General features: G+C 45.1%; 1 protein-coding gene across 2 annotated transcripts; it reads right to left on the reverse strand.

The window, feature by feature from the left end:
• Window positions 1–1,455: 1,455 nt before the first annotated feature.
• On the reverse strand, window positions 1,456–49,388 carry TFAP4 (transcription factor AP-4). Of its 2 annotated transcripts, none has more exons than XM_069210462.1 (7): window positions 49,122–49,388; window positions 23,356–23,521; window positions 22,687–22,785; window positions 21,993–22,166; window positions 19,975–20,106; window positions 10,435–10,602; window positions 1,456–2,427 (listed from the first exon to the last, which is right to left on the reverse strand). In XM_069210462.1, exons 1-7 carry the CDS (start codon window positions 49,208–49,210, stop codon window positions 2,233–2,235), a joined length of 1,023 nt encoding a protein of 340 aa, XP_069066563.1. In that variant the 5' UTR covers window positions 49,211–49,388; the 3' UTR covers window positions 1,456–2,232. The 2 variants fall into 2 exon arrangements, with proteins under 2 accessions (XP_069066563.1, XP_069066564.1); XM_069210463.1 differs by lacking the exon at window positions 49,122–49,388 and adding an exon at window positions 48,519–48,660 and having other exon boundaries at window positions 2,092–2,427.
• Window positions 49,389–72,089: the final 22,701 nt, after the last annotated feature.

Genomic DNA, 72,089 nt, shown 5'->3' on the forward strand with positions numbered 1-72,089 from the left:
CAATTAATTTGTTTTTTTTGTTATTAACCTTCCATAAACCTTCTCTAGAGATTGCATTGTAATTGTATTAAATAGTTATGAAGCCATCCTGCCAGAACACAATCCCCACCCCGCATCACAGCACAATGCCTGCCTGCTGGCTACAATAGTTTTCTCAAAACGTGCTTTCTGCCTGTAATGCCTTACTGGCCACTCACACTTATAAACTTTAGAAATAAATTGTGAAATAGCCCAGAAATTACTACATTGAATCTTTTGAGGCCAGCACCACTCTGTAGCCACAGAGATGACAGCACTCACGACAGGCAACTTGAGCAAGCCTCTTCGAGTAAAATATCAAAAAGGGTTGAGGATGATAAATTAAGCTGGCCACTCAAAGTGCCCTAAGGGGGTGTTTTTTTTCTTTAAAAAAAAAAAGAAAAAAAAAGAAAGAAAAAAAAATCTTCAAACTCCGCACCAAAGGTGCATTAGGCCTCATTCACCTGATGCTCAGCAAGCAATATACCTACACTTAAACACTCTTTTCTCAGTGAGACATTGGTGTGTGGTTGAGGAACACCTGAAGAACACAAAAGAAAAAGGAGACAGTATACTAAAGAAGAAAGCAAAAACTAACACAAAGATGGCGACTACGCACAGGAACATCTGGGGGCACTGTCTAATGTCACACAAAGGAAGGGGGGCTACAAAATTCAAAAGTTAATTAACCTCTGTGCTAGGTCATCTACGGAGTTTCCTTCTACTTTACAGGAGGCCAATTAAGCAGATTCTGCAATGTCCCAACAATCACTATCTTAGCGCCTTAAAATAAGCACCCAAACAGAATATGCCTTTAGAGTACAATAAAACATTGACAACTTGTTTGTTGAAAATGTTGCTGTCTCCATGCACAATAAACAAGAATTACTGTTCTCCAAGGGACAGTGGTCCTTGATGGGACTTGGAGGCCAGTGTAGGTGTGAACACCAAGTGTTTACTGCAGCTACCATGATTGCTCCACGAGTTAAAGAGCTTCATGTTAGCTAAACAGGTGACTATAAGCCAACCATATGACTGATAATATTGCACACCTGCAGCAACAAATGAAATATAGGTATTCTTGAGAATATCAAGATGAGCCTTGAAACCCCGTTGCCAGCTGCTCTAACTTAACAGCAGATACGTTTCCCACTGAATGAGACCTTGGTCTTTTCATCAACAGCAGGTATCGCATTGACCATTGAACACACTAGGAATAACCTCTCCCAGTATACGAAGCACGCAAGCTTGGCAGGTACCTCGTATCACAGCAAGTTGGCAGTGGCTTTCACAGTGTGCTTTCATGTTTCTTTCGTCAAGATAAGAGCACTGCTCTGCTGGAAAACTACACAGCTTCCAATGGCTTTAAAATCTCTATGCTGGCGGGCACTCTAAAAAGGCAACTTGCACTAGATCAATTCATACCACACCAGGGAGTTCTAAAAAACAAAGTACAAACTTTATTTTGTTTCTTTACAAAGGCACCAAGGCCTCACTGGTATTTTTTTTTGTTTGTCACTTTCTTTACAAAATATAACAGCTCCTTAATACAGACCAGACTTTGAAAAATCGTAAAAAAACAGAAAATAAACAGAACAAGAGACAAATTGTGGATGTGAATGGGAGCTTGCCGAAGGCGGGCACTGCGCACACTTCAAACAAGGGACCGAACAGAGAGAGTGGGGTGACTGATAATTGGGCTTGGGCTATCGGGGGGGCACGGGGGTGGGCGCAGGTTGTTGACGGGAACGGATGGAGGTTAGGACCACAGGACACCAAACGCCATTTTCCAGACCTACATAATACCCCACAAAGAACGGCTTAAGTGCTTAAGAGGACAACATTGGGGTAAAGGTAGGGGTGAGGAAGGTGGATAACATGGGGGAATTTATAGTTCCTATTTCATTTGGAAATGCCACTTTCAGAGCTTTTCTTTTCTGCCACCGCACTAGTGTTAGCATCATGTAGGCTCGTCACCATCTGAAGTTCCAGCAAGTCCCTCTCCTTATTGTGCGTTTTCACACACTGCAGGCAACGCCGGTTGGTGCACTCTCCCTTGACTTACAGTATTGGTCAGGTCATAAAAGAGACCCAAAATCTTACAGATTTTGTTTTCAAATGTTCGGCATATTTGAGATGTGGGAGGGTGGAGAGCAGGAGAGTATCCACCCGTCCCTTGCTCCACGATCTCCCACGCAGTACATCATCCTGCTGTCAGGGGAGCTCACCATCCCCGAATGCATCATCCTTGCTATGTTCTGCATCGCTGTCATCACACTCCGTGTCGGAGGCAGTGTCGGTGTCGGCGACATTCTCTGAACACGGCCAGCTTGGGTTAACAATGACTGCCCGGCGCTGCTCCTCCTCCAGCTGCTGGCTCTCGTGTGTTCCTTCTATGTGCTGGATTGCCTAAGTAGAGAAAATGAGAACATGCTCACTTCCGCTGAACAAGATCTAAAATCTCTTACAAATCTTCACAATGGATTAAAAAAAAAAAGGCATCAGAATGCAAGAATTATTTTCCCATGAGATACATAGACGAACAGGTAGGTCTAGACTCTTCAAATGATGGTAGCATACCAACAAACTGCAAACAATCCTCACGCTTGTAATCTACAATATTGACTGTGCCAACAGCCTATACCTTGGCTCACCCGCATTCATCATATGCAACTTAACACTCATTCAGAATGCCGGTGCAAGGCTTATTCTCCTTCACCCAAGAGAATGCATGGCTCCAGTCCTGCATCGCTCCAAGGGCTACCTAAAGCTAGAAGTGCAATGTTCAAGACACTGCATTGTCCCAAGAGCATACAATTTAAATTCAAGCAATACAAAACAAAATAGAACACTATGTTCCAGGCCTGAATCACTTATTATACCACTTTACCATAAAAGAACCTATAGGAAGCACTGCTTTCTCAGTACAAGCCACCAAACTCTGGAAACTCAGTACTAGCCAGCATTAGAAGCAACCTGAGGATATACACTTCAGAAGACAGTAGAAAACTAAAATGGTTACTTACCAGTAGGAGATGTTTTTCAGCTTGAAGATTTTTCTGGGATCACATGCTGTGCACCATTCCGCCTTATAGTGGCTGGGTGTGGAATGGTCTTTCCTTTTTGTATTGGTTTTTATTTTTTGTGTTTTGCGCGACTTCAGAATGTTCCTGTGCACAGTCATCTTCTTCGGATACCTTTTTCTTTGGTATACATCCTTCGTGTTCCCACCTGATTGCATCATCTTCCATTTCCGGGGAGGTAAGAGGGTAGCATGTGAATCCAAAAAAAATGTTCAAGCTGCAAAACTACTTCTATTGGTAAGTAACTATTGCGGTTTGCAGCATAAATCCTTTCCTGGATTCACATGCTGTGCATTTGGTTATTTAGCAGTATCCCCCCCATGGGATGGCTGAGATGAAATGCGGAAGTGTCAGAAAACAGGTGAAGTACTCTGACCCCACCAGTGCTTCCTTGTTCATTTGGATATCCACTCAATAATGTTTAGTGAAAGTGTGTGGTGATGCCTGTGTTGCTGCTGTGCAAATTAGCTCCATTCGTACCTTTGCTATAAACATCAGTGTTTCGCCCTTTTTCAGTGTTGAGTGGGCTCTTGGGCATGTGAGCAGTGTAATCCTGCCCTAGAATACCAAGTCAGTACAGCTGCCACAATCCAGCTTTAAACTGTTCCCTTGGTTACTGGGGAACCCGTTTGCTTTGGCAAATTAGACAAACAGATTTCCTTTACAAAACATTTTGTTTTCTTGCAGATAATACATTAAAGTCCTCCTTACATCAAACATGTGTAAGGCTCTTTCTGTCTGTCTTCGGTTCTTTGAAGGAGGACGGTAGCTGAATTCTTTGGTTAACATGAATCTGGGTTATCACCTTTGGTATAAACTATGGGTTAGTTCCGAGTACCACTTTGTTCTTGTGTATTTGCAGGAATGGTTCCTGGATTGTTAATGCTTGCAATTCGCTCACTCTGCATAGCAATGTGATTGCAATTAGGAACACTGTGCTGAGCTTTAATAATTTTAAACTGGTCTTGTGCATAGGTTCGAAGGACTTGGTCATTAACGGCGTTAGCACAGTATTTAGGTTCCACAATGGTGCTGGAACGGATATTGTCAGAGCAATTTTTTTTGCTCCTTCTAAGAATCTCTCCTCCAGTGGGGATGTGAACAATATGTTACCTGAAGTGTCCCTGGTGTAGGCTACTACAGCTGTCAGTTGAGGTACATTAACACAGTTTCCGGTTTTATCCCGGTCTCCAAATATTTGTTGATCGAGCCCCAGTGAACGTATCTTCCCCATTTTGCTGTGTAGCATTTTTGTGTAGTAGCCCTTCTTGCTTCCTTAAGGATATCCAGTGTTCTAGGCAGCAGTTTGACATGTCCAAATTCTCAGTATTCAGGAGTCAGGTCGAACGTCTGAGTGTTGCTGGCTCTGTGTGGTACACTTTCCCCTCCTGTATTGTTAGCAGATCTGGTTCTGCTTTGATTGTCATCCTTTGTCCCCTGGACATTCTAAACGGTCAGAGACCAGGTTTGTCTGTCCCACTGTGGTGCAGTGAGGATGAGATGTGTCCCTGGTTGCCTGGTCTTTTCCAGCACCTTCAGTATCATGGGTATTGGAGGAAAGGCATAAGCAAATCTCCTTGACCACTTTGACAGGGCATTTCCTCTCTGATTGGAGGTATTGAAACCTGGAATCAAAGCATTGGCATTTTGCACTCTTTGCTGTTGCGAACAGGTCTATTTCTGTTTTTCCCCATGCCTTGAATAATTTCTCACGTGCCTGTTTTAGTTCCCATTCGTGGAAGCTGCTTTGTCTGATTAGTTTTTCCCGCCTCTGTTTTCTTTTCCTGGTAGGTGGACTGTTGGCAGTGTGTTCTTCTGTGGTGCTGCCCATGGCCATATCTCTTGGGCTACTTTGCTCAGGGTGAATGACTTCACTCTGCCCAGTTTGTTGAGGTAGAACATTGTTTTGTGTTCTCCGTTTGTATTAGTACAGTTTGACCTCTGATGAGTTTGGAATGCATTGAGAGCTAGGAAAACTGTTTTCATTTCCAGGTCGTTTTTATGTTTGTGTATCTGTCGTTTCATTGTCCCAGAACCTTCAGGTTGTCTGTGTGTGCTCCCCAACCCTTGTGGGCTGCATCAGTTGTGATGGTCACCATTGGAGTTGGTGTCTCGAATGGCCTCCCTACTTTCACACTTTGATTCCACCATTGCGTTTCCTTTTGTATCTCTACTGTGACAACCACTAGATCATCCCAACCTCCAGCGGTGTGCAACCATTTCTTGCAGATCCATTCCTGGAAAGGTTGCATGTGCAGTGTTGCATGTGTTATGAGCGGTATACATAACGCCATCATACCCATTAGTTTCATGACTGTCCTTACGGTCAGACTGCCCCTCCAGGTATAGGCAAATTTGGTCTCGGATAGCCTGTACCCTCTTCTGAACAGGACATGGTCATGCTGTCCTTACGTATAGGGTCGCTCCCAGAAACACCTTTTCCTTTTTTGTGGTGTATTGAGAAACCCGGACGTTGTAGCTTTATGATTACTGTTTAGATATCCTTGTAACATTTCCGTTTTGATAGTGTCTTTACTAGCCAATCGTCTAAGTATGAGTATACATGGATACCCAAGTCTTCTCGAGTGTGCTGCAACTGCGGTGAGGCACTTTTATGGATGTTTAACGCGCCACAGTTCTTATTCTGCCTCCCACTGGTGTTATGTGGGCGGCCGGTGTTGATGGGGGTGTCACTTGCTTGTTGATCCTCCTTTGACAGCTGGTCCTCTTCCCTTCCCATGTACACAAAAGGACTGTCAAGTAGCATGTTGCAACTGCTGATACTTGGTCTGCTGTGTGGCACGGTGAGAGCTTCCTTGCGGGTGCTGCTGTCCCAATGATAAAGGCGCTCTGCCCATGAGTCTTCGGGCAATGTATCCTCTGAATGCACCTCAGTATTGTACAGCCCCATTGCCTTAGCTGTTTCATTGTCCTTTTTAAGTTGTTGCAAGGACTCCTTGACTGCCTGGCCGAACAGGACATCTCTGGTGAAGGGTATATTGATGAGAGTTCTGAACCTCTGGTTTAAAGCCGGACACACAGAGCCAAGCATGGCACTTTAGTGTAGTGCCCTTGCACATGTGCCTGCTGGGAGTGTCTGCAGCAACTAATGCTGACTTCAACCAGGTGTTTGCAAAGTTTTTTCCTTCCTGCATCACAGCCTTGGCTATTTTCTTATATTCCTCTGCCAGTTGTTGCATGAAGGACTCCATCTCATCCCACTGCTGGCGTTCATATCTGTTCAGTAGGGTGTTGGAGTTCGCAGTCCGCCACTAGGTTGCAGTCTCTCTCTATTTTCCTGCCCACTAGGTCACGTCTTTTGCTCTCCTTTTTAGGCAGTGGGCCTGCAGATGTGTTATTTCTTTCCCTTGTGGTCATCACAATTGAGGTCACAAGGGCGTTTCCCTGGAATTACGTAGGGTCCCAAGTAGATGGCTTGTACTTTCTCTACTCTTGCTGATAGTTATGTAGTGGCTGGCTCCCTGAATGCCTCCTTACCTTGGTCAGGTATGCTTGGTAGCATGAGCAATACAAGTTCCTCTTGTTAGAGGGCATCAATGTTCTTTAGAAGGAAGCAAAAGTCATTTTTCCTCCTCTAACTGGACTCCATAGTATTTAGCAGCCCTCTTTATGAGATTGTTGTCAATCGCATAAAGGTCTAGATGATCTGTGGTTTAGTCTCAAAAGATAGTGATCTATTCCTTTTGGGGAGTCTGCGTTGAGGTCTTGTCACGACTCATAGAACCCCGTTGCCCCCCCCCCCCCCCTCGAGTTTGCAGAACTCTTCCTCATCCTCCTCCTCTTTGTGAGGTTCCCGTGTTGCTAGGGTCTCCAGAGCAGACTCTCAGTCCTCAGCCTTGGGACTACATCGAAGGCTTAGTAAGAATTCTAAACACCTTGAGGGATTTGTGAAACTCCTTCTTACATTGTTGGAGAGCAGCCATTTTGGCATCAAGCCTTATCTTTTTGTATTCGACCTCAAGCACTTTTTGTTTTGTGTTGAGAGTAGGCACTGGTCTGTTTGGACAACGATGGGTCTGTTGTGTCCGAAATGTTGGTGTTCTCTCAACCAGATGGTGTCAGGCCTCTGTCGATGATTCTTGAGGAGACAGAGATTGCAGACCTCATGGGAGTCTCTGGGCAAACTGTTGGGGCGGCTGGGGCAGAATTTAAAGCAGGTGTTCTCCATGACCCCTACCTGTCTTCATTCTCCAACCCCATGGGTGGTGGTGGTGGTGAAAGGGGGGGGGGGGGGGGGGGGGGGGGGGGGAAGAGAAAGAAAGAAAGGGCCCCCTTTTTCTCTTGTTTTTTGGTCATGGTCTTAGGCAAATTCTTCATTTTTCGAAAGAAATTTAACGTTTTCGAATAAATAGATGTGCCACTGGTCCTGATCTAACTGACAGGAAAGTGCTGGGGCTGGATTTAGCATTTACTACACATATAACCCTTAAGACCTTCTCCAAGATCAGCTAAAGTGGAGGTGGCTTCACCCTTCCCAAGATCATCTAACAGGAAGAGGATCTGCCAGCCCTCCCACATATAATCGGCTAAACTATAAACTGCGTCTCAGCATGTAAACTCAAGGCGAGCGGCACCCAATGTGAGGACACCCATGTCACTGCATGCTTTTGATATCCAACACTAAAGAGTTTGTACGGTCCAACTTGTGTGTGTCACACACTGCAATTAAGATGGCGAATCAGTTACAGACGCTCACATTTTGAAGACGATTCTGTGTACACAACCAGGAAACACGCAGAATACTCCATCTAAATTTCCTCTTAATCCACACTGCTACCAGTTACCATGCAGTGCTGGGTCAATGACCTGTTGGGGGGTGGGGTAAATGTTGACAAACCACAATGATGCGGCCATCCCAAATGCAACGTGTCACAGAGGGGAAACTAGCTTCAGGGCATTACCAACATGAATAGCCAATAAATTTGGAAAACTAACACCGAAGCAACCAAGGAGACAGATTTGTCATGCTGATCCCCCTACCACAGGAAACATCATGCAGAAAAACTGTGTCCACAAGATGGCTGAAAAGTTAACACTGGCAGCAGCAGACATCTGCTGTATTCTGCAGGTTAAAAGTCTGAATATTTAAAGAGCTTAGGAAAGGAAGTATCAGTAAGAACAAAAAAGAATAAAAGGTATTACTGTATTATTGTGCAGAAAAGTAAATTCTACAGGAGTCGCACTTCTGGCCTGAATGCCGAGGAGTGGATACCCTCAAACCAAAGGGGTCCACTTTTTATTGGATCAGTTTGCCCCATTAGGCTGTAACTGCCTAGGTTTGGAAGATCCCATTACTTAAGCAGTTCCCCATGGGTCATAGATAAAGCATGAACCTCCATCCAAGAAAACAGGACCACTACTTTATGGCTAGTGTGGGTAAAACGGGTGGTTCATGGCACCTACTTCTGTTCTCAAACAGTGCACTTTTTTTGGCTCATGTAACAGCAACGATGAAGATTTTTGGGGGGGGGGGGGGGGAGCTGTGTTTGCTGCCCAAGTAAAGTATTAAACCTAGATGTTTAATAGCAGTTTGTCAGTGATAACAGATAGCAGGCTCCTTGGGCAAACTACAACTGATTTTAATACTTTGTTTTTGTTTGCACTAATGTGGTCTTAATTGTTCTTAGTAGGGATGCCTATATTTTAGCTGTGGCTAGCTAGGCGTTCGACTCCCCGACCTTTGTTCACGGCACTGCTCTTTGGGAGGGAGTTACTATTCGTTTCACACCCAATCAGGTTTTATTCCTTCATGTTGCTCTCCAGTCCATCACAGACTGGCCGATTGTGCAGGAGGGAGAGGGAGAGAGAGGCAGAGGCAGAGAGAGAGAGAGAGAGAGAGAGAGGCAGAGAGAGAGAGAGAGACAGAGACAGAGACAGAGAGACTCCCATTTGCCTCTCTTCCTGATTTGCCGTGCAAACCTCATTTTTTAGAGGTTAGTGCTCCAGTTGTTATTCGTGCAGTGGGGAACGCCTATTTAGGCTGACACAGACGCATGCAGCAGGGCGCTACTGGCACAGCACAGACAAGCCCGTCTGCCCCAATCCTGTGCCAGGACCCCTACTTTTTTTCGAAAGTGAGGTGAGCCCTTCAGAGAGTGCACTATTCTGCTACAGCACTCCTCCACATTAAAAAGATAGTTCCCTTAGTTTTGTTATACAGGTAACTTGCTGTATCTTTTTCCATCCATCTGGTTTGGAAGGCTTAGTTTCCTGTGGGGCCTGCAGGTTTTCCTGCTTCGATACCCCTACTAGGCCTTGGGCCCTTGAAGAGGAAGGCTCTTACATGGTGGTCTATCCACCCCCTGCTGTGGATCCCTCGGTAGCCACTGGCGTGGCCCGGCATGTGTCTGCCAGCCAGTCCCAGAAGCGTAAAGCCCTTCTGCACAACATTAGGTCTATGCCCAAACATTCTACAGAAACTGGGGACCTTTTATCCTGCTTCTCTCCCAACCAATTTTTTTTTTCCCACTGAAACTTTACTGAATGTGACAGCTCGCCCTTATATTCCGTTAGCACTCCCATAAAATTACGAACTGGTCAGACTGGACAGAGAAACTTAATGACTGTGTGAACTGTGCATTTTTATATTGGAGCTCTCCATGGTCGACCACTGGAAGGGAACACTTAACTCAGTGCTTAATTTGTAAATAAAAAAAGGTGCCGGTGCCCAATGCCCGCCTCTTAAACACGCGGCTGCTGCAGTTAAATGTCCGAGCACAGATTACTGACGCGGTGTAATCCAGAAGCCATCTCAGGCCTCTCCAATCCATTTACAGCCACTACCTGCCCCTTGAGCTCACTCTTGCAGCTTTCTGCTTTCTTCCTTTGTGACGTTTTTTCGTTTTTCTCTTCCTCGGTCTTTTCCATATGTGTGTTTTGCTCGCAGCAAATGCTTGAGGCAGAAGACTAAGCACCGGCCCTCAAAAATAAGTGCTGTTGCTCAGCACCGGGAACAACAAGCACAAATTAAGCACTGGCTTAATTACTGCCCGCCCGGGTACAAGAAAGTATTCAGTCACTAGTTACCTAAATGTATTGCTCCTCATGTACTGGCGTAGAACATCCTTCTTTCCTTGAGAAATTTCCATGATTGACCAAGAAAATTATTAATTGCAAAGAGCTGTGTCAGGTGGAATTCAGGAAAAAAAAATATATATATATATTACACTTAAGTTGTGCTAAGATTAAGAAACCGCATCTTCTGCTGTTCGCTGGCAGACTAGATTTATTTGGATCAGACACTGCTAACCTATTTATGTTTTCAAACCAAAATGGCCTATGGCTCCTCCACCCCTGCATTTCTGGTGCTCACCTGCACAATGGTGTCCAGGTTGTGCCTGGACGTGGACACGGTGTTGATCACAGATGGAGGCCCCATGGTTACCACATTGACGTGATGCGAAGGTAGAGACAGAGCAGGGGCTGGAACAATCACCGTTGGGTGATGAGTGGGAGCAGGTGGAATGTTAACCGACAGAAGCTGCAAGACAAGAAAATGCTGTTAAAGATCATTTGATTTTTTTTCACATGCAAGCACTTGGTCAAACAACCAATATTAGTCCATCCACTAGCGCAGATAGATATGGTACATGAGGTGTTAAATGAAGTAAACTACAAGTTGCAGGAAAGAACCTAAACAATCAGACAGTGCCAAACCAGACTGGGTCCAAACTGACAAAGGGCTGTCCCATTCTCTAAATCCCATTCCACCAGTCACTAAAATTCTCCTTCCGCTTCGGAGCTTTTGAGACATCTTAATTTTTACATGCAACAGAGGAGCTTCACCACAGCATCGGGCCTGGCCTAACATGGGATGGGCAGTAATGCATATAGCAGGGAAACTTGCTGGGTGTCATTAGAAAGAACTAAGGGATATTTTTAAAAAACAATAAATAAAAAAAAACCTTCCCATTGTAGTCAACCCTCTGTGTTAATCCCGGCACCCCCAATATACCTCCGTAAAAACATTGGTTGTCCGGAGATTTTCATTTTTGATTTATGTTTTTGGATCATTAGAGAAGTAATTTAACTAAGGCAGACATAGCTGAGCAGGCCAAATTCTTCTGGGTGACATTTTTAAAAATGACAGATCTGTTGCACAAATTATGTAATATTTCAGGGACCAGGAGACCTATATACTTCATTTTGGTGTCAAATCATAGGTTTTTGTGTCAAGCAGTCTTAGAGACAGAAAATAACTCCTCAGAGCAACCCTTCTGCCATTTTCCAAAATGGCAGCTATAATAGAGGAAGAAGAGACATATATATAGAAATGAAACAAGTAATGGTTTTCAATCCTTTTATGTGTACACCAAACAATGCTTATGATCAGAATATGAAAACAAATGTTTATAACTCCTGTTTTAGACACATTTTAATAGTTCACTTTGTTCCGGCAATCGCATGTGGAACATTTACAGAATGTTGAACATTTGAGAAGAGTGGATCGACCGGGATATCTTTTTGTGGCACAGGTTGTGCAACTACATGTAAGATCTTGGGTAGAGGCTTTAGAAATGTTGTAGGTTTTAGCACCCCATCAATATCTTCCCAACCGCAATCACACGGATCTTGCTCTACATAATCATGATCCAAAATGTTTACACATCTTCTGATCAAGTAGAATGCTCTTTTAATGTGTCCACGGACAGATTATGAGGATAGTGGAAGGTCACATAGTGGGACTGATTGCTTGAACTCACTGTACTGAAGATCATCAAAAGTGTGACAGGCAGAACTTGTTTTCCCACACACGCAAAAGGTATTTTTCTACAACTTTAAAGTCACATTCTTCTTCTGTCTCAGCTTGGATCTTTAACTGCTTAAACTGTGAAGTTTCTTAAAGGATTTGCTGTGTTCCAATTTTGCTCAGTGTCATCACCCGTAACAATATGTGCCTTGATAACAAACACTCAGCAACTCTGGGTCACGTTTCTTATACAGAACATGACGCAGGATTAAGTGTCTTTTCTTGCCTGTTCCATAAAGAATCCATAACTCTGACAATCCTATGAACATTGCAACAAATGTAAGTAGCACAATAATAACATGTCATTTGACAGTACAATGACTCATTTAGAACAGCCCACTCAACATGTGGCACAACACGAAGGTCGGCTTCCTCCAATTTGCTGTTAAGTTCTTGAACAGTATGGCCCATACCTTTTGAATACATCTCTGCAGGCACCAGCCCCTCATTGACAATCATGCTACATGCAATAATTGGAAATTCGGTGTTCTCTAAAGCATCAGCAATGTTTTGGCGAGTTAAGAAATCCAAGTTATCTTGAGATGCAAAGGTAAAGATGTCGAATTTTTGATGCTGGCAAGGTCAACTATTCCACTTTTAGACATTTGTCGGAGTCTCTCATAGTCTGTGATAGATAGGTCAAGATAACGGTCAAAGAATGTGCAGTTCTTGCAGGGTGCACACCGACTGATATCTGTACAGTCTGAACGACCTCTGAAATTTTGCATGGATTAAATCTTGACCATTCACAAATTGAGACAGTCAACAACAGCAGTTTTCAATGAGGACACCTTTTAAAATATAACTTTTTTGGTGAAAGGTTCTCCTCCCTCCCCCCTCCCCTACTGAGTGTGAACCCTTAGCCAGCACTCAAAAGTGCCTTTAAAACTCCATTTGATTTTTCAAAGAGCGCAAACATAACTGAAGGCTGGCGGTTATGTTGCTGTTGGGAGCTCACTAAATTCATACTTCCAAATTTAGGCATGCATACAAATCTGCTGCAAGTACATTCACCTCGCTGTTTTAATCAGCCTCCCCCCCCCCCCCGCCCCCCCCCAAGTGCTTCAATGGTTTGATGTTTTAATCAGCTACTATTTGCCCCTTGTTCTGGCTAAACCACAGTTAACACATTGAAGATCCTCTGCTTTTTAATCAGTTGCTGGCGGTGGACAATGGGTAGCCATCGATCTTCTAAGTGGATGGGCATTGGGTTTGGTTGTGGTCACTTTCTCAGAAGACTGATTCTTGTTGTAATTCACCGGTTTCTGTTATTTTTTGACAATTGTTTCCAGGCTTCTGTCCATTGTATATGACTTGTAGCACTTGTTACAATGATAAAATATTTGATCCCTCTTCACCCATCAGTTTCAATCGTTTAAAAATACGGCAAGACAAAGTTCACAAACTCCTCTTTCCAGCCAAAGTAGATGTTAGCTTTTCTTTTGGATTAGTTTGGCATATAATACATTTTTCTTTGTTGAGAGTCCTCAGATTTTGTATTTAGCAACACTCTGTCAGGAAGTAAAGATCCTCTGCTACCACCTGCTTCACTCATGTTTAGTAATTTTAATCAACGGAAATTTTGAAACAAAAACGGTAATAAAATAAATTACCAATATGATGGTTAAATCATCATTATGGAGCTGCTATTTTGGAAAATGGTGGACGGGTTGCTCTGAGTAGATATTTTCTGTCTCTAAAGACTACTTGACCCCAAAACCTGTTTTGACACCAAAAATTAAGTATATAGGTCTCATGGTTCCCGAAATATTACATCTTCACTGCAACACATCTGCCATTTTTAAAAATGTTGTCCAAAAAAAAAAAAAAACACAACAACACACCACACACACCACCACAACGGCTCAAATTAGCAATGTCTAACCAAGCTAAATTACTTCTTTTAGAACACAAAAACACAAATCAAAAATTAAAATCATCGGGCACATATATATATATATATATTATTTTTTTAAATATATAAATGGAGGTATATGAACGGGCCAGGACTATGTGGACTCGAACCAGCTCTCCGGCAGAGATCTCCCTTACTCCATTACAATAATGGCTCAAAACAAGGGGGGGAAAACACACATTCCTCATCTGCAGGGGAACCAAACACTCTTCTAGAAGTACTTCTGCTAAAGAATTTGAAATTAAAGAGCGGGTTTTGCTTTAAAGTTAATATTGCATAATTTCAAAGTATGCACATATTTAGATGTCAATAAAAAGTGTACTTCGTTTTTTTCTCCATTTTAGACCAGTCATTGTGGCTAGCAGCAAGCGGCGGGAAATTTCATTGACGTTTGGGGGGGTGGGGGTTGTGAGGTCACCTGAATACAGCTTGACATTTTAGGGACAGGGCGAAGGGTCCTTTTTGCCAGCCAACCCTCAAAAAACATGCTGTTCCTTTAGCTCACTTGTGATTGTGAGCCAAGACAAAAAGCACGCATTTGCACTAGAGAGGAGATTCAAAAACCGAGAAACACCCCCAGGTGACAGTCTCAAACAAGCCAGTCTTCGCTTCAACCTACTTATAGCAAGGGAGCATGCAAAGCTAGCCACATTCTGCACCAAACACGATGAGACAAGCAGAAATTGTTTAAGTGGTGGATTTAAACTCTCCCAGACTTCCTATCACGTGGCAAGTGCCACTCCTTTATGTGAAGTGCATGAAGTTCACACGTCAACAAATAGGCCAAAGTTACCACACCTAGCTGAACCGGAGAGATAACTGCAAAACGCTTCCCAATACAAGGGGATCCTAATAAAAGTCTAGCCTGAAGCCATGATTGGCACTAAGGCCAGGGGACTCGTCTAAAAGAAGACCAGAATCAAGGAGCATCTCAAGGCATAACACTACAAAGAAGCGATATGAGCTCTCAGGCCAGTGGTAGAACCATCTCTGCAGAGGATGGCAGTAGGTGAAGTGATAACAAAACTGGAAACACGCAGTTTGCTTCAAAGGGGGATCTGTAGGGGAAACTTATGGGGTGAAGCACAAGACTGCAATGATGAACCGCCCTCACCTTTCTTGTTCATGTGCACCGTCGTCTTTGTGCCTCTACGTTGCTGCACACAATTGGTCAAGGTGCCCCCTCCTTGTGTTCCACACAGGTCTCTAAACGACAGAAAGACATGCAGCATTCACAGCCTGAGCCAGCACGAGAGGCTGCAGCTTCTGCTCGGACTGAAAAGGGTACCCTGGGCTTGCTTCCTCAAGACATCCAGTGGGTACAGGGACGCGGGCTTGTGGTCAGGCACTAAGCAGCTTCCTGTCTTTTCAGTGCTGTTGGCTACAGCTTCTCGTGGCTGCTCTGTTCATGGCATCGGTACTGCTTCGAAAATGCTACAGTAAATACTTCTTCTTAAGACCGACAAAGACCACCATTATTAAAATTCTTGGGCATGGAGGTCATGAAATGTTTCAGTGCGAAATAAGACAGAAGAAGTGGTGCGCCCTAAGAAATCCCCATTCTCGATATAATATAATAATTTGATTCTGAGCACATCTGAATTTTTGTTTATGACAGGGCGGCAGGAAATTCTGCATGCTGAGGACGTAAACTTAGAGATGGGTCACGAAGAGATCCCTGCACTACGCTGCGGCATGCAGATAAAGTATCCTCGTACTGAAAGGGACAGTTTCACTTGCCAATGATATGTCACATACCACATGCTAAGACTCCCTCGTGCAGCCATGATAAAACAAATCCAGCATCCCAGAAGCATAAACAATTCACTAAATACAGAAACAGCCAAAAAATGAGGCTGCCCCAAATAGCGAAGGGTGGCTACATACAGACCTGCTCTACTGACATACAACGGAACCCAGTCACACAGCTGGGACGTCTGATATAGTCAGTGCAAATGTAAGCCGCTTTGCTACAATCATACATTTTAACAGTGTGTGTGCTACATACAAAAAAAAAAAAAAAACAACAACACACACACCCACCAAAATACGCGCAGCCCTAGGCACCGCCGGGTTACACCGCCGTGATGAGTGGACTAAACTATAATTTTCTGGTCAACTCTGTCGATGAACACATTATCCTTATATGTTTAACTCAAGTTTCATAAGTAGCGTGGGTAAGTTTAGTGGCGAACTCTACAGTCACGTGGGTGAACAGTGCCACCTCGCGATAGTATTGGAAATTACGTTTAAAATCGTGTTTACATCCGCCGACAGTCTCGATTATAACAGAGAAACGTAAAAAGGGGAACTGCGGTGATGAAAAAAATAAAATAAACACGCACAGTCTGACTGCACGCAAGGCTAAATGAAGAAAAATGAAGCTACGTACGAAATCGTTTCAAAGGATGAAAAAAAAAAAAAAGAAAAACAGCGTCGACACTGGAGATGGATTCTGAAATGCTTAGTGGGCCGAACTTTCATTACGCGCAAGAGGTCGCAGGGTTGTGTTAGTAGTCGAAACTGTAGCTGGCTTCACCGTTTGCACGTCCGGACTGTAAACCAAAAGTGGCAATTATAGCGCGGGAAGAATATGAATAGTGGAATTGGTCATATGGAACTACTTCTATGTAGGTACCCCGTGCTAGCTTCATCATAATTTATAACTATTTTGCATTAAGAAACATTCTGCATACACGGCTCCGAGTACCTCCGTTATTGCAAGACCCATCATACCCACTTCATCAGTGCAAGGATTTAAGTTTGCTAATGCGATGGCGGTCTCTTAAGAGTGGTACTCACGCTTCCGAAAAGGTGTGGACGGTGTAATGAGAGAAGAAGAAAAGGAAATAATAATAGTCGAGACTCTTGCTACTTCAGGTGTTTTAGCAGAAGCATTTGCGGGCGAGATAGGGTGCCTTGCTACACTGGTTCTTGCCACCAACTCTCTGGAGGGCACATGGTACATCAGAGGTCGCCATCTAATCCTACAGACAGTTCTGCATCTTGCTGGGGCAGTCATATTCTTCACAATTATTCTGGGAGGCGTGTACATACAGCATGGGATCATTACAGCAGCTCAAAGATATGGTGTGCATTCAGAAAGGAGTGCTGAAGCATCCAGATCGGAAAGCTGTAGCCTCCTCCCCCCTGACTGTCCTAGCAAAGGAAGCGGGTGGGAAGGCAAGGTCTTTAGGATATGGCAGGGATCTTATGTTTTGATAGGATTCAATTCCCCCAGCCAGTTCGCCTAAATGCCAACTGACCCTACTTTCTTCCACTGCCACTCTAGGCTAAGTAGCGACCCGCATGGTGACCACTATAACTGCGAAAACTGACGATCCTGGCAACTCAACTTTGGCTGCTTCAACAAGTTCCCCGGCACAGGGTTTGTAGTGTACCCAGTCCAACACCTGCCATAGGGCCTTCCAATTACACCGCATCCCTCCTTCGAAATGTCTGCAGATTACATTTTTACCATATGAATCGATCAGGCATTCCGCGGTGAAATAATTTTATATATAATCCCGTTCATCCTTTTAAAAGATCCGGGTTTACAGTTCGGTTTTATCCCAATCAGCGCCTGAGATCCGGACTTATCTGATGTTTTTTTTTTTTTTTTTAAATCTAGTGGAAACAGAGGAACAACAGCAATCCATCTACCCCCGAACCCAACCCCCAAAAATTCCTCACCCCCCCCCCAATATCTGCTGAAATTGTTGTTTGCCGATTTCACTTGATGTGGCTAGCCACTTTGCTGATAGAAGCTCCCGTGTTAGTGGAGCTCACCCTCTTTCCGCTGGTATTACTTGCGTCCTCAATGGTTGCATTCACTAATAAGTTTCCCTCACGGCGGTGCATCGCTCTTATATAGACCACTAACACTAGTGGGCTGTAGGCCCTTTATGCCAAAGTACACGGCGCCAAACCTACTTAGGACATTACTGCTCTTTCCATTTGTGCGTGGTGTCTTCTCCAAACAGGCATCAGCCATGCTTAAGTCAACCATTTCCTCTGAACGGGGTCATCCTACCCAGGTTCTCCTCATTTCCACCCACTGTGTACAGCAAGGATTGCGTCTCTCTCTTTTATTTATATTGCTTTAAAAAAAAAAAAAAAAAAAAAACACTTTTCACATTTTGCAAATATTGAAGAGGTGTGGTCTCAACACTGAGTAGCTGCTATGCGGTCAGACTCACACCTGGCGAGCCACTATTTCATTCATTGCTCCTTCTTTATCTTTCTTCAGCAGCAGCATGGCCTCATCCAGCTCAGTGCACTGAAGTCAAGTAGTGGCTATGAGAACATCAAACTCATGAATCTAATTTTCTCTCGTAGCCTTTTTGCTATTAAATTATAGTTGTAAGTGTTAAAGAGCAAAACCTTCAACTCACTGTCCATCCAATTAAATTTCCCACTAACTGTGTGGTGCGGGAGTTAAGACCTGGGTCAGGAACCCACCATTCTTTCAGACGCTCTCAGTGCGAGTGCAGCCTGTGGACCCACGTGCCCAGATTCACATCCTGAGACCTATGAGGGAAGTGTGCAGTGGGGGCTGCACTGAAAGGGGGTGGTGGGGCAGGATGAAGGTTGTTGAAAAAAAAAAAAATATATATATTATAATAATAATAAAAAATAAAATAAAAAAAAATAAACTCTTACCTTCAAGGGGAATACACGTTTGTCTCCCCTCCTTCCTCGTCCGGGTCCCGGGTGCAAACAGGCGCCCAACCAATCACAACGCTGCTGTCACCAGTATGACAGCAGCACTGTGAACAGTCTGAGCAGCCTTGTTCTCCACTCAGCTGTGCAATACAGCCGGGTAGAGAACATGCAAAGTGCATGTGTCTGTTTGGCCGGCCAAACAGACATGGGCACACTGTGGTGCATAGCACTTCTCCAGCCCCTTCCCTCCAGCACAGCCCTTACTCGAAGGAAAAATAAAATGACAACGTAGCATACATTATCATTTTATTTTTCCTTTTTTTTTTTTTTTAAATCCAGTGAGGCGACGTTCCTCCACCTTAGCAGAGGAGCCACCGCTGGAAGTGGGTCATCTACACCCTCTCTGGCCTACTCTTACAGTCTATCCGTTCCACAGAGGATATGCCCAGAACTTCAGTCACCAGTTTTACTTCTGTGTGCTCAAGCCACCCACTATGTTCAATATCAAAGCTGGACCACAGCATCCTCTCAATGCCTCCAAGGCGTGTTTGATGAAGGCCCTTGGGGAATCTTATTTGGGAAAAGGTCAGCAAAGCATATACTTGATGCTCAGGTCTTCAGAACTTCAAACCTACTGACACATATAATGTTCCAAAGCAACACTCGATAGACAGCATGACATACACATTAGTACAATGTAGTTATATTGGAAGAATGTCAGGTTTTACGTCAAAGGCTTACTAGAGTATAAACTATTGTACTAATAGTTGGAGTACGATTTAAAACATCAGGTGACCATAACATGCTGGGAAACACTTTCCCCAACATGACAAACCCACCGACTGTCTTGGTGAATTTCTAGGACATTTGGGCGCTATATAGTCCTTTAATGCTGTACTGTGATTAGCTGAAATGACATCACTGGTGTCTACCTTCAGAGTATAGTTCATACTGACAACTGAGGATCTGCCGCCCTCAAAACCAGCAATACGTACCTAGTTGTTTCTACAGCAGTATAAAAAGCACCATCAATTTTGAAGCACGATTTAATTTTGCTGTATCAATATGAACAATGCTGGATAACAAAATGTTTCTCAAAAATAAACTGCAATGGCACGCCACGTGTGCTTTCCAAATAAAGGATTAGAGATAACATGAAAAAACATACTTTCTGAAAAGCTTATGTATTTGTGCAGGCGAGGCTGATATATAGAGCGCCTAAGGTTTTTAGCATCATATCAATCGGATATCCTAGAAATATGAATTACTATACGAAGAGCGACCTTCTGAGATGCAACGTACTGAGGCCAGAAATTCAGGTGCAGCTCTTCCTGTACTACCCATGAAGCAAAGAGATCTTGGAATGAACTCTACCAGAAAGGTGTAGGGGGGGGGGGCACCATCCAAACCTTAGACAATGATTAAATCTAGGATTTAATTTCTGGAAAGGTGGAGTCAAATTCCCTTAAAGACGACTTTTGGATTCAGCACGCCTACCTCAATTTCAGCAAACAGAAACTTACCTGTGTGTGCATCTGCTGCCCGGGATCTGCAGTCTCCTGGTGCAGTAGTCGCACTGGCTGCTCCTCCATCTTGACTTCCTGGGCCATCTCCTTCAACTTCTCAGGGTACATGTGAGCATCCAGGAAGCGCACCTGCCAGACAGCCAGAGAAAGAAAGAAGCCCACACTATTGGTCTCCGGAAGGAACTCATCCTGTGCCAGGGCAAGGTATCAATGAACAAAAACAGGTATGGATGGTCTTGCAAACGGAGTGTGAAACAACAATACACAGATAAGGCATTGGATGAGGAAATAACCGCTGAAGAGTTAGTCAAAGTCCACAGCACAAAGAGGATTATATCCTGCCCCAGACAGATGAGCGAGTTGCAGACTGCGGTTTTCCAGGACCAAAGGATCCCAAGAAAGAACACACCAAGAATCCCCTTTGTTTACCATTCCTGAAATCAATATTAGAACCAACAGAATAACACAGGACAGGGTCAGTGTCAGGTAATTGAAATCATAGCCACTTCGCAAACTCATTCTCTTCTTTCCAGCCATCCACCAGACACATGCAACAAAGTTTGCAAATGATACGGGTGGAGCAACCTACACTGAACCAAAGCAGAAGGTAATAGGTCAGAGGCACAAGATGGTCTTAAATGATGCAGTCCTTCAACATACGGATTAAGTGGTCTTTCAAACAATCGTGGTTTTAAGATCCAGTTGCTGTATAAAGATGAAGCTCAAATGGAGAGAGGCTGCGCACCCTGTTCCACCTCGGGATGTACAATACCCCATGTCAGACAATTTAGGTCCTCTTTCCCAACAGTTTCTATCCCGTCTGTATCATGATTTACAGGCATCCATGACAGACCAAGGTCAAACCATGACTATCTGCACATCAAACGTATGCAGCATTTGTTTTCCAGTGTCTAAGCACCAATGATCTGATTACTTAAGGTAGTGTAGTCTTCATTACCACAAGCCCTCGCCCACGTAGAACAGTCCACACCCAAATTGACACTGAGCTACCACTTAAAAGGTATACAAAATAAAAATAAAATAAAAACTTTTCTATACCTGTTGGCTCCATTCTCAACATAACTATACATGCATACCCAGCAAGAAGAACCTCTAATACATATCCAACCGTTGCTACTCTGAGGAAGAGAGATCAAGACAATGACAAACAAACCCAAGAGTTTGTGTAATCAAGATACCCAAGGCCAGAGTATTCAAGTGCACAAGGGGACAAAACAAACATTTGCACCCGTTGTGTGTGCCTTGTGGCATCCATGTTACAGAAGAAACTGCACAGGTCCATATTATGCACTCACACAATCCCAAAGGAGGTGTTCCCTCATATCAGTGGGGTTGTGACCCCCATGCTAAAGAGAACACCAGTGTCTCAACCGTATTACCAACAAAGGCACAGGGACAAACAAGCAGTCAGAAGGTGCACGTGTTGTGCACCACCTAGAAGTGAAAGAGTGTGACCTCCTCTTCCACCAAGGGGGCTGCCTGGGAGAGGGAACTGGAGTTCTAGGGTTTCACAAATTTAAGGTATGCCACTGCAACAGACCGTGTCTGACACACTGCACCCACATGCTCCTTCAAGTCCAACCACGCCCTCTGCATTAAATGCAGGATGTCAGTTGCAAACTGCTAGTCTGTCTTTCAATGCTGTGCTCTCAAACGTGCAGTCGCAAGTTCAGGGATTCACGGTGGAGGAATTGGGCAATTTCTACCTGCACTATTTTGCATAACATTGCCCCCGGTTGGTTTTCAAAGCATAACTAGAGCATGATTCACTAAAATGTATTTTGTACAGCCTATATGCACAGGTGCTCAGAAAGTAAGCCAGTCTTCAAGAGTGCTTACTCGCATCGTGCCCCAATTCGGTCACATTCATGGGGAACTACAAGGTCCCAATCTTACATACAGCTAACGCACATGAAGGCTAGCAAGCACGTGCCACATAACACTCCCTATATCAAGAGATCCTACCCCCCCCATGACAACGCCTTAGCATTCACCTGTTCCTCCAGCATCATGCGAACCGAACGCTCTTTGTCCAGCTTCTGCCGCAGTTCGAACATTTCCCTCCTCAGATCTTCTGCCTTCTCATCCTCCCATATGTCAGGGGACCCGATGCCCTCATCCTTGTCTTCTGCTCGCCGCCTCTTTGGCGACGAGCCGCTGAATTCTTGCTAAAAATAAAGAAAAAGACAAGTCAGCTCAGCGGTGAGCACAGTAAAATGCCAGCAAGGTTAGGATCCAGATGAACAGAGCGATAATCACCACAACAGAGTGAAGACCAAATCATTTGCTACTTAGTGCCCACAGGATGGAGAGTGCGCCTAAATATGAGATTTAAGTATGTAGGGGGTGTGCACTAGTTTCACAAAATTACAGTTCTGCCAATTTTCAAAATCTTACAGCAGAAAGGTCAATGTAAGGTTAGATATACATCAGGACAGAAAATTCAGCCAGAGTGGGGGCGAGACTAGAGTCGCCCAAAATAATACACAAAAGGCAAACAAATACAGACATGAATGAAACAGAACCAAGGGTAAGCAAACGAAAGCAGACAAACTGAATGTAGAAAAAGGCACATGCTCCAATGACAAGAAAACATGGGTGAAATCAGGTGGAAGCGTGGGGGCGACTGACAGGACACAAAGCAGAGTCAGATGTGAGGCAGACAAGCAGCGCAGTCCGTCAATGTACCTGGATAAATCTCTTCAGCTGCGTATTCTGCTGCAATAACCGCGTCTTCTCCTGCTCTAGTGAGAAGATGTATTCAGCTGTCTGCTGAAGAATCGCCGCCTGGGAAAAGCCAGAGAACATCATGTTACCATCGAGGGCCTCATTTGGAGAGTCCCCCATTTATTCATGATAACTCCACGCCATCTCTACCCTACCGGGTTACTGGTCCTAGGGCATAGGAGTGGGACTCCGAGGTTCCACCAACAAAGGTGCAATTTACAGTCAATGACTCAGTTCCCCTACAAATGCACATCAAGCCAAACAAGTTGATTTAAGCTTCTCAAGAACTAAAACAGAGCAGCTTGGGCGGTCAGCATTGTAAGAAAATGGCGTCCTTTACTTTGGAACTGGGTAGGGTTTAACCAGCACCACTTGCTGGATTCTACAAGGTCACAGCAGTTTTAATGGAATAAACTAAACTATTTTGAGACGGTGCCTATTCCCACCCACTTTCAACTTGCTGTGCCTTTTACCAAGCTCTAGGACTCCCCCTCCCCCCCCCCCCCCCCCCACCAATCTGCTTTATTTTCACTCTAACCTACTCACCCTGCTGAACTTTGCCAAAAATACAGCCTCCTGCATTTGTCCATGTGCACTTTTTTGCAACTCTTAGCAGACTCGTGCTCTTACCTTGCTGAGCTTCTCTCCGTCTGTGTGTGGAATGAGTGTTTTCAGAGACTGGAAACCAGCGTTGATGCTCTGCATGCGCCTCCTCTCGTTGCTGTTGGCAATCTCCCGCCTTATCCGACGCTCCTGGTCCCGCTGGGTTTCTGGCGTTAAAGGGATGTTGGCGAGGCTGAAAGAACACAAGATGCAAGAGATACGGGTTGGTTGGACAACGTTGATGTATAATGCTTACGAGTTGCACGCAAGACATAAAAAAAAAATAATGACGTCACAACCCATCTCCCATTTCCTAAAGACATGAAGTAATGATAAGGTTTCAGAGTTAAACTTGGTTGAAGCAAGTCATTTTGCAAGCAAAGAACGCAAGGGAAAGTAACACCACGTGAAAGTAGTCGTCTATGTGGCGCCAGTGACAGTAGAAAGGCCTCAATGGGAGTCATAAAAATTCAAGCTCAGACAAAGGAACATTATTTCTAAGCGCCACATATAGCGGCTGAAACAAAACAAACACGAGAAGACCAGGTAACTCAAGACTGAGGCCATCACTCCTATAGCAGGGAGAGTGCATCGAGTATGTAGTAGCAGTAGTAAGAATAATGGAGGGATTAATCAGCATCACCTGTAGCCCAAAATAACCAACTCTAACTTGTCATATTCAGAAAGGCAAGCACCACCCTTTTAAAATACAGCAAGAACAACAAATGGCAACATGCCATAGGTATCACTCTCCAGACACACCTGGATTTTTAGCAGGCCGCACTTACCCTGCTTATGTGAAAATCAAAATTGACAAGGCCCAGAACCCAACATGCTTTGCCCAAAAAAGCTAGAGCTGATCTTAATTGTATTTAATGTATTTAACATGGCATGTGTGACTTTGACGTTTGGAGAAGTACTCCATGTAAATTGTGAACTCTAAGCATGTGCAGGGGTCGTAAACCCCCCCTTAGCCCCCAGACACACACTTCACCTACAGCGAAGCAGAGGGCCTAGCACTACAAATAAAAATCGAGGCAAAACTGAGGGCTCCAAAGACTGCAAGGAAAAATGCACATGAGACCGTTTTATTGAGTTCATCCTAAAGATGAATTCCGTGCTCTCTCAAAACGCAGATTCTGCAGTACACAAAAAGACCACAAGATGGCGCCCGTGTGCTGCACTGGGACTTAGATACTACAAACACACAGCCGTACTCATTTGAGGAAAAAGGTCCGATGTGTGCACTAGTCACCAAACCTCTTTAATTTCACGTGGTATGGAGAAAAAAATATCCATGAAAATTTCGGAACGTGTAGTCTAAATGGTGGACATTAAAAAAAGCTAAGTGCATATGAAACTATACGAGTGGTATTTCATTTTTAGCGTACTGCCCCTATAATCTGAACCTCTGGCAGTAAACTTAAAAAAAAAAGAAAGAAAGAAAAAAAAAAAAAAAAAAAAAAAAACCACACACGACACACACAAGAACTGCTAGGCAGAAAAGTGCTTCCAGTTAAATGAATGGATTCCGAGGTGACATTTATGTTACATATTATTTATATAGCGCTTAAAAAGCCGCACATGGCCTAAAAAGTTATTTTCTGCTTTGCCCGGTTGAATTATTATATATAAAATACAAAACACCGACTATCCCTAGCAAGGCAGAGAAGCGTTCGATTTTTTTTATCTTGGTCCTCGGCGTCCTTCGGAGTGCACGGCTCTAACAGCGTTTGTATTTATATGGGACAGGTTGGGTGAGATGCACGAGGTTTGAACTACCAGTTGGAAGCACAGTGCGCCTAAAGGCACCGCGTCTAAGCAAGGGGCAAATGAGATAGAAAGAACAGACGCATATGTGCCCTTAAACCAAAACATGAGTACTCCATAGTAACTGGGAGAGACAGAGGACCAACTCATTAGAGGCAGTCTTAAACAACAGTGTTATTTGCAGCCCTCCCAGGAACAACAGAGTCTACCCTTACACAGATGTTACAATACGTTAATAAATCGTAAATAAGCAGTTATCCGTTTCCCCCTTTGACAGCGAGTCAAAGACAAGAGAGCCAGACCCGAGGGACCAAGAGCTGGGAGGGAGCGTCCTAGACCCCTGCCCCCGGGCTGTCGTTTTGCAGAGCCCCATCTCAGACGGGAGAATACCGGGGGTAGATAGCTGAAGGCCGTCCCATAGTAGCAGCCCCCCTTACGTCTGTGTCAACCAGGATCCAACGAGGGGCAGAGAGGGCGCAATCAGACTGGTCACTGGTACTCCTTTTACTCTACTCAGTCACTCTCCTTTCACTCATACTCATTCCCTTCACTCTTGTGTACTTGTTAATCACACTTACCCCGTTCCTTCCATTCATTTTTCTTTCACTCGCCCATCCCCCCCCTCTCCTTTCACCATTTCATCCTATTTAATTTACTGAAGTCTGCCTTCATATTCTGGCAAAAAGTATTTTTAGGCAGGTAAGAAAAAGGACATCAAAACGTAAGTATATATTTAAAAGATCTCAGAACACCGATAGTCCAATGTTGGCATGCTCAAGTAGCATCAGCCAGACCTATCCTTCAACTGAGGGATTGCACTGGCAAAGCGCAACCCGACATGTCCTCCCTGTGCATACACTTTGTGCACATCTCCTGCACAGACCACAGGACACACAGCCAACCCCTCTCCAGCCGACATCAGGTCACTGGAGCCCAAACCCACCACGGTATTCTCCTTCTCCACCGATAGGCCTCCCCCCCCCCCCCCAGGAATATAGGCTCCAGAGCTCACAAGTAGCAAATACACAACTCCCACTCCCCCAATCAAATGGTCACTGTGGACCTTAAAGAAATGACGCCAGGGACTGAAACCCGCAACATCTGGTTAGGAGGAAAATCCAGCCACCACTGGTAGGCACATGAAAATGCCACACCGTTTGCAGCACCTTCTTAGGAAGAAGGGGATTGTTCAGTATAGTGGATCACGAGAAATTATCCAGTGAGCATGGGAACGACAAAGCTCCATTAAGGTGCAAGAAAGTTAGAGCCCTATGCAGCAATGACATCCTCAGAGAGAGGGAACACGACCAAAGTCCTGCACGCTCCCCACACCTCAAAAGCACACACGATATCTTCAGAGCTTCACCCAGATATATGGCAGAGTGGAGAAGACGGCTCAGAGAGACACAACTGTCCATTTTGCATGCCTAGGACTGCAGAGGCAGACAAACAATGGCGGGCCACCACGTCCCAGGAGAACCAGACTGCAATGAGCGGGCCAGTGAAAAATTACATTGCATGCCATGTGCAAACAAAGCCCAGTGTAGGAGGAGAGAGGGAACAAGGTTGGAGCCAATCTCCCCTAAAGACAGTCAGCCTTTGCCATAGGGGGAAGGCGGAGGAGGCCAGGCTCACAAAACGGGGAAACAGGATAGGAAGGTGGATGGTCGACGAGGAAGGAATATAATGGATGAGTCCAAGGCTCAATGTGAAAAAAGAAATGTGAGCAGCACGACTGGGAAAATATGGAGCCAGTAAAGGTGCAGATACTGCGTAAGCAAAGGTGTTGCTTCGCCACCCAGTGGCGGTAGCCAGACTGACGCCTAATCACAGGAGAGGAGGATGTTGCAGAAACCAGAAAAGACACCGCAAAGGGACAGAGTCACCATTGTGCACTGGTCAAGCTTGGTAATTACACTTTACCGTCGCAAAAGCCAAGCAAGCAAGCAACACTCCAGGAAGATCCAAGGCTATAGAGCTTCAAATGTTATCACAAATTAAAGTACCCAAGTGAAGATACCTTGCATGGTAGATTTAGGTTGAGATCTCGAAAGGTTTTGACTGCGAGTTCTGAAACCCTGCAGAAACAGAAGTTTGCGCAGGGATAAATTAAGAATAACGTTGTAATGGCAGTCCACTAACTCACAAATAGAGTAAATTAAGTATGCTCGAAATCACTCAAGAGAATGGTACGGTGTGCCAAAATACAAGAAAGAGAAAAGTAGGCTTCTGATTGTAGTGTTGTAGGTAAACAACCAGTACGTTTTATACATCTTGAAAAAGGTTATACAAAATGTGCAGCTTTACATAACTTTAGCCATTATGACTATCAGGTGTTTAATGCTCCTCCGCACACAGTAACACTGATCGTTAAATGTGTGCATAACTCATCCTTTTAATGCAAGATGGATTATACCAAACTATTGGTGGAGCATAATTCATAGCCACAGGTTTTGCTAAATCGGTTTTCGTAATAGTTAGGAATTTAGGTAACAATTTCAATTTACTTTTTTCTGCAAAAACGACATTAAAATAAGAAGAAAAAAAATTCTTCCAAAGCTTAAATTATTGGCATCTGCATTGCAAAAATCAAGAAAAAGCCTCGGAGCATTATCAGCCACTAGATGACTTATTAGGGCTCAAGTACTGGACAGCACAAGATGCCTGGTTGCAAAATTACTATAGCGAGCTTACAGCCCACCTTCAGTTCACCATTGGTTGTCTTCGTTTTAACTCATTTGCTTGCTTCTTTATTAAATTCAATTGCTTGCATTCTTCTTCAAGACTAAATTTTCCTTTTTCATTGAGCACTTAAAGGAGGGTGTATTTGTTTAATAGCTATCTCCTGCATCTACAGATTTTCCCCTCAAGTAACCCCTAAATCTGCGCTGTGTCGCTACTCACCACTCCTAGCTGACCTGTAAGAGTGTAGTAAGTGTTGAAATTGCTTAGGTATGGCTACACACACAAAAAAAGTAAAGGTTGTTTTTGCTTTATGTCAGGCATTTCCCAAATTGCCTAAAAGCACAAGAGTTTGCACAGAAAGGCATTGGCAGAGCTAGTGGAAGAGCCATCTACTGCACTCCATCTGCTGTTCTCTTGAGCCTGAACGTGTACTTGGCATGACATTTCTTGTGGAGGCTCATAATTCTGCATCCTGGCTACTGAAGAAGACCAAAAATGGCTGAATCCTTGGGAAAGTAAATTTGGCTTTGGCAAGCATTTCCCTTTACATTCTGACACTACCTTGTTTTTAAATTCTGTAGAGAGTTTTCACTCAAGTGGAAAGAATTTGAAAAACAAACCATGCCATTTATAAAGACTAAGAACAGTAAATTGTACAGTAAGAAATAATGTAAGATATGTGTTTGCCTTTCTCCCAGTATTTTGATTGTTATTCCGTTTTTTTTTTTTTTAAATACTTTATAAAACATAGGCCCGGCACTTACCTTAGATAGGCGAGACCTACTGTCTTTGTCAATGCTTATTTGAGGAAATATCAGTGTGCAGGTTCTCTACTTACCAAAGCCAAAAATGCACAATGGAGACTTTAATGTTGAAACACTTTGGATACCCTTCCTTCAGCCTGTGACTTGGAAAACAGTATTGTACACTTCACATCGCCCATGACAACAGTGACAAAAAAGCAGCAGTCAGGCAACACTACTTCAGAACTTTTTTGCGCAGATTGGTAGAAAGGAATAACATTGTGGATCTTCAAATACTGAACTGTCCAATGGGACGCATGTTTAATGTGTTCAGTGCATTTCATGTGCACTATCACAGCATTTCATTCAGCTCATGAGGCACTGATTAGCTACTCGGTGGCTGTGTCTGGTTACAGGAGAGTTGGTTTTCAGATGTGGTCTATGTTAGAAGTGAGCACGATTACCAGAGTTGTGCTCCTGTATCGTGTACCTCGCGAAAAGTTCACAGGACAGGCAGCCTTTCTCTCCCAAGCAGGTGCGGTCTTACAGTTTACAAACATATTATATATCTATATATATATCTATATATCTATATATCTATATATCTATATATCTATATATCTATATATATACATATACATACACATACACACACACAATTCAACTACAGGCAGAGTTACTTCCTGCCATAAAACAGGCATCAGCATCCAACACACAAAGTTTGCTTTTATTAAGCCTGAAAAGCACCACAAGAGAGTTAATCACTAGTAACTGTTATGCCTAAAGACAATTCTGAGGTGTCATACAAGTGCTCAATATTGTTATTACACAATATTCTTAGCCAAGGGCCATGTATCTACTGACTTGACAAATCAGACACTCCCTTCCACAGACAAAAATTGGTACAATAAACCGTATTGCTCCACGACTATTTCGGTTCAGTAGACTTGTGCGCAGCCATTTCCTATTGGAAAAGTGCCTATTCATTGTAGCAGACTGTTTCAATCTGAAATCGGTTACTGGATACGGGCCTTGAAGAACCCAAATAACGATTCATTTCTCCCCACTCTCCCAAGAGGCTAAAGGAAATGTTTACGACAGTGACTTCAAACAATAGTTGCTGTCATGCACGTTAGCATCTCACACTACCTGCCCGTTTTAGGTGGTAGGATTTATGCACAGAGAGCACCAGAAACAGATCCACAGCAGATGGAAGCCAGGCAAGACCTCGTTCTGGCAAAAGTTCTTGTGCCACATCATTCTGTGAAGTGTCCTCCAGACATACCATACTGATAGGCAGAAGAGAGACGAGAGGGGGAATGAAAGCATTTTGAAATTACTTTAAAATGAATACTCGATGTAAGGAAAACTACTTAATCTCTGGTATCAAGTGTGAACCTTTTGAGAAGAAAGGGGTTCTTCAAATCAAAAAGGTTCTGCAGTTGAGGAATCTAATCATGATGATATCTAACTGCGTTTTTAGACCTGGTCCTCTTCCTCAGGTGAGTTTCTAGACCAGAACCTCTTGTGTAGAGCAAATAATTGCAATTCTGTGACTTTTAGTCCTGGATCACTAAATGTGATCAACTTTTCTGCAATGATTTTAGGGTAACCCCAGGCCTGACCACATTGTGTCCCAGAGATGTTCCCTTGTTTGTACCATCTTTGTTTTTTTGGGTACGGCTTACAGCCAGTTTCTCAACAGCCTAGTGGAATTAAAAAAAGTTACACAACAGCTTGAGCAGCTGTGCAGCATGTCAAAGTTTAAACAAGCATTTGCAATGCAATAGGTCTTGCATTTGCTTGAGCTAGAGCTACTGGTGTTGTAAATGCATAACTGGACTTTTCTTAACAAATAAATTGGTCAACACTAATACATAATTTAATCCTCTCCGCCACAAAATTCTAGTGACCCTGCATATACTGAAAGCACTTCCATTTACCCTCTTCCTTTATCTGCGGCAAAAAGTAAAAATATTGACCAAGTTTTATATTAGGGTTCCACCCCACCCACCAAATCTAGTGTGAGGACCCAGAGATGACCTAGGCAGAAAGAGCACGTTGTGCACTGAGTTATGGTCAAACATTTTTTTTTTTTTTTAAAGGAATGTCCTTCCAAGCATTATGGGGTGAGATTACAAATGCATCGAATATTTAGTGTCTTCACTGTAATGCTCAGAACAGCCCCTAGAGGACACCTTAATAAAACCAGAATTGTAAGAAACATGATCATGTAACCGTATAGTCAGCCCCAAGACAGCACAACAACATGAAAACAGAATAGCAGAAAGTAATGCAGTGTAACCATATATGTAGCCCATAGAGGGCATACTGCCTTACACATTTTAAGACCTAGCAGGCCTTCTGCAATACTATTACAAAGAAGGCCCTTAAAATACAAACTACTTCCAGCTGTAAAAACAAAAGTTCTAGCCATGAGAGAGCTTAAAAAGATGATGAAAGGTGGGAGCGGTTACTATTTTCGGGTCCCCAAACTATTGTGGGGACCCAGGGATGACCTAGACAGAAAGTGTGAAACAGAATGCCAGAAAGTAATGCAGTGTAATCATATGTAGCCCCTAGAAGACATAGGGCCTCCTTTACAACAAACTAGCGCATTGATCACAATACGCCAGTTTGCTTGCACTGCCCTACACCCCCCTACCGACACCATCATAGCGCTGTATGTACAATACAATGGACTATGGCGCTCGTTAGCGCAGCTGCGTCAAAATGTCTGACGCAGTTATGCCGCCTTGCTGGGCCAGCATAAAAAATAAAAATAAAAAATTCTGAAACTAGTCCAGCCAAGCTCAGGAAGGCCCATCAAAACAGCCTAGTGTCACTTTAATGCCTGCCTTGAGCAGGCGTTAAAAAATATAAAGCTAGAATGAAACTGCAAAATCTTGTAGATTTCACTTTCACCGTTTCATTCCCGCGGCCCTCTTAGCGAGGGAACACCTCCCTTGCATACATCATACCTAGCACAGGTATAATGTGGCGCATGGGTTTACAAACTGGTGCAATAGTACCATTGTTCCAGTTTGCAAGTATGGATTTTTGATGGTGGGCCTATTGTCCTAGGATCACCACAGACTGAGTTAATGGCAAAAAAAAATTGAAAAAGAAATGCCTGCAATGCATTATGGGGCGAGTTTACACGAGTGCAGTGAATACTGTAGTGTCAGCTCTCTTGCTGTGCCGGGAGAGGAGCATTGACGATTTGTGTTTTTTATTGTGGCAACTGCTCCAGTTTGTAGATTTGCAACTGCTAAATTTGGGAGTCATGTAAAATCGCTCCCAAGATACAGTTTGCGCTATATGAAACTTCACTGTATTGTAAAGCATGCCTCCAATCAGGTTTGCACTATATGAAACTTCACATACTCATGTAAAGTGCTTTTCCAATTGAGTTCGAGCTTTATGAACCTTCTTCAAAAAAATATGAAATAAAGAAACAGCAGCAGCTCAAAACAAGGAAGAGGAAGAAACATACGACCGTGCAAAAGAAAAAAAAAAATAGTGCCCCACACTAAGGTATCTCGCAGATCGTGCAATAATCAATGTAATAGGGTCAGTATCTAAGGCAGTAACAAAGCAGCTGGAACAAACAAATCATTTCACTACGAAATCAAGGCAATTTTGAAAGGCAGGCCCAGGAACGAATGAAAGTGATGGGCGCGATTAAAGCCCACAGAATAGATTAGAAAAGGTTTAAAAAAAAAAAAAAAAAAAAAAAAAAAAAAAAAAAAAAAAAAAAAGCGCACCGCTTTCACGCTATGCTTGGATGCTCAAACTAAACTATAAAGTGTTATGATGTGCTTAGCATTCATTGAATCAGTCTTTTTTTTTTTTACTTTAAGACATGCTGCATAGCAGCTCGCGCCGAAATGTAACAGGTCTTTATAAAAAATAAAAAAAATGAACAAAACCAATAGATTTTGCAGGGGCGAAACCTATTGGCTTTGCCAATGCTTGTTTCACTCTTGAGCAGGAAGTGTCCAACAATAATCTAAACGCATACTGATGGTACTTTTATCAGCTCCATAGATCCTGCCAGTTTACATGCGATATGGTGGTTACTCCAGAGACACTGTGCTGATATACATGGTGAGTGCGTTTTAGACCTTCATGCCATGGTAACTCTCCTGCAGTCTGATGGCGCTAAGAAGGTCTCACAGCGAGCTCGCCTGCAACCGAAAGCGGGAGTGTTTATTTTTAGCACTGCAAGGCGCAGTAGCTCTCCTGTGGTCTGATTGTTTGCTGCTTACAACTTAAGCGATGGGTCAGCCATGTAAAACACTCCCAATACCGCCGGCTCTAGTTTGCGCTACATACATGTAGCAACTAAAGAAATAAATAATAAAAGCCCCTGAATGAAGAGTTTGAAAGTTATAAGGAAATGCAGGGCAAACATATGCACTTGTATGGAGTGTGTAGAAGCTATTGAAGCAAGTAAAGCACTGCAATGCTTTTGATTGCGTGTGCGATACAAAGGTGCATAAAGTTGGCAAAATGTCAGTGGAAGGACACTCAGCAGCCAGTGTTAGTGACCGGAAGTAGAACTTGGTCAAAGCTCCACGCAACGGCAAAAGCAGAGCAGAAAGTGAATGAATGCAGACGACGTGCTGGCTAGTGCCAATTTTAAGGTACAAAAGACTCAGCAGGCGCACGGTGCAGTTGAAACCTAAAAAAGAACTCCAGAGAAGGGTGCTACGCCAGCCTTCTTTTTCTGTTGGTCCTTCCCACTATGGTATTTGTTTCCACCTGCCACAGCCCAATTCACTGATTGGCTCTACTGCACCACGCTTGACTATTCTCTTGATCACATGTGCTCCATCTGCTAAAAAGATCACTTCAGTGCCTGGGCTGGTGGGCTCAAAATATATTATTACAATGCTTTTCACTTTCCATTACTCATCCTTTATCGTTTAAATTAGGTTTTCATTATAGCAAGTCAATGTCAAGACTACATTATCTTTGTGCCAAGAATAATTTTTAGGTCATGTGCATTATGTAGATTTTCTGAGGGGGTACTCTTAAAATACTATTCGGAAATATTGTCAGTCACTCATATTGACAGCCTTAAAAACAAGCACTGGTAGTGTTATTAGGTCATTTGCAAGCTGATGCAATGGTAATATTCCTATTGTTTTATTGGACACCGCTGCCTCAAAACTAGTAAGGGGGACTGGGAAACCGGCCACTCCCTAAACATGATAGCCGTATGCATGCAATACCATTTTTTAAATATGAAAATAAACTATCCATCTCACTTAATTATAAGAGATGCTGTTTGTGCTCCTAAAAGGCAAGCATACTGGAAGCAGGTGTGATTAAATCCATCCTTTAAAAGCGATAATACAGGAGCCAAATTACTACACTTCGTTAAAGTCCCAGGAGTTCCTGAAGGTGACCAACCAGGAGCAGCTTGGGAATCAATGCACCAACCAAAGACGATCACTGGACTAACAATAGAAGTATCATTATTTGCACAAGGATTTGAAATAGCTAGGTTCTAGTGAAGTACAGCTGCCAAGTAACCTACTGACGTGTGGTACACAGTTAATAATAATAATAATAATAACCACAACTCGGACTCCAAGTTACTCTTAACAACGTCTAAGTACGTGTACGAAAAAACCTACACTTATAGTGCAGGTGATTAAAGGCCGTAGTGTCGGATATTTAAGGAGAGCACAATAATGATTTTTAGACCGGCCAACTGTGTATTGCCAGACTCATCCATGTTTCATCGGAAGTTAAAGCTAGGGCCAACGTATTTTTACTGCGCACACAAAAAAGACATTTGCCATGCTGGCTAGCCCTTCGGAAGCAGATGTAGTTAAGTCGTTTGTGCATGCAAGAAAGACACAGGTCTTTGAATCCGGGCTCTCAACCACAGTCGGCGATCTCTTCAGCAAACTGCGAGTTGGGCACTGCTTTCCTCGGACACGTATTTCGCCAACTTCTGATAAACACGAGGCCTCTGGTAGCGTGCTCCGCACAGACGCCACCGGCCCTGCCCCCGCCCATGTCTGGTTACAGGAGGCAGCCCAGGGGGCGGGGGTGCTGTGCGTGCGTGTGGCCCCCCATTAAACCATCTGACTGGAGGAAGCGGATCAGAGACATTCCTCAGCCCCCTCCCTGCGCTAATGGCTTCCAGATGAGAATGCAGGGAAGGGCGGCAGGCCCCACCCTGCTCGCAGGCCTCGCCCCTGCTTCCGGACTCCCTGGCCCCCTCCCTCGGCCCTCTCCGTTCCCAGATGAGCTGGCAACTCGGAGAAGACATTCCAAGGAGAGGGAGCAGGCCGCGGGGAAGGGGCCGAGGCGAGAGGGGATGTCGCACTCTTTGTTCTGCGCGCCCAGCGCGAGGAGAGGCCTCGCACGTGCCCCGCACCGAGGGTCGGGCAACTACTGTCCCGCAGACAGAGAGGTGTTAAAGGGCTTCAATGGCGCTTGATCTAAGAGTAGTGCACAGCACTCCAGCTTCGGACAGATGTTCAACTTTCCATTTTCACCGATATGCTAATCTTTTTTAACTTTAGCCCTTCTACACAATCTGCTGTAACCTAGCAGTCAATATTTTCCCTCCATCGTATTCTTCCTTTTTACAGCGCAGTGCTATATATGACTTAAGTACCAGCCCGTCCCAGGATAAAACGCGCCCATTTAAGCATAGGTATGCCTCCCTGGAAGGCAAACGGGCCTCCTCAGACAAGCACTGAGGAAGCTTTTGGAACCTATTGGCTTTGCCACTGGTTTTAGAAGTATGTAACTGAATATAGCTTGCGTGTTTTACACAAGTAAACTCTTTGTTTTAACTGCAATTTAATAGTAATTGAATGAGGTATCAGATTTTCCAATGCCTCGATGGTACATATGAGCTGATTCACATTTAGGTGCCCAGGTGAGTTCTGGTTGTGGGAGATTGTTCTGAATGGGGCACAATACTGGCCGTGGGGTTCAGGCCCCCCCAGGAGGTTTAGTAGAGTCCAAGGGCGAGCTGATTGGCCAGATTAGGGAGGACTGGGTGAGGTTAATTAACTGGATCAATGGACCGTTGGCAGGTGCCATTTTAACGGTACGCACCAGCTGGCAGGGATAGTGTTTTTCAAAGTGTCTGGTGGTTTGAAGCTGCGGTGGCTTCAGGGGTGTAGTGCTTTCCAGCGCGCAGTAGTTGGTAGAGCATACAGCAGGTTGATTCTTTCTTGTGGTGGTTTTCGGCGCGTGGGATAAACAAAAACTTTGGGTCGCCATGACATTTCAGGAGCCGCGTGCACCACAGGCCTTTCAGACACCGAGGGTGGCGAGGAGGACTGGTTTGTTGGTAAAGGTGACCCTAGTGAGCCCTGGCCAGGAGCGGCGTCGGCGGGTGGGGTCACCGCTGCCGTTTTGGCTTACACACAACCTCCGACCACAAAGGAGGGTCAAATGCAGCTGGGGGACGGGACTGATCAGCAGAGCCCGCAGGAAGGGCGAGAGGCAGCTGCTTCAGTTCTGCAGGGTGGAAGGTTTCTTTTTCACCGAAGCACAGGGACAGTAGTTACTAAACTGGATTATTATTTTATTTTTTTTTTAAAGGGAGAATGGGGTACATCTTTCTGTTTTTCGTGTAGAATAGTATCATATGTAGATCAGGAGTATTTTGGTGGAGATGCAAATACACTTGGGGCAAAAAAAAAAAAAATAGGATTTGTAGTGGAACGGGACTCGCATTTGTTCGCGATAGTTATTAGCGTTATAAACTCCTAATCGGACTTTTCTTGCCACAAATTGAAAATTTAAAGTTAAAACAGTTTCACATAAGCGTGCCGATTCACAGCGCCACAGCTGCCATGAGCATCAACGTGAAGAGACACACAAAAGGAGAAAGTAGTTAGTTCGCAGTTGAACATATCTGCAAAAGTGCTTTTAGCCATGTAACAGGGCGATAGCCAAAGTGGTTAAAAAAAAAAAAAAAAAAAAAAAAAAAACTCAAATAAAGGACAAACGCAAGCTATTTACCAATGTCAAAGGATATTCAAAGGGCCAGCCCAGGAACAAGTGGTAGTGATGGGCGTCATGTGGGTGTTAAAAGCCCAGACATTTACCAATGTACCTATGCGCGACCTAAAAAGCCCAGTGGTTTTACTGGTGACAGATGTTTAATAAAACTTCGACAGTTTAAGACCTCAGTTGAGATTTTGTGGGGTGTAGGGAGGGGTAGGGGCAAAGGACTTGAGGAACGGAATAAAGTCAACAGCAAATTATTGATGCAAGAGTTGGGGCTGCAGAGATGTACAAGTTACTTACCTTCGGTAACGAAATATCTGGTAGAGGCATAGTCTAGTTGCAGATTCCTTACCTTGGAATTTTCCCTCAGGCGTCAGACTGGATCTGGAGATTTTTCTTCGAGCAATACCCTTGCGCATCGGTAGGTTGCGTCGGTCGACTCCGTAGGCGTCTTGGTCACTGTGATGATGTCAGGAGTAGTACATAGACACCGCCCTCGCGCAGTGACGTCAGTTTTTTTCTTTCCGCAGCATGCGCTGATCTGGAGAGAGCTACCCTGGCTCTTTTTTGGCCGAATTCGACCGTTTTGTCGAAGTTGTGTGTACGACTTTGGTGCGTTGAAATGTCCCCGAAAACCGGGTTCAAGCCTTGTGAGGACTGCCATCGGACGATGTCGGTGACGGATCCTCATCGCGTTTGTCTGTGGTGCCTCCAGCGCGACTACGACCCGAAGTCATGCTCAGAGTGTCGGGTCATGCACCCGAAAGCTTTGAGGGAGCGGTCCCTAAAGCTAATGGCGGCCTGGCATTCGACTCCACGTAGGTCCCGGTCTCGCTCGAGAGGAAGGTTGAGATCAGTCGCGGAGTCATCACCACTCGTCTTCTTCGAAGTCCTCGGGCCAAGGTAAGAAGAAGAAGAAGTCGTCCCATCGCTCTCGGACTTCACCCCGTCGCTCTGCCGACACGGGACGAGCGTCCACACACTAGGCCTCCATCCTCAGAGCCTGCGTCTGGGTTGACTCCGGAATCTGCAACTAGAAGTCTCTATCAGATATGAGTTGCAGGAGTGGTGATTGGAGGTTTGACTGATGTATTTGTAAAGGGCTATCTAGGGAAGCAGGTTGGATAGCTATGGAAATGTATAGTGAGGCTAGGAAAATATTAGGATTTAAGGTGTTAGGGCCAAGGTTATTAATAGGAATGCACCGGTCTCATTAAAGCAGCCTTTTCCACACAGAGTTAGTAGTCCTCGGATGCGCCGCCCCACCCGACTGAAAGGCCTGGAAGAGAGACTGAAGACAGTGTCAACATTAACCAATGCTTGCTGAAAGAGTGGGGGGGTCAATACAGAGGGAAATCAGGATGCACTGAAAGCTGGCTAGGAATGTGTTACTCCAGCTGTGTGTTTTTAAAAGGGGCGGAACTCAAGTTTCTAAAATTCTTATTAAAATTAGCATACTTGATGACATCACAGGATATGAAGTCCCTATCACTGAAGGCAGTGGTAACATGGTAACATGGAAAGTAAATTTAGCAAATAAATAAAAAAAAAAAAAAAAAAAAAAAAAAAGGAAAATGTAGAACACTAAACCCTCACAACTGCAGCCTCATAATTTATAAAAAGTAGATGAGCAGCTGTTATATGCCCACAGCAGCTCATCCTGTTAAAAATAGGTGCCTGTGGGATGGCTTCCCTAAGGTAGTATCACTTACTAAAGGATCTATAGCTCAAAAAGAGTTGGGGTGTGCGGGCGACTGAGCACTCTGCTAAGAGCTCAATTTCGAGAGCAGTTCTAGTCCCACCAGGTGTGATATTTAGCCTGCTTTGTGCGAGATCTCAAACACGACCACCAAACGTGTGTTTTTTCACTCAGTGACTGATACTCTAGGGGGGGGGGGGGGTTGAATTTTGTTGGGATATTATGGTTCCCTTTTGACCCCTCGTCTACCTCCATTACAAACCAAACAGATTTCACTTCCTAAACTGATCAATGTGCTTATTTAAGCCACTGTGGAAATAAGTGTCAGTGGTTTCATACAACCTATTGAGTGGGACAGGTGCGCATCTGCTGTACAGATTTTGCAGATTAAGGACTGAGATGATCTCCACAAAGCAGTTTAGCACGGAGGATAACAATGATCTAATCATTGGCAAAGTAGCTGATTATGAACCATAATCATCTGTGACCTGGTCACCCTGCATTAATCAGTCAAGGAATAATTCAGTATCAGTTCTCTCATTATTTGAAAAAAAATTAGGCTCTAAGAAGATTCCTGAAAAGTAAACACCTGCAAGGCACTCACTCCAATGGCTTGATTAAGGGAATTCTAATACTTGATCCCCATACTGGTAAAGCGTTTCCCACCATCTTGGTGGTCATTTAAAAATCTTGTGGCAGTTGAACTAGTATGTTGATCCAGATATCTTATATGAGGTTCCTGATCGTAATACTGGACGGTTTTACAATACACAATAAGGGTTTTTTGGCCATACTTTATCATTTTTACCCCTCCAGTTGGAATCTACGCAATAGATTGCCACTGCATGCACTCTTTAGGTGGTCATAAGACCTTATCTGAAGAAGAGTTGAAGACTGCTAACATCTTCGGTGTCAGAAGATAGTTTCCAGAGAACTGGTGTAACTATGACCTCCTTCAGACAGTCTAGATGGAGTTCTTCCCTTTCTAGCAACATTTTGATGAGATCTGCGATTTCTAGTGTAAATGTCTATTTGCATTGTTAAATCCACAAGGCTGGGCACCTTTAGTAAAGTGGGCAGTGTTCTTACTCAAGCACCACCATAATTTACATCACATGAAGGTAGAGATGCATCTCATGGTTACAAATATGGAGCTACAACTCTCCTGATACTATTTCGTCCCTAAAAAAAGGTCTTCTACAAGGGTGCCAAGGATCTTGGTAAAACAACAAACTTCTGTCAGCCTGTCACCTGCATCCTAGGGGAACAAAGCAGATTAAGCGTAAACTTAAAAGGTGAACCTTCTCCCAACTACTAAAGAACTCACAAGCCTTGGAGGTATTCTGGTACTTGAATTGGTGGTACCCTGTACCATAAACAAATTTGTTTATTGAGAAGAGTTGCACTATTAACACTTTAGCAAATCTATTGAGAGGTATTGGCAGGGTGTGAATGCATCAACCCAAATATGAATTAAGGAAACGTTCAAGGATAAGAGAAAAGTCACCTGAGAAAGGGTAAAAAAGGAAAAAAGCAGTGATATTTGGAGGGCGATATTTATGCTTAAATGGGGTGGAACTTTACTTAACCCCTCCCCACAGGAAAAAAAAATACAAACTAGTTTACATTTGTGAAAAGGTCAATACACACTCACTTTTCTTCCATGTTCAGCAATACCTGTGAAGAGCTTTCCTGAATAATTACACCAATGATCACAAAAGCACGTAATATGGTATCACGCTGCAGAGCAACACACTGTCTTTAGGTAGCAAATGCAGAAAAACGACCTATTAGTTGTAGAAGAAGCAGGGCTTCAATCAGTACACAATATTCTGATTACGTTGCACAAGCTCTTATTGCCTGACACCAGACCTTTTTTCCACTTTTGGTTTCATGCTCATTCAGAACAGACCTGCTAATTTAACAAAGATTGGCCTTTTCAAAGAGGACTACTGGCAAAACCTGTACTCGCTTTGAACAAGCACAGACTAACAGGTTTGTAAGATCGTATCTGTCTCATAGTCTTCCTTTTAGAATGGTACAAGTTACGTGTACCATTGGGTGTACTATTTTTTAGGGTCCACCCGGAGAGTCTCTGCTGTGTTCAGAAAAGGGCTTGGAGCCAGCCTGTCGCTCACCATAAGTTGGTTTGCATGGCACTCTTCTTTACAGTCTGGTAATTCATCAAGGCACACCTGGCATCATTTCCCTTTCTGTGTGGAGAAGGGATCAAGCGCTAATTGATTCAACTTAATTAGTGCCCTTCCACTGCGCTCCCAACGTGATTGGGGCACTATTTGCTCGCTTCAACTTCTAGTGCCCCGCAAACAGGAGGCTTGTGACTGGCAAAAACATGCCCAGCAGGACAAACAAAATTGCAAAGTTTTATTTTATTTATTTATTTATTTAAAGACAACTTTTTTATTTTGCCAGGTGTATTTTATGCTTGTGGTTGCTGTTGTCAAAAGATGACAATCTGTTCTAAGTATGCGAGTCCTATTGCATTGCAAATGTTTTAGGTCGAGTATAGCAGCGCACAAGCGCTGCTACTCTGGCAAGGTTGTATGTATCTGGGCTTTTAACCACACTCCATCACTATCACTCGTTCATGGGCATGCCTTTCAAAATTCCTTTATCATCATTGGTAAATGCTTTACACGTTTGTCCCTCCTTGGGGTGGTTTTGTTGCCGCCTCGATGCTGTTACATGGTTAATTGCACTTTTGCCAATAACTGACTGGGAGCGAAGTTATTTTTCCTTTTGTGTCTTTCCTTCGCGCACAGGCTCATGGCGGCTGTAGTTCTTTGAATTGGCTGACTTATGGCAACTGTTTTACTTTTTATTTTCAGTTTGTGTGGCAAGAAAAGTCAAGTTAGGAATTTACAACGCTAATAGCTCTAACTCAAGCAACCGTGAGACACACTGCATTGCAAATGCTTGCTTTTCTTAGATACTCTAGCACTTGTCAACTTTGTGTGTTGTAATCATATAAATGTTCTGCACATGTCCAAAGCGTGTGCTGTTACTTCTAATGAAGTGCAAACTGTATCCGGCAATCCTGCTACTAGACTGTCTCGGGCAAACCTTAAAATGAAACCTTAGCCTCTGTGACTAATATATTCACAACTAGTCTCTAGGAGAAAACGTATCTATGGAATCAAGTCATAGCTACTTTCGACCACTGGCCTCTGCTATTCATTGCATGTGCTCAAACCACTGAAAAGTACCTCATCATGTCAAACACACAACCGCCAAAAGGGTCCCAGATCATGGAAGGATATAAAGACAACACTGCCCATGTCAGGAATCTCTCATGCTTCACGTATCTAAATTATAGCCTTAATCCCAACCTGACAGATTAGCTCCTACCATGTGATGGACCTTACCACTCTTCTACAGTCTGGGAGAACCTCCGCACGCACCCCACTGAATAGATATGCACAAGATTCCTCCTCAGTTTCTGCCTACATACAACCACAATCAACAGTAGTGCTTTGCCAGTATGGATGTGAGCAGAATGTGTTATTCCAAAGCCATGCACCAGCAACATCCCAGGATTTAGTTTTAGACAACAAGCCAATCCAGTTAAGGACTTCAGCAACACACCTGAGAATGCAAGGTGGGGGGCAAGGAGAAAAGATAATCAATCATGGTAGATTCCTTTTCTGCTACAGGATTCGAACCAGCACCAAAAAACCATTCTATTGACTCAGTTTCCCCAAATTTATGAAACAAATTCAACAAAAATATTTGTATATCATCACTCGCCCAAAAAAAAAAAAAAAGTGAACATTGTTCCTCTACGGATTCATAGAAATAAATTTATCCTAACCCATCTTCTCCTAGAATCATTAGTTACAAACTTTAAGTTAATCTCAACAAGGGTTGATTCAGATACACAACGGGGAATTTGCACTTCCAAGGAAAACATCTAGCTGGTTCTTCCTTGAACCTTCTTAAATCATGCAACAGAAAAGAAGGTCATGATTAAGCTGTCAACACCCACAGGAGCTACACTATATTCCAGGATCCAGTAACTGCCCATATGCCCTGCAGAGGATGGCTACATGTTGTATCCCATCTTCAACTAGACTCCTTTCCTGGAAGGGTGATGCAGCTTATCAATTCCAGGGGACCACATAGTCGAAATATTTGAAACTGGATATCCAACAGTTCCAAATGATCTGTGTTACTAAGATATAAACATCAATTTAGAGACGAGATGTTGACACCTACAGAGACCTAGCCAAGATACAAATACAACTGTTCTGGCCACAACTCCAGAGATTTCATTCAGATCCATGTGTTCCAAGATAAAGTAGCCCAAATTGGAGCTTCTAATAATAAAAAAAAACAAAAAACACTTAAGAGTTTGAAAGCTGTATGAAACAGGTATACTGTTTTCTTGTAGTATTTTAAACTGAACCGAAACAGCCTGATGCAGAGTGATTAAACTAGGTTTCTCATGTTGGTGAATGAATCCTGCCAGCCACACAGCAAATGCTAGAACAGGACATGTTGTAGCAGTACATCACTGATGTCCTCAGTGAAAAAAGCTTAGTCAGACATGTGATCCATCCTATCCAAAAACATTAATCAACAACATAAAATTCCTAGAGAATGTGTTTGGCTCACAAATAAACCAACAAACCCAGTTTTAAGGTACAATGTAGATACAACAGTTCAAGGATTACAGGAAACATTGGCAAACGCATTTTGCCCATGCTTTGCTGAACGCTGCAGTGGCATTACAAGAGTACTTTTACCTCACCATCTTCACCCGCCACCTTCAGTAAGAGGGTTCTCTAATCCACTTGAGGCATGGAAGTTAAGCAACTCAATCTTGCATCATTTGGTCCACAAATTAAAACCACAAACCTCTCATATAGCAAAATCGTTCTTTTGTATAGCATTTCAGATTCAAATGCTACTAATATGTAAACATATTTTTAAATAAATAAAAGCACACTAGAACCGTCCAGCCTTTGTTGCTTTTCTTTCACTGCAAACTTGCGACTTGTTTTGCTCTTGGTAGCTTTCTCATTATAGCAATAGGCATAAGTGCATATATCACGGTTCAATATCATTGAAAACATTAACTTATATAGTTTTAAGTGAAATACGGAAGAAACCATCTACTTTGCAAAGTTTTATAGTACTTTGAGTGTGTAAGTGATTACAGTTTGCTCAGGTGTCTTATATGTATTATCAGCTTTTGATCAGGGTCGGTCCAGATTGACTTTTCTTAAATTTATGTCTTTATGTTGTACAAGAAGCACAAGGTCGTATTCTTTTTTCTTTTAATGTTAATGCTGCATGGTTTATGCATTAACTGAATCAAAGATTTAAACTCGATGCGACTCAAAGGGTGACTAAATTATAGACTTGCCACGCAGAATTTGACATCCAAGGAATGATATTCCATTCCCTTGGCCTGTTCCCACCACTACTCTTCACAAACACACATGGCCTTTTGAGATAGATACCCCGTGGATGCTACTGCCTGACGTTGCTCGGATTTTAAGAATTTATTTAAAATGTTGTCTCCATACCTTCAGGGAGAAAGTTGGCTAAACGGTTCAAAGGTCATTTTAGTCAATACTCACCTGGTACAGAAATAAACAGCAAATTATTCTAATGGAGATTATTTACTTACATCTGAATGTGCGCCAGTAGAAATTGTGGTTTAAAACACGTGTGGCAGCCAGGGCTGTCTCCAGTTGGTTTTATTGCTCTTAGAGATTTTAGCTCCGGAACCCGACAAGGCGCCCTACATACGGGTGTAATGGCCGTGGTAGTGCAGATACCAGTAAATTAAGCACTCACTGGCAGACAAGAGGTTCAAATCTGGCTTGGTTCATTCCGTTTTCCAAGAACCATTTAGCAAGTACGGTTAAAAAAATAATAATCTGCAGTGTTCCAAAACGGATGTAATCTACGCATATTCATAGAAAGAATTTGAAATATGATTGGTTCGAACTCTACCTATGCTTCCCACACGCCTCTAACTGCCCCGTGTTCCAGTCTTGCCACCTTGTTTGTTCTCAGTTTTTTTTGGGGGGGGCTGTGGTTGGACGACTATTCTACTTCTGGGGCTGCCAACTTGCACAGCACTCCTTAGTTTCAAAATAAGAAGGGCAGCCTACAGTGTTGTTTACTGTGGACAGGTGGTTAACGAATTTAAGCACGCCCGCACCTTGCAAACAATGACTGATGTGAGTGAATGAACCGCCAGGTGCAGCCAGCGCCGGCACACAACACCTGCACAGGTCGCCGAGATGGCGGCAGAGAGGAAGTACAGCCCGAGTACACTGTACCAATCTTTAAGCTGCGTTTATTTATGATGCTTCGTTTAACCTCAGTACCCAAATCATCCTCATATACTGTGTTTTAACCACACTATGGAATTTTTATGTGTCAGGTAGGTTTCTATCACTTCAATTAAAATGACTTCCTCTTAAGCCCAGGAACAACGTGTGGGCTCACCCACTGCTTACAAAACTTGCAAATCAGGATTCCCCGACCTATCTACGTCTGGCAATTTTGCAGCACATTTAAGGCAGAAGCTATAGATGCTCTTAAGCGTTATGCACTTCAGAAAGCTTTGCCTGACAGGATAAGAGGCACTACAGAAAGACACTTCCGTAAGGTGTGTCCTCTGGGACAGAGCGCAAAAGCTTTCCAGGCCGATGCACTATCTAAAGAAGCTTCCCGTTCAAGGGCAAACATGTCGCCAACTTGCCCTTAGATGGTAGAAGGCAGTTCACCGACGATGGCCTGCTGAAGCAAACAAACCTGTGTGTAAGTAGCACTTTTGCCCCAAGGGCTCTGGACGATGATGGTGTACCTAACAAACGTTTTTTAAAAAGTTGTTTCATTCAAACGCCAGCTGTTTCCTGACCCTCAAGAACTTCTATGGTTTCCATGAACTTCAACAATGCAATGCCCATTACAGACTAATAAAGACCTCTGTCTGATTTGAAAGCTTGCACTGCAGACTATAGATACTCAATGACTACCAAAGGGATGAAATAAGCCTCAGACCCCCAGCTGTGACTTTACATATCAAGAAAGTTAATATGGCGACACCATGGTACTCTAGCAACCCTTGTGCTGGCAATGGGGGGGGGGCACTTTCTCAAGTTCTATACGGTGTAGAGTCTTTCACAAGGAGTGCCTGACAACCACTGGGTTTCGACCTCACACCTTGGTCAATGGTAGTTTTCATAAACAACGTGCTTTTGAGCAATGGCCCTTGCAAGAGGGAGTGAAAACATACTTTCACAACTACACACTACCTTGTTAACGATATTGACAATGTTTATATGGTTTGGTATACCAAAAAGCTAACAGATTACTTCTGTCAGGATGACAGTCTTATATTATTCTCTATCCCTTCATTATCAGCCCACTTCCAAATGTTAATGTCCAGAGTTTTTATTCTTAAGTCTACACAAACCGCGAGTCCCTTGCCTACGGGGTCCCAACCGCCATACCCCACTTGAAAATGCTACCCTGGCCCAGACTGGAACATCAGCACACACTTCAGATCTACCACGGTCACTGGCAGATTCAAACTACAAAATAATCAGCAACGATCTGCAGCATCTGCTCCAAAATAAGACTGAGTAAGCTTGACTACGGCAACAAATCGCTCGTGACTGACCCTGCATTTCAGAAGTCCCCAAAACAAGTGTGCAAGTATTTAATTGGAGTGCCCTACCAGGTCACCCTCCTCACAGTGTGAAATCCACACAACCGTGCGGCCACCCGTAACCCAAGAAGGGGGAAAAAAGCCATACTTGCCATCGCGCTAGCCTATAATCAACCAACCACTTGTCCAATATAGTCTGCTTTCCAAGTCGTGAATGTTCATATCATGTCCCATCTGCAGCCAAGTATGATCTATTTGTAATGCAATCATGTATACCAGCTCTTTGCAAGCTCAATCTGTAAACAACCTCTCATAACTGCTACTCCATTACTTTCCAACTTGTACTATCACTGGCTGCATGCAATCCATTCATTTGGGTTGCTCCTTTACCACTGTTGTGTTGGCTCTAGAGTGATGCACACCTAATCTCCACTCCCCAAAAAGGCTAGCTTCCTTTCTATCTAGGCACTTTCAGAATGGGTTAGACAGTATGATACATAATAATAAAAAATAAAATTTAGATACCCTCATGTACAGCTTCTTTTGAAAGCGCCTTTGTCCTACACCTATGCATAAACACAGCTACATTCTTGCTGCACTTCAGTTTGACAATATCATCCATAGAATGCATGCCACTGAAAAACGTCCCTCCTAAGCCACACTGTTCTACTCTACATCCACACACTAGCATAGTGGTTCCCAACCTGTGGTCAGGGGATCCATGGGGGTCCACGACTGCTTAGAAAATTAAATAATAAAGTGTAGATGAAAAAAAGTGACTAAGTGTACCATTGAATTTTTTTTTTTAAAACATGCTCTAAGTGTCAAGGAATTTGAATTGGAGGCTAAAAATTAAATTAGTTTCCTTAGATTGATGTGTGGGAGCAGTGCAGGTACATCAAAGATAGTATAGTATGGCCGATGTGTGGCTTCATTTGAATTTAGAAACACATAATTTAGAAAAGCACCAACCTTCCTATTAAAATCTATTTTTTTATATATGTATTTATATTTGTTTGCTAATTAAATAAAATGTGTTTTCGTTTGTGTATGTGTTTCATGAATGGTTTTTTTTCCCCCATATTTGTGTATTGTTGTGAGTTTCAATCATCAACAATGTTTAGGCCAGGGTCATGGGCTTCCAGTAATGACTAAGTGTGGGGGTCCCCAGAAGTAAAAATGTTGGGAACCACTGCACTGCCACATAACGCGTAACCATCATCTCCTTTATCTTTGTCTCGAGCATATGAATACAGCAACAAAAACCATCGTAAGTACACAATTCTGATTGCTGCACAAACACACACATCAATACACTACTCAAATAGCAATTTAATGGACAATCTTACAGTAGGCTGCTACTACAATATAAAGCAGCCGTAAGGTACTGTCCTTATGTATTTCACAATACACAACATCGCTTAACTGCTCTATTATCCAAATAAACACAAAAAAGGCTAATAGCGCTCAAATTTTCCACCATATCGTGGTCAGTTAGTTCTGAGACAAGTTCACCAATACAAGGGGACGACTCGCTGGGTACTACGGTTCTCTGCACCATGGAAATGGCTGGTGTTGGCCACAGCACGTGGTGTATGTGAACATTTAAATAGTTTTCTTTAGCAAAAAATAAATATATATATATATACACACACGTTATCATCTGTAGGAGATATCCGGGTTTCAAATATGTTTTTTTGCATGAACCACCAAATAACTTACTCAACAGAAATGCTGACTTCTACCAATAAATACATGTCCATAAAAAACGATACTTTAATATAGTCTGGCAAATAAGTAACTAGCTATAAAGCAATTCAGAGAGTAAGACCAATTAATATTTAGCCATTTGGCGTTAAAAGAAAACCTACATTTGGGGAGGCACAAAAGGAAGATTCGGTTTGCCTTGTGTCTTAGTATGAACTGAGAATAGACTCGATGGAGGAATTGCCAACTCTTGAATGGTAGCTATGCACCTGTGCTGCGTCGCCGACTTCTACGGCAAGATACAAATATAAAATGCACTACTTGAGCATAAAATAGTGTCTCCCAGTAGGATCGGGGCTTCTTCAACCCCGTGTGAAATACTTCCAGTGAAATATTTTTTTCTAGCGTTGTGCCCCACAGAGGTGCGGGTACAGGATCTCTAATTATCTCATGTATGGAATCGTCATGTGTAATACCGCTCACAAGAAGTATGTGCAGAACCAACGGCCACGTGCTTGGAACAGGAGGAGCTCGGTGAGATCACATGTGCAGCCCGTGAACTGACATGATGCTTCACATAACACTCCGATCAACGATGCGAGGGGCGGGGAGACCCTGCGTGAGATGCTCAATTGATTGCAGTTTGTGTGAAAGCGGGGGTGGACGTCACAAAGGGTATACTGCGACGTCTTCCGGGCAGCAGCCCCGCAGCACGCCGCTTTGTGAGCTGTGGAAAGCATGGCCGGAGTGGGCCTACACTTCCCAGAATTCGCCCGGTGGAACTACAATCCCCGGCAGCCCGCTGGCCTCCCAGGAGGCTGCAGAGTCACGGCCAGGCCCAGCTGGGAACACACCCCCTTTCACAAAAACCAGAAAGCCCCTTTTAAACTTGCCACCACCCTCCCAAAAAAAAAAATATATATATATAGATAGATACCTTCAACCGTCACGCTCGATACTTCACCACATAAGTCAGCGACGCAAGCGAGGATCGTTAGTAAGCGAAAGAATCAAATACAAACAAAATGTTATAAAAATGGAGTGTGGTAGCGGGAGCTCGACCACAAGCGGGGTTAAACCAATCATACTGCCCAACTCTCTTCCCTCCACCAACAACCCCATGTCACCCCGTGCAAGGTTTTGCAAGAACAAGAGAGGGGGCGGGGTGCGCTGCAGCAGCAGAAAGCATGGCCGGGCTGCAGGAGCCGTAGCACGTGGGTCTGTTTGCAGACGGCGCCCTTCGGGGTGGCCGCGCATCAGAGGCGGGCGTTCCACCGCTCCACGAGGCGCTGACCGTCGGGGCCGCCTTCCATCCCGCCCCAGCGAGGGGGCGGGCTACGAGGAACGGGGTCGCGCCGCTAGATGGAACGCGGCGGACAATGCCTCGTGGAACGCTGAGCCACCTGCAGCTCGAGCCCAGCGCCTCTGCGGAAGGAGTCCAATGTACGCCGCCGGTGCACGTGAACACCAGGGAGACGCCGCCGCGCGGGAGGCAAGGGTGCGCTTGTAAGCGGGGTTGGTTGGGAGGGGAGTCTCGCACCTGCACAGGCCGCCGATGACCTCCTTCTCCGTCTTCCTGAAGTGCTGCAGCGAGGACACCTTTTGGGCCGGCACCATGAAGTACTCCATGCCTGGGAAGGCAGCAGCTGGCACTCCAGGGGGTTGGGGGTTTGAGCTGGGCGCGTGCTGGCCTTGCAGGGGGGCGGCTACCCGGCTCTCTCCCTCTCTCTCCCTGTGTGTTTGCAGCTGATCAGATGTCTGCTTCAAGGCGGGAAACAGCTGGTGGAAGCCGCAGCACCTCCCGCCCCCTCCGCCGAGTAAGGCACTGCATGTAAACAAAGGACTATTTTTCATCAGGGGAGGGGGCTGCGAGTTCGGCAGGGTAAAGGGAGCAGCAGAGGGCTATGCGCACCGCTTGAGGAGGTACCTCGACAGAGGTGGAGTAAAAGAGCGTTTATGAGGAGGGCAAGATGTTGTGTGACTGGGTGTGTGTGCAACAGATAAATCCGCCACTATAAGCAGTGAGGCGGTCCCATCAGCTGACTCGGAGGCGAGAAACAACGGGAGGACAGAGTAGCAAAGCAAAGACCGCACTGCAATAATACGAGTAGGACGACGAGAAATCAGTGTCTTACTACGATCGTAGCTGAGGGAAGTCTAAAATATGCCTGAGTAGAAACAGCTTGATTAAAGGACAGAAAGTACATTACCAGCTGGAGCGAAATGTGTTCCTACGACACAGCAACTAAAGCGGAGTTACGTGAGATGAGTGCGCAGTGATAACCACATTGAAAGAGCAGTGAATAGCTAGCAAGCAACGTGATTGCACCGAATGGAGGCAAGTATAGCCGTGAAATGCCGGGCCAGTTTTGAATTTGTCCGAATGGATGCACATATTCTGTGCAAGACGACAAGAACATTTCCATTTTGATTAAGAATGGTAAAATGAGAACGTGACTCTCAAAACTAGGGGCGCTTGAAAATTCGCACTGTTTTTTCAAGATATATATATATATCTCATCCCAGCATTGTATTACTATGAATAGTATTTCCCATGTTTACATATTTCCCTCAACAGCCCGTTCACTAGTCGCAAGTTCGGCTATCAGTTTTTATATGGTTCAAAACGAACACGTCGCTCGCCTTACTAGTTTAGCATAAAAAGCAGCTATCTAGGTAAGAGATAAACAATAAACCATAACCACCGGAGAATCAGTGTACCCTTTCCAACCTTGCTAGCACCCGTAAGGGCATTTGTGTGAGTAACCACGTAATTTGGGTAATTCTGCTAACTAATCCTCAGTGTATATATATCAAACCTACATGTGAGAGCCACAACCCATTTTCTGGTCGCAAAATGTTCTACCACATTCACTCTACAGCAACAGCGTTGTTAAGGATTCGTCCCATTCTGTCTACTGCTAGGAAGCCTACAATATTGACTCCCAAGCCATCAACCAATCCTGCCTCTTCAAACACTTTCTTATTTCACTCTGAAAGGCCACTCCCTTGAACCCTGACTGCTTAAGCAGTTCTCTGCTTCCCCACAAAGTAAGTCGATCATGTGCTGTCCAGTTCATGGCTAAAAGGCGATGAACGTGTATTGATTCCAAATCTATGAATCTGGACGTGACGGCATTCACTTTAGTCCCTGTGAAATAGCCTGATAAACGGACCATCAGTGTTTTAAGAGTTTGCTTGTCTGTAGTAATATTAATAACTTGCACCACCTTGTATGTTAAGAATGATGGGTAGTTCTACACCATATGATAAACATTAGCTCTCTCTGTAAAACTTCCTGGCCATGTTTCATGTGCATCCGGGTTCACAAGGTAGATTATTTTAGGGGAACATATACTCAATGTAGAAAATAATGTTTGCAATAGGTGCCTCCATATCCTCAGCCCACTGGTCCTGTTGACTGCAAATTCCCTTTTGATTGCATAACCAGTGCTCCATATAATAGTGTGGTCGCCTGCTGTTTACTAAACATTGTGCCCCCCCCTAACACCATCAACAAATTGTAGCCAGTGTAGCCCTGTGCAATAGGATATAATGTGCAGGGTCTCATATCTGTCCATCGAGTTCTGAAACTCTGTCAGTGTGCCATCTTTATACAGTTGTCCTATGACAGGAAGTCCTTTTCCTTCCCACCCTCGTTGCCTCCATGTGATAAAACCATTAACAAAGTTAAGGGCAATTCACATGCATATGGCAAATCTGTGTGTTTGTGTCCTTTGAAGAGTTCTGGCCCAGACATAACATGATGTTCTAACCGGGATTACATCTTGAAAGTTCACACTAATGGCAACATTAGAACAAAACAAACATTAGCAAAGCCCATAGGTCTCACCTTTGAAAGATATTGGCTTTGCCAATTGCTTTTGGCATGCTGCATAGTGTCGGGACGATGTGCAGTTTCTTCAAAATAAAAAAAAAATAAGGCACTTTGGTGGTAGAGTCAGAAAGCATGGTCACACACCAACGCCATTTGGGTCTGTAAATAAAAAAATAAAAAAAACTTTAGGGTGAATGCAACAAAAAGACTCGGGGTGTTGGGGAGGGCTTCAGTAATGGAGGACTGTGTGAGAGAATGAAAGATAAAAGGCGCACAAGGAGGTCAGCAGGGGAGAAACAGAAGAGGGAGAGAATCCATAGAAGCACATAGGTGAGAGAGAGCAACACAGAGTGCAGGGTTGGGAGGACAAGTACACAGATGAGAGAGCAGCAAGGAGGAAAAGAAGGACAAAATACACCAACATGAAGCACAAGGAGAAGCATACAAGGGGTGGCAGTTGGGAAAACATGCACTCCTGGAGTGGTGCTTAAATAGCACACCAGACAAAATCTCTTGCCCAAGTATCTGTCAAATGTCTGGTGCTTACCTGAAGAAAATAAAAGGTGAAAGGGTAAAATGCTTTAAACTCAATACTGCAAAGTGTTTGGGTGGCTCTCCTGCCCATCATTTTTTTTTGCCCACTGAGGGATTCCAGACACATTGGCCATATGAAAATCAGCTGTGGCCCTTCTTCAGTTGGAACAGTTCAGTCTAAATTTCCCTGCCAATTATCCTCATGATGGGAACACAAGCAAACCCAGACCAATTCTAAGTTCTTACACTTCTCCGCTAAGGTATAACTTGAATCCTGTGGCACTGTGACAACATCTGGGCATACCTGTTGTCTTGTGAGTTAATGATTACCAGACCCTTTTGGTTTCTGATATGCTCAGTAGAACTGTGACTTAAGTGGTGAATAGATTTTATGTTCAGAATGTTGGGTTCATGCTTGAATGCAGAGGAATAAAAACATGTAGGACCAAGCTCCTTGTATGGTGTGTTCACATAAGTGTACCGAAGCAGGGGATGGCGTTAAAGCTGGCGACGAGATGGGGGATGCCTAACCCGAAGAACCAACAATGCTCACCCAGAGAGTTTGCTGTGGTCCAGCAAACTGCTCGTCCATGCCTCACTCAACGTGAAAATCGGCATTTGGTGTATGTGGAGTCAAATCGCCACTTCAGACAGTGTCAAGCTTTCGAAGAAGACTAAGGCCCTATAGAGAAATGTGTGTATCATTGACCAGGAACCTGCTGATGAGGCTGTGTAAGAGGTACCCCACCACAAAGCAACACAGAGCTATAAGATATTCAGAACAATAATGCTAAAGGCATCGATCACCAGGTACAAAGAGGCACTAGAGACAGCAATAGTTGAGTGCAAAGAAAAGCTAAAGGCAGTGAAAACCAGGTACATTATATACTATGCAAAGAGGCAAGAAGGATGAAGAACACATTTAGGAAGCAAAGCCACTACTCGCTGGAAGAAGGAGAGAGCGGGTGCCCCAACCTAGGTGGTAGCACATGGCTAGTACACGATACAGATGCCAGCACATCGCAGGGCTGGAGAGATGGTGTGAATGAAGCAGGTCCCAGCGGACAGCAGATGGTGCTGGAAATAACCCCGCTTTCAACATCAGTAAGTTCCACAAATGCTGGTTATAATGCTGCCTCCTTAAAACCACAACTTCCATTCTATACCACCAACAAGCAAAATAATATTGGTGACAGAAGGACTGCCTGTATAGAAACTTTTGATGATTTCATCAATGCATTGGGAGAAACAGACAACAAAAAGATTGTCAAATGGTTCAAGAATCTTGCCGTTGAATGATTAAAAGGAGTTATAAAGAAAATACCACATGCTGATTAAGTATCATACCGTCAAATCAAAGATGCACTAAATCTCAAGTTCAATCCAATGCCAAATGTTGATTATGAAATATATATTTTCAGCCAGGAAAGACAGAGCTGGTGAAACAATCGATTAATTTGTTACGAGACTTGATACACTCATCAAAAATTGTAAGTTCAATTAATTCAATGATGAAGAAGCCATACGTCTCAGAGTTTTAGATGGTTGTCAGATTAATTCAGACGAATGCTGAGAGAAACACTATGGGCCTCTTTACGACTTTGGTGGACTTTTCAGAAGACTGCCGCAGTGGCGGCTGCCAAAAGACCGCCATGTTGGCAGTCATCCGAATGCCATATTAAGAGTCACACCCTGGAGACCGCCACTAAACAGCCACAAATCCAACACCCCCAGGACACAGGTAGGTCGGAAAGAGGCGGTCCCACCATCAGCACTGCCAGCCCAACATCTTACCACCCACCAGATTACAGCCCACAAATCAGCACAGAGGTTCTACCATGGCGGAAAACCATTGGCACTGCGAACCGATGCGCACAAAAACTCATTTCAGACAGAATACAACACCACATTGACCAGTTAGAAAAATCCACATCTGACACGCATATACACAGACACACCTACTCACTGCACTATAAAACATCCCCCCATTCAACCCACAGTCCTTTGTAACTCAAACAGCAATCGCATACATGGAGAGCAGGCAAAAATCAAGACACCACCTTTAGACTTTAGGCACACATACACATCTCACTCAGCACACACCATACAACTGCACAAACAACACAATACACACATAACGAATACACACATACACCACAACCGACCATCACATACAACTAAACACCCCCACCAAGCACCCTACACTGCACCCTTGCACACACAACACCCACCCGCACCAACAACACAACCACCACCATATCCAGACAAAAGCACACACGCTTCACAGATGAGTTGAGGGTCATGGTCGATGAAATAGCCAGGGTAGAGCCACAACTGTTTGCAGCACAGATCCAGCAAACATCCATTGCCAGGAAAATGTAGTTATGGCAGAGAATTATCAACAGGGTCAATTCACTAGGCAACCATCCTCACACAAGGGAGGACATCAGAAAGAGGTGGAACGACCTCAGTGGAAAGGTGCATTCCATGACATCACGCCACCAGATTGCCATGGAGAAGACTTGCAGTGGGCCCCCACCTCCTCCCCCAGAGCTCACATCGTGGGAGGAGAAGGTCTTGGACATCTTGCATGCAGAGAGCCTGACTGGACTACCCGGAGGGCTGGACTCTGGAAAGTAACTATCCCTCCCCTGGCACACATTTGCCTTGTCCAGCATGCTTCCACACCAAGCATACACTCCCCAATTCACTTTATCTCCCACTACACCTCCCATCTAATCACCTAATGCCTCTCTCCTGCATGTCACACCACCATCCAGCCCCAGTGCCCACACAATCCCTGGGAAGTGCATGGTTAGCAGTGCCTATAACAATCATTACAACTCCCACAGTGCCCTAGCCTATCTACATCAAAACCTGCAATGTCCACTTCACAGCACATCACCTGCATGTATGACTATTGCACTAGCTACACAAACTGGATTTTTTGACTGAGGACCACTACATGGCAATGACAGCAATGCAACGGCACTACACAATGGCAAACAAGGCCAAACACAGCCACAGCACTGTCACCAAACCTAATGGCCACTTATCCTGATCAACAGCCCTGAAATGGGTTGAGCATGGGCTAGAAAGTAAGAAGGTAAACCCCATGCACCAAATGCACAGACAGGACTAGTTACCATTCATACACACATACCCTCCTCCCACTTGGACACCATGCTGCAATGTACAGCCATCCACACTCACATCTGGCAAGCCTGGTTTGCCGCGAGCAAACAGGGCACACCTGTCATGTGAAACATCACACAGGACCTGGACCCAACCAAAAGTTACCTAGACTGATTGACACCAATCCTTAATGGAGCATGGTACACATGTCACAATCCACTATCCACAAACAATGCTGTGCTGTGTCTGTCATTGCCATTCCTAGGAATCATGTCAAGCCACTGTATGTATCAGACAAAGAGATTTCCAATCACACGTCCACCATTTAACTCTCTCTTACTCCATCCACAGGTACCCTTGCCACTCCCACCATGGAGAGGATACCAGAGACAGCAAGCCCTCCTCAGGATGAAGGCCCCAGCGAGGACAATGCCTCTGGATGTCTGAACATTGACTACTAACCTGGCCCATCTGGGACACTTGTCAGTTCACCACTCCCTGCCTCACCCTGCCCACATCAACCCCCCACCCTGTGGCATGAACAGCACAGCCAACATTCGTCCCCAAACCTGTGTCCCCAAAGACAGTTCAATCAATAGCGTTCCCCACAATACAGGGACCTAAGTCGACCCCTCACACCCAATACAATGAAGGTCTTGGTGACACTGAGAGTGGGTACACTGTGCCAGGGGTGCAGGCACATGTGGGTAGGGGGTGTGGGAGGGAGCCTGTGGGCTAGTGGACAGGGCATCCAAGGGAGATAACTGACCAGCAAACCAGCTCCCAAGTCCTGGGAGCATACCAACAATCCCAGGCAGGATGGGTCAGATCATTACCATGTTGGGGGGGAAACCAAAGACTGTAGAGGGAATAACAGCAGGAGGTCATGCAACAGTGGTGTAGGAGGCTGGACTGGCTTGTAGTGAGTACCAAGGGGTACTTGCACCTTGCACCAGGCCCAGTTATCCCTTAGTGTATAGGGTGTCTAGCAGCTTAGGCTGATAGATAATGGTAGCTTAGCAGAGCAGCTTAGGCTGAACTAGGAGACGTGTGAAGCTACTACAGTAACACTTAGGGGGTCATTCCAACCCTGGCGGTCAATGACCGCCGGGTTGGAGGACCGCGGGAGCACCGCCGACAGGCCGGCGGTGCTCCCAAGGGCATTCCGACCGCGGCGGTAAAGCCGCGGTCGGACCGGCAACACTGGCGGTCTCCCGCCAGTGTACCGCCGCCCTTTGGAATCCTCCAAGGCGGCGCAGCTAGCTGCGCCGCCGAGGGGATTCCGACCCCCCCCTACTGCCATCCAGTTCCCGGCGGTCCGCCCGCCGGGAACCGGATGGCGGTAGGGGGGGTCGCGGGGCCCCTGGGGGCCCCTGCAGTGCCCATGCCACTGGCATGGGCACTGCAGGGGCCCCCGTAAGAGGGCCCCTACAAGTATTTCACTGTCTGCTTGGCAGACAGTGAAATACGCGACGGGTGCAACAGCACCCGTCGCACCTTCCCACTCCGCCGGCTCGATTACGAGCCGGCATCCTCGTGGGAAGGGAGTTTTTCCCTGGGCTGGCGGGCGGTCTTTTGGCGACCGCCCGCCAGCCCAGGGAAAAACTTAGAATACCCTCCGCGGTCTTTCGACCGCGGAGCGGTATTTCGGAGGGGGGAAGTCTGGCGGGCGGACTCCGCCGCCCGCCAGACTTGGAATGACCCCCTAAGTGTCATATGCACAATATCATAAGAAAACACAATACACAGTTATACTAAAAATAAAGGTACTTTATTTTTATGACAATATGCCAAAGTATCTCAGAGTGTACCCTCAGTGAGAGGATAGGAAATATACACAAGATATATATACACAATAGCAAAAATATGCAGTATAGTCTTAGAAAACAGTGCAAACAATGTATAGTTACAATAGGATGCAATGGGGACACATAGGGATAGGGGCAACACAAACCATATACTCCAAAAGTGGAATGCGAACCACGAATGGACCCCAAACCTATGTGACCTTGTAAAGGGTCGCTGGGACTATTAGAAAATAGTGAGAGTTAGAAAAATAACCCTCCCCAAGACCCTGAAAAGTGAGTGCAAAGTGCACTAAAGTTCCCCTAAGGACAAATAAGTCGTGTTAGAGGAATAATGCAGGAAAGACACAAACCAACAATGCAACAACGATGGATTTCCAATCTAGGGTACCTGTGGAACAAGGGGACCAAGTCCAAAAGTCACAAGCAAGTCGGAGATGGTCAGATGCCCAGGAAATGCCAGCTGTGGGTGCAAAGAAGCTTCTACTGGACAGAAGAAGCTGCGGTTTCTGCAGGAACGAAAAGGGCTAGAGACTTCCCCTTTGGTGGACGGATCCCTCTCGCCGTGGAGAGTCGTGCAGAAGTGTTTTCCCGCCGAAAGAACGCCAACAAGCCTTGCTAGCTGCAAATCGTGCGGTTAGCGTTTTTGGACGCTGCTGTGGCCCAGGAAGGACCAGGATGTCGCAAATTGCGCCAGGAGGTAGAAGGGACATCGAGCAAGACAAGGAGCCCTCTCAGCAGCAGGTAGCGCCCGGAGAAGTGCCAGAAACAGGCACTACGAGGATGCGTGAAACGGTGCTCACCAGAAGTTACACAAAGGAGTTCCACGTCGCCGGAGACCAACTTAGAAAGTCGTGCAATGCAGGTTAGAGTGCCGTGGACCCAGGCTTGGCTGTGCACAAAGGATTTCCGCCAGAAGTGCACAGGGGCCGGAGTAGCTGCAAAAGTCGCGGTTCCCAGCAATGCAGTCTAGCGAGGTGAGGCAAGGACTTACCTCCACCAAACTTGGACTGAAGAGTCACTGGACTGTGAGAGTCACTTGGACAGAGTTGCTGGATTCGAGGGACCTCGCTTGTCGTGCTGAGAGGAGACCCAAGGGACCGGTAATGCAGCTTTTTGGTGCCTGCGGTTGCAGGGGGAAGATTCCGTCGACCCACTGGAGATTTCTTTGGAGCTTCTAGAGCAGAGAGGAGGCAGACTACTCCCACAGCATGCACCACCAGGAAAACAGTCGAGAAGGCGGTAGGATCAGCGTTACAGAGTTGCAGTAGTCGTCTTTGCTACTATGTTGCAGTTTTGCAGGCTTCCAGCGTGGTCAGCAGTCGATTCCTTGGCAGAAGGTGAAGAGAGAGATGCAGAGGAACTCGGATGAGCTCTTGCATTAGTTATCTAAAGTTTCCCCAGAGACAGAGACCCTAAATAGCCAGAAAAGAGGGTTTGTCTACCTAGGAGAGAGGATAGGCTAGCAACACCTGAAGGAGCCTATCAGAAGGAGTCTCTGACGTCACCTGGTGGCACTGGCCACTCAGAGCAGTCCAGTGTGCCAGCAGCACCTCTGTTTCCAAGATGGCAGATGTCTGGAGCACACTGGAGGAGCTCTGGACACCTCCCAGGGGAGGTGCAGGGGAGTGGTCACTCCCCTTTCCTTTGTCCAGTTTCGCGCCAGAGCAGGGCTAAGGGGTCCCCTGAACCGGTGTAGACTGGCTTATGCAGAATTGGGCACATCTGTGCCCAAGAAAGCATTTCCAGAGGCTGGGGGAGGCTACTCCTCCCCTGCCTTCACACCATTTTCCAAAGGGAGAGGGTGTAACACCCTCTCTCAGAGGAAGTTCTTTGTTCTGCCATCCTGGGCCAGGCCTGGCTGGACCCCAGGAGGGCAGATGCCTGTTTGAGGGGTAGGCAGCAGCAGCAGCTGTAGTGAAACCCCAGGAAAGGCAGTTTGGCAGTACCAGGGTCTGTGCTACGGACCACTGGGATCATGGGATTGTGCCAACTATGCCAGGATGGCATAGAGGGGGCAATTCCATGATCATAGACATGTTACATGGCCATATTCGGAGTTACCATTGTGAAGCCACATATAGGTAGTGACCTATATGTAGTGCACACGTGTAATGGTGTCCCCGCACTCACAAAGTCCGGGGAATTGGCCCTGAACAATGTGGGGGCACCTTGGCTAGTGCCAGGGTGCCCTCACACTAAGTAACTTTGCACCTAACCTTTACCAGGTAAAGGTTAGACATATAGGTGACTTATAAGTTACTTAAGTGCAGTGTAAAATGGCTGTGAAATAACGTGGACGTTATTTCACTCAGGCTGCAGTGGCAGGCCTGTGTAAGAATTGTCAGAGCTCCCTATGGGTGGCAAAAGAAATGCTGCAGCCCATAGGGATCTCCTGGAACCCCAATACCCTGGGTACCTCAGTACCATATACTAGGGAATTATAAGGGTGTTCCAGTAAGCCAATGTAAATTGGTAAAATTGGTCACTAGCCTGTTAGTGACAATTTGAAAGAGATGAGAGAGCATAACCACTGAGGTTCTGATTAGCAGAGCCTCAGTGAGACAGTTAGTCACTACACAGGTAACACATTCAGGCACACTTATGAGCACTGGGGCCCTGGTGAACAGGGTCCCAGTGACACATACAACTAAAACAACATATATACAGTGAAAAATGGGGGTAACATGCCAGGCAAGATGGTACTTTCCTACACAACCCCCCCCCAAACGAAGGACAATAAGACTAGCCATGACCTGATGAGTCTTCATTGTCTAAGTGGAAATATCTGGAGAGTCCATCTGCATTGGAGTGGCTACTCCCAGGTCTATGTTCCACTGTATAGTCCATTCCCTGTAGGGATATGGACCACCTCAACAATTTAGGATTTTCACCTTTCATTTGTTTTAGCCAAAGTAGAGGTTTGTGGTCTGTCTGAACAATGAAGTGAGTGCCAAACAGGTATGGCCTCAACTTCTTCAGAGCCCAGACCACAGCAAAGGCCTCCCTCTCTATGGCAGACCAACGCTTTTCTCTAGGGGTCAACCTCCTACTAATAAAAGCAACAGGTTGATCCTGGCCCTCAGAATTAAGTTGTGATAGGACTGCCCCTACTCCTAATTCAGATGCATCAGTTTGGACATAGAATTTTTTAGAGTAACAAGGGCTTTTCAGGACAGGTGCAGAGCACATGGCCTGCTTCAGCTCCTCAAAAGCTTTCTGACAGTTTGCTGTCCATAATACCTTTTTAGGCATTTTCTTGGATGTGAGGTCATTAAGAGGGGCTGCAATGGAGCCATAGTTCTTAATGAACCTCCTGTAATACCCAGTGAGGCCTAGGAAGGCTCTCACCTGAGTCTGAGTGGTAGGGGGAACCCAATCAACAATTGTTTGGATTTTCCCCTGAAGTGGTGCAATCTGTTCCCCACCAACAAGGTGTCCCAGATAAACCACCTTACCCTGCCCTATCTGGAACTTTGAAGCCTTGATAGTGAGGCCTGCCTTTTGCAGGGCCTCCAAAACTTTCCATAGGTGGACCAGGTGATCATCCCAGCTGGAGCTAAAGACAGCTATATCGTCCAAATATGCTGCACTGAAAGCTTCCAGCCCTTGCAGGACTGTGTTCACCAACCTTTGAAAAGTGGCAGGTGCATTTTTCAAACCAAAAGGCATTACTGTAAATTGGTAATGGCCTCCAATGGTTGAAAATGCAGTTTTAGGTTTAGCATCTTCTGACAATTTGATCTGCCAATACCCTGCAGTCAAATCAAAAGTGCTTAGATACTTGGCAGATGCCAGTGTATCTATGAGCTCATCTGCCCTGGGTATAGGGTGAGCATCAGTTTTGGTTACTAGGTTGAGACCTCTATAGTCTACACAAAACCGCATTTCCTTCTTTCCATCCTTGGAATGGGGTTTTGGTACAAGTACCACAGGAGAAGCCCATGGACTTTCAGAGTGCTCAACCACTCCTAGTTCTAACATTTTCTGCACCTCTTGCTTTATGCAGTCCCTGACATGGTCAGGCTGCCTATAGATCTTACTTTTGACAGGTAAACTGTCTCCAGTATCTATAGTGTGCTCACACCAAGAAGTGGTACCTGGCACAGTAGAGAAGAGTTCAGAGAATTGATCTAGGAGATTTATGCAATGGTCTTTCTGCTCAGCAGTAAGACAATCAGCCAAAACTACACCTTCCACAAGAGCATCTTGTTCTGTGGAAGAGAAGAGATCAGGTAGAGGATCACTGTCTTCTTCCTGTCCCTCATCAGTTGCCATGAGCAGGGTGAGATCAGCCCTGTCATAGTAGGGTTTCAGGCGGTTTACATGGAGTACCCTAAGGGGACTCCTTGCAGTGCCTAAGTCAACTAAATAGGTGACTTCACCCTTTTTCTCAACAATTGTGTGGGGACCACTCCATTTATCTTGGAGTGCTCTTGGGGCCACAGGCTCCAAGACCCACACTTTCTGCCCTGGTTTGTACTGAACCAAAACAGCCTTCTGATCATGCCATTGCTTCTGGAGCTCTTGGCTGGCCTGAAGGTTTTTACTGGCCTTTTTCATATACTCAGCCATCCTTGATCTGAGGCGAAGTACATAATCCACAATATCTTGCTTTGGAGCTTTTAAAGGTTGTTCCCAACCCTCCTTGACAAGTGTTAGTGGACCCCTAACAGGGTGACCAAAGAGGAGTTCAAAGGGGCTGAAGCCCACTCCTTTCTGGGGTACCTCCCTGTAGGCAAAAAGGAGGCATGGTAACAGGATATCCCATCTCCTGCGGAGTTTTTCACGGAGACCCATAATCATGCCTTTGAGAGTTTTATTAAATCTCTCCACCAGTCCATTTGTTTGTGGATGGTAGGGTGTAGTGAACTTGTAAGTTACCCCACACTCCTTCCACATGGCCTTTAAGTATGCAGACATGAAATTGCTTCCCCTGTCTGATACTACTTCCTTTGGGAAGCCCACCCTAGAAAATATTCCTAGGAGGGCCTTTGCCACTGCAGGTGCTGTAGTGGTCCTTAAAGGAATTGCTTCAGGATATCTTGTGGCATGGTCCACTACCACCAAGATAAACCTATTGCCTGAAGCAGTAGGAGGGTCAAGGGGGCCAACTATGTCAACCCCTACCCTTTCAAAGGGAACCCCAACCACAGGCAGTGGAATAAGGGGTGCCTTTGGAGTGCCACCTGTCTTGCCACTGGCTTGACAGGTTTCACAGGACTTACAAAATTCCTTTGTGTCCTCAGACATCCTAGGCCAATGAAACAAGGGGACAAGTCTGTCCCAAGTTTTCATTTGTCCCAGGTGTCCAGTTAGGGGAATGTCGTGGGCTAGAGTTAGGAGGAACTTTCTGTACTCCTGAGGAATCACTAATCTCCTGGCAGTTCCAGGTTTAGGATCCCTTGCTTCAGTGTACAAGAGGTTGTCCTCCCAGTAAACTCTGTGAGAGTCACTGACATCCCCATTAGCCTGTTTGACAGCTTGCTGTCTTAGACCCTCTAGTGTGGGACAGGTCTGCTGTGCCACACTCAGCTCCTCCCTGGCAGGCCCCCCTTCACCCAAAAGCTCAGCAGTGTCTGCTTCCAGCTCCTCTGGTGTAGGTTCTGCACAGGGTGGAAATTCTTCTTCCTCAGAAGTAGAATCCACTGTAGAGGGAGGGATAGTAGGAAGTGGTTTGCTTCTACTAGCCCTAGCTTTAGGGAGTACTTGGTCCATTGTTCCAGGATCCCAGCTTCCCTGTCCTTTTTGCTTTTTGGCCTGAGCCCTGGTTAAAGCAAAAATATGCCCTGGAATGCCCAGCATTGCTGCATGGACCTCCAACTCCACATCTGACCAAGCTGATGTCTCCAAATCATTTCCAAGTAGACAGTCTACAGGTAAATCTGTGGCTACCACAACTTTCTTTGGACCAGTAATCCCCCCCCCCAGTTGAGATTTACAACAGCCATGGGGTGGCTAAGTGTGTTGTTGTGAGCATCGGTTACTTGGTACTGGTGACCAAGTAGGTGTTGTTCAGGGTGGACCAGTTTCTCTATGACCATAGTCACACTGGCACCAGTGTCCCTGTAGGCCTGAACCTCAACACCATTTATTAGGGGTAGCTGCTTGTACTTATCCATATTAAGGGGACAAGCAACTAAGGTGGCTAAATCAATAGCCCCCTCAGAGACTAATATAGCCTCTGTGGTCTCCCTAACCAGACCAACCCCAACTAAGTTACCAATAGTGAGCCCAGCTACTCCCTTGGATTGGCTATTAGTAGGTTTGCTCCCACCACCACTGCTATTAGTAGGGACACTAGGTGTAGCAGTAGGGGTTGTAGTGGTAGGAGGCTTGGTGCTTTTCTTTGGACAACTGGGATCTGTTGTCCAATGGCCTTTTACTTTACATAAATAGCACCATGGTTTCTTTTCTTTGTTTTGATTAAAGGAGGATTTGGACCCACCACCCCCACCAGAGTGTTTTTGTGGGCCTGATGAAGACTCATTTTTAGATTTGTCCCCACCCTTGTCAGAAGACTTACCATTCTTCTTTTTGTTGCCATCTTTGTCACCCCCTGTATGAACTTTTCTGTTCACCCTTGTTCTGACCCATTTGTCTGCCTTCTTTCCCAATTCTTGGGGAGAGGTCAGATCAGAGTCCACCAAGTACTGGTGCAACAAATCAGACACACAATTATTAAGAATATGCTCTCTCAGGATCAAGTTATACAGGCTGTCATAATCAGTAACTTTACTGCCATGTAACCACCCCTCCAAGGTCTTCACTGAATGGTCAATGAAATCAACCCAGTCTTGTGAAGACTCCTTTTTGGTCTCTCTGAACTTTATCCTGTACTGTTCAGTGGTTAAGCCATTACCATCCAGGAGTGCATTCTTAAGAACTGTAAAATTATTGGCATCACTTTCCTTCACAGTAAGGAGCCTATCCCTACCCTTTCCACTAAATGATAGCCATAGGATAGCAGCCCACTGCCTTTGAGGGACATCCTGTACAACACAGGCCTGAGTTGCAGCAAACCACTTGTTAATGTCATCCCCCTCCTTATAAGGGGGAACTATCTTATGCAGATTCCTGGAATCATGCTCTTTTGCAGGATGACTATGGGGAATACTGCTGCTGCCACCATGGGTTTCTAAACCCAGTTTCTGTCTCTCCTTCTCTACTTCTAAAGTCTGTCTATCCAAATCCAGCTGTTGCTTCTTGAGCTTCAGTCTGGTTTGTTCCACTCTCAATCTATTGAGCTCCCTTTCTAACAATCTGTCATCAGGGTGGGTGGGAGGGACATGTCTTGAAACAGAAGTATGATGAGAATGGACAGAAGGAGGCCTGTCCCTTACAGAGGGCACCCTAACAGCTTGGCTAACAGAAACATAATTTCTACTGTGATGAGAATGAATGCTCTTGCTATGATGTGAGACAACACTATCTGTATGGTGTGACTCAACCTCAGTACCAACTATGCTAGACTGTCTAGTAATGGGCAGGCTTTGAAGTTTCTTTCCTGAATCTTTTCCTGGGGGAGTCCCTGGATCAGATTGGGAACCATTAGCTACTTTTTCAACAGATGGGGCACTTCTAGCCTTATCTTGTTCTCTAAGCATGTTAAGTAACAATTCCAAGGAAGGATTCTTCCCTACACTCAAACCTCTCTCTATGCAGAGACTCCTTGCTCCTTTCCAGCTAAGGTGATCATATGCAAGTTTGGACAGATCAACATTTTGGCCTGTGCCAGACATTTTTAGAGAGAGTTAGAGTGATAGCAAAAGATAAAAAGTTTGTCAGAGCTTTTAGAAAGACAGAGAAAAAAAAACTTTTAAAACTTTTTAGAACTTTTTAGAAAGTTAGAAGTACTTTTCAGCACTTAGAAAAGAGTGAAAAGAGGAAATGCAAAACTTTTTGGCTATGTGTATATACACTGAACTTGTTTTGTATATTTTTCTCTTATGAAAAGTACAATGACAAGAGTGGTAAGTAGTCTCAAAGCACTTATCCCACCGCTGCACAACCAATGTAGGAGGCTGGACTGGCTTGTAGTGAGTACCAAGGGGTACTTGCACCTTGCACCAGGCCCAGTTATCCCTTATTAGTGTATAGGGTGTCTAGCAGCTTAGGCTGATAGATAATGGTAGCTTAGCAGAGCAGCTTAGGCTGAACTAGGAGACGTGTGAAGCTACTACAGTACCACTTAGTGTCATATGCACAATATCATAAGAAAACAAAATACACAGTTCTACTAAAAATAAAGGTACTTTATTTTTATGACAATATGCCAAAGTATCTCAGAGTGTACCCTCAGTGAGAGGATAGGAAATATACACAAGATATATATACACAATAGCAAAAATATGCAGTATAGTCTTAGAAAACAGTGCAAACAATGTATAGTTACAATAGGATGCAATGGGGACAGATAGGGATAGGGGCAACACAAACCATATACTCCAAAAGTGGAATGCGAACCACAAATGGACCCCAAACCTATGTGACCTTGTAAAGGGTTGCTGGGACTATTAGAAAATAGTGAGAGTTAGAAAAATAACCCTCCCCAAGACCCTGAAAAGTGAGTGCAAAGTGCACTAAAGTTCCCCTAAGGACAAAGAAGTCGTGTTAGAGGAATAATGCAGGAAAGACACAAACCAACAATGCAACAACGATGGATTTCCAATCTAGGGTACCTGTGGAACAAGGGGACCAAGTCCAAAAGTCACCAGCAAGTCGGAGATGGGCAGATGCCCAGGAAATGCCAGCTGTGGGTGCAAAGAAGCTTCTACTGGACAGAAGAAGCTGAGTTTTCTGCAGGAACGAAAAGGGCTAGAGACTACCCCTTTGGTGGACGGATTCCTCTCGCCGTGGAGAGTCGTGCAGAAGTGTTTTCCCGCCGAAAGAACGCCAACAAGCCTTGCTAGCTGCAAATCGTGCGGTTAGCGTTTTTGGACGCTGCTGTGGCCCAGGAAGGACCAGGATGTCGCAAATTGCGCCAGGAGGTAGAGGGGACGTCGAGCAAGACAAGGAGCCCTCTCAGCAGCAGGTAGCACCCGGAGAAGTGCCAGAAACAGGCACTACGAGGATGCGTGAAACGGTGCTCACCCGAAGTTACACAAAGGAGTCCCACGTCGCCGGAGACCAACTTAGAAAGTCGTGCAATGCAGGTTAGAGTGCCGTGGACCCAGGCTTGGCTGTGCACAAAGGATTTCCGCCGGAAGTGCACAGGGGCCGGAGTAGCTGCAAAAGTCACGGTTCCCAGCAATGCAGTCTAGCGAGGTGAGGCAAGGACTTACCTCCACCAAACTTGGACTGAAGAGTCACTGGACTGTGAGAGTCACTTGGACAGAGTTGCTGGATTCGAGGGACCTCGCTTGTCGTGCTGAGAGGAGACCCAAGGGACCGGTAATGCAGCTTTTTGGTGCCTGCGGTTGCAGGGGGAAGATTCCGTCGACCCACGGGAGATTTCTTCGGAGCTTCTAGTGCAGAGAGGAGGCAGACTACCCCCACAGCATGCACCACCAGGAAAACAGTCGAGAAGGCGGCAGGATCAGCGTTACAGAGTTGCAGTAGTCGTCTTTGCTACTATGTTGCAGTTTTGCAGGCTTCCAGCGCGGTCAGCAGTCGATTCCTTGGCAGAAGGTGAAGAGAGAGATGCAGAGGAACTCGGATGAGCTCTTGCATTCGTTATCTAAAGTTTCCCCAGAGACAGAGACCCTAAATAGCCAGAAAAGAGGGTTTGGCTACCTAGGAGAGAGGATAGGCTAGCAACACCTGAAGGAGCCTATCAGAAGGAGTCTCTGACGTCACCTGGCGGCACTGGCCACTCAGAGCAGTCCAGTGTGCCAGCAGCACCTCTGTTTCCAAGATGGCAGAGGTCTGGAGCACACTGGAGGAGCTCTGGACACCTCCCAGGGAGGTGCAGGTCAGGGGAGTGGTCACTCCCCTTTCCTTTGTCCAGTTTCGCGCCAGAGCAGGGCTAAGGGGTCCCCTGAACCGGTGTAGACTGGCTTATGCAGAATTGGGCACATATGTGCCCAAGAAAGCATTTCCAGAGGCTTGGGGAGGCTACTCCTCCCCTGCCTTCACACCATTTTCCAAAGGGAGAGGGTGTATCACCCTCTCTCAGAGGAAGTTCTTTGTTCTGCCATCCTGGGCCAGGCCTGGCTGGACCCCAGGAGGGCAGATGCCTGTCTGAGGGGTTGGCAGCAGCTGCAGTGAAACCCCAGGAAAGGCAGTTTGGCAGTACCAGGGTCTGTGCTACAGACCACTGGGATCATGGGATTGTGCCAACTATGCCAGGATGGCATAGAGGGGGCAATTCCATGATCATAGACATGTTACATGGCCATATTCGGAGTTACCATTGTGAAGCCACATATAGGTAGTGACCTATATGTAGTGCGCGCGTGTAATGGTGTCCCCGCACTCACAAAGTCCGGGAAATTGGCCCTGAACAATGTGGGGGCACCTTGGCTAGTGCCAGGGTGCCCTCACACTAAGTAACTTTGCACCTTATCTTTACCAGGTAAAGGTTAGACATATAGGTGACTTATAAGTTACTTAAGTGCAGTGTAAAATGGCTGTGAAATAACGTGGACGTTATTTCACTCAGGCTGCAGTGGCAGGCCTGTGTAAGAATTGTCAGAGCTCCCTATGGGTGGCAAAAGAAATGCTGTGCCCATAGGGATCTCCTGGAACCCCAATACCCTGGGTACCTCAGTACCATATACTAGGGAATTATAAGGGTGTTCCAGTAAGCCAATGTAAATTGGTAAAATTGGTCACTAGCCTGTTAGTGACAATTTGAAAGAGATGAGAGAGCATAACCACTGAGGTTCTGATTAGCAGAGCCTCAGTGAGACAGTTAGTCACTACACAGGTAACACATTCAGGCACACTTATGAGCACTGGGGCCCTGGTGAACAGGGTCCCAGTGACACATACAACTAAAACAACATATATACAGTGAAAAATGGGGGTAACATGCCAGGCAAGATGGTACTTTCCTACAAGTGGCAGTCCCACAATGCCACCATGGCCTCCATTGCAGGGGTGCACATGGACCTCAACACCACCCTGCATGCTACCACCACCCACCAGCAGGCCCCTTCCACTAGCCATATCACATCTGAGCCTTCCACATCTGCCACAGCTAGGGGAATGGAGGCCCTGCCAGGGGAACCAAAGGCCTCTGGCACCCCTCCCTCTGTAGCTGATGAGCCCCCCTTCCCCCTGCAAACATGGACATCCATCAGACATCTGGCTGGAGCAGATACCAAGATCAAACCCACTGCCAGGAAGTGAAATTCCTGATTTATTTCTCTTGTGTGCCACTGAGACACCCTGTTGACTGTTCAATTACATTACTCCATTTTCCCATGGCCCTTGGACACTGGACGTGTGCCACTTACTCTGATGATTACAACTATCATGACCCCACTCATCACTTATTTATCACTGTATGCACCATAGATTGTTCACATTTGAGCTGTATGTCCAATAAACAATATTGATCACAGCAACAGCCAATGTGTCTGAACACGTACAAATGTTTTGTCTGCGAAATGTTATGTGGGAATCACCCCCTAAACCAACGGACAGTGTCATGGACAGCAGATGGAGGCATCCTTTGCAGGAGACACAGTACAACAGATATGTCCCAGGGTAGATGTAAGGTAGTCACTATTCCAGACACACACTAAAGTAAATTCACTCATCCAACCTGCAAAAGAGACCATGACACAGAGTTACATCAGGATAGAAGACATGGTGCCGCACAAAGCACATATGTAGTACGTAGATGTCCAGCCCAGTGTATATTGCCACAGAAGCAGGGCAAAACAGGTGATATTTCTACATCCCCATTCACAGGAAATACATGACAATTCACTGTAGCTGCCATCTGTCTTGTGCATAACTCTGTTTTGTAAACAGTTACCAATGGCTAATGATCACAAATGCCTCAAGCAATAGGTAGCAGAGGCATTAATTGACATAACACAGTTAGTGGGCGGAATAACATACATGAAAACAGGAAAATGCAGGACACATAGCTCAACACAGGTCTGTCCATAGGAGATGTGAATCTAGCAACCTGCAGCGAGTACACATGTAAGATAAGATACATGTAAACTCTGCACCTTACATTCAAGCACTCACCTCCCCACACACACACATAGCAATAGGAACACATTACAACACCACTGATAATACTAATCAGGAGGGCCATTTTCACCAATAAATGTGGATACACATCACTTGCAAATACACAGTCAGCATACCTGTATGTCACTGGAAGTACTGATTGATGAGCTCAGTCCTAGAGTCGACTGCACCATCCTCATCTGCCTCCTCATCACTTTCCATGTCTGCATTACCAGCCACTGGTCCCAGCTCCCTCGTCATCATCAGCTAGCAATGGGATCTGACGTCTAGGGCAAGATTGTGGAGCATGCAGCAGGCAACTATGATTTGGCATACATTTTGGGGAGTGTAGAGGAAGGCACCTCCAGAGACATCCAGGCACCTGAACCTGGCTTTCAAAAGGCCAAATGTCCTTTCAATAACACGCCTCGTCCTGCCGTGGGCCTCATTGAAACTGAGTTTCCCTTCCGTGGCAGGGTACCTCACTGGTGTCAACAGCCAGGGATGGTTAGGATAGCCAGAGTCACCTGTGTGCATAAAGGTAGGACCTGTTACAATACAGGTAGAGCCACAGGGAAGAATGTGATGACAGGTGCATAACAGAGACACACATCCAAATGTATACATACCAATAAGCCAAGCCCTCTCTGTGTGTAGTCGTGTGATAGGGGCATGTGTGATGGTGTAAGGGGTAAGTGTACTGGGGAGGGAGTACATGCATGCAGGAGTCATGGAGTTGAAGCGTGTGAGCAGAGAGGATGGGCATGTGTGGGCACTTGGTGAGTCAGATGTGTATTGTCCACTGCTGTTGGTATGGGGCATGTGTACCTGACTTTCTCCTTCTGTATGTGTCATCCATGCAGGTGAACGCCCATCAGAAGAAAGAGATCTGGCATGCCATCGGCAAGCAAGTGCGGACCCTGGGGGTCCACAGCCAGCGGGGCACCCACTGCAGAGAACGGTGGGAGGACCTGAGATGCTGGGCCCAGAAGACCGCAGAGGTCCTGCTGGGGATATCCTCCCAACTAGGGAGGGGTGCCCATCAGACCGTTAACCCCCTAATGGCCCGCATTTTGGTGATGGTCTACCCTGAGGTGGATGGGCGTTTGAAGGCAGCACAGCAGCAACAAGGGTATGAGTACTGACTGTTTCCTGGCACTTGGCTGGGCATAGCAGGGATAATGTGCCTCACTGCAGGTAAAGTGACATTGTTGTTATGACTTGCTGTATATCGTCAATTGGAAATGGGTATTATGACCCTGGCTGAGTATATAAAGTAGATGTGTTAGCATGCTTTACTGTCAGTGGATGTACATCTCTCATTTCTAGACCTCTCCATGTCTGAAATGTAGAGATGGTCAAATGACATAGCCAAATGTGTGAGGCCATCCTGCCTTTACAGTGCATGTAAGTAAGTATTAGTATCACCCCAAGCATTGAGTATGACCAGTTCCGTCCATCTGCATTTGTGGCTCTGAGGTGTCAGTCCACTCCCATCTGTGTAGCATACCTGTATTTGCTACTGTGTGACTAAATATATCATGAACTGGTAATGGTATTGACTGAATGTGGGGCTGCCATTACAGTTCCACAAAACATATGGCCTTCATGTGACTGGATTATTGATTTGATAGTTGTATTGCCATATATAGGTGATCTGCTGACTGCAGGGTATGTGAAGTTAGGCAAACAGGGATACTGATACATGCACAATTGATGATGTCTGGTTGCAGACAGCATGCATTCCTAGGTGCAATACTTGTGGGGGATGTTACGGTTAAATCAGTGGGATGGTACTAGAGGTGGTAAGTGCCTTGACAGATCTCGTATATGTACGCATGGTATGTATATGGGATGTATGACAATGGCCTGGCAATTGATATGGTGCATTGCAGAGTTACTGCTTACATCATGTCCTAATGGTAAGTTGGGGGCACATCTGGTTGCTGGGACTTATCTGCTTGCCTTGGCCAAGCTGAAGTGGCCTATTACATGTCACATGGGATGTAGATGTGAATCTAATGTTGCATTTAGTCTCCCCTGGTGGGCTCATATAGTAGTGGTATGTGTAAGTGGTGTACAGGCAGTGGTGTTGTTCCATGTGTGCCTAATGCATCATGACATTTACCGTCTGAGATGTGTGTTGTCTGGGCTCTGTGACAGGTATTGTAATTTCTGGAAATGGTGTTTAAGGGTGGAGTTGTCATGTTGCGCAGTCTGACAGGTGTAACTGCATGTGTTGTGGCATTGTAAGTAGACCGTGATGTAATATGTGTGTTCCTGAAGTATATCTGTTGTGACACCGCACTCAGTGATTGAGTATGGATGTGTCATATGTGATCTATGGGCCTTTGTAGATGCACTTGACAGTGGTATCAGTTGTGATATATATGCGTTTGGTGTCTGCTGATCTGGCCCTAAGATTTGGTCAGACTATTCAAATGGCTATACCACAGACACTTATTTTATACATCAGATGTCATCTGTTTGGTTGCCTGACTTGTAATGGCCAATTCAGTGTCGATTTCCATATTGGCATCACCGTACAGATTGTTTGGACTGGCATGTAATGTGACAGGCAGGTGCTGTGTGGTGTATGAGTGGAGCTGTATTCAATGTAATGGATATGTTATAGAGGGCATGGTCTGATGATGTGTTATAACTGTAGTGGCCAGAAGTGTTTTGTTCAGTCAGCTGGACATCCAATGGGCTATAGGGGCATGGAGAGGTATGATATTTATTGAGGCATACAATTGATACTGCATCCAGGGCATGCTGTGCCAGCAGAAATGGGTTTGGTAGTCACTGTGTGGATGACTCCAGTTGTGCTGTCCTAATTGGATATTGATGTAGGTATGAGGGTTACAATAGAGGTATGAGTAGTCGTGACATGTTGTGACATGATATAGGTAATGTATATTGGCACTTGCGATGACCATGCGAGGATAAGTATTGTCACAGATGTGCTTGTTGACCAGTGTGTATGAGAGCTCTCTCTCTCTCTCTCTCTCTCACCTTCCCTCCCTCCCTCTTTGTGTAGATCAGCATCACAGGTGAAGGA

This window comes from Pleurodeles waltl, chromosome 10 (genome assembly GCF_031143425.1).
Source record: "Pleurodeles waltl isolate 20211129_DDA chromosome 10, aPleWal1.hap1.20221129, whole genome shotgun sequence".
NCBI lineage: Eukaryota > Metazoa > Chordata > Amphibia > Caudata > Salamandridae > Pleurodeles > Pleurodeles waltl.

What these genes read in the sequence shown, in the direction of transcription:
- TFAP4 (XM_069210462.1), bottom strand. Translation starts at nt 49,210, where the DNA reads ATGGAGTACTTCATGGTGCCGGCCCAAAAGGTGTCCTCGCTGCAGCAC. An exon ending in GTCATCGGCGGCCTGTGCAG is followed by an intron (nt 23,522 to 49,121) that starts GTGCGAGACTCC and finishes GTGTTCTTTCAG; the next exon opens with CCTCGCCAACATCCCTTTAA. An exon ending in ACCTGGACACCATTGTGCAG is followed by an intron (nt 2,428 to 10,434) that starts GTGAGCACCAGA and finishes TTCTCTACTTAG; the next exon opens with GCAATCCAGCACATAGAAGG.